The sequence below is a fragment of the Geotrypetes seraphini genome, chromosome 4 (genome assembly GCF_902459505.1).
Source record: "Geotrypetes seraphini chromosome 4, aGeoSer1.1, whole genome shotgun sequence".
Classification (NCBI taxonomy): domain Eukaryota; kingdom Metazoa; phylum Chordata; class Amphibia; order Gymnophiona; family Dermophiidae; genus Geotrypetes; species Geotrypetes seraphini.
The window spans coordinates 249,706,399-249,778,487 of NC_047087.1; the positions used below are offsets into that span (position 1 = coordinate 249,706,399).

A 72,089-nucleotide genomic window follows, 5' to 3' on the forward strand; every position below is an offset into this window, starting at 1 on the left:
CTTTTTTTAAGCCGTGGTAGAGCTTTTTACTGCAGGCTGGTGAGGTAAATGCTCTGATGCTCATTCACAGTTTGATAATAGCTGGCATCTGTGTTTTGGGAGATTTCAATATTCATTATGACAATCCCTTTTCTCTAAAGGCAAAGAATCTTATTTTATATGGATAGCCTAGAGTTCTCTCAAGTAATATTAATTCAAATACACAGTGGGGTGGTCATAGCTTAGGCCTTTTTTACTCTTGTTTTTTAATTTTATCTTTATTAAGGGCTCATTTACTAAGGTGCGCTAGCATTTTTAGCGCACGCAGGATATTACTGCACGTTACACCGTGTGCTACGGGGCTAGAACTAGTGCCAGCTCAATGTAGCGCGCACTATTCCGCGCGTTGATGCCCTAACATAGCTTCGTAAAAGGAGCCCTTAATTTCATATATTTATCAAGATAAAACAATCTTGGCATGAAATACTCCATTTTAAAGGAAATAAAAAAAGTACTAAACAAAATATTTGTAAGTAACATAGGAGATCCTAGACTATAATTAAAAGAGATCCAAGAGTAGGGTTGCCATGTGGCTCCAGAAAAAGGAGGACAGATTGAGACATCCGGGTTTTACTTCCATTGAAACCAATGGAAGTAAAACCTGGATGTCTCAATCCATCCTCCTTTTTCTGGAGTCATATGGTAACCCTACCCAAGAGTTAGAAAAGTCAGAAAACTATAAGAAAAGAAATAACAGGAAAAAATAACTATTGCTATGCTTCAAACAAGTCTCCCTATCTGTTATTAATTGTACTCTCATCTACTTTGCTAGTTGAATGGCTTGGACCAATAATCCCCAACTGTTCAGGTTCATAAAAAGCAAAAGAGGCTTCTCTCAATTGTATCACTCACTTACATGGAAATCTAAGGAAAACTTTGGTCCCAGAGTCAGCACCTCATGCCTCAAGGCAAGAAATTGCTTCCTTCGCTCCTTGGTCTTTTTACAAATATCAGGAAATATACAAATCTTACTGCCAAGAAATTTTACATTCTGATAGACATGCATGACAGAATCTTTGTCTTGGACAAAAAAAAAAACAGAATTGAAATAATTATAATGGTTCTTCTAGTCACAAAGTCACCAGAGGTTTTCAGAAGACTAGTAACATCCTTAGTTAAATCCACTGATGATCATGTACCTTTGCTCAAAGAGTGGTAGACGCAATATAATATCCTATTCAAAGGTGGCATTATTGTTTCTGGAAATTTCAAAATATCTTAAATATTTATGAAACACATCCTTTGGTGACTGAAAAAAAATTGTGGAAAAGTCAACATTAATCCCCCTCTTCTACGAAACTCTACTAGCAGTTTCTAGCGCAGAGAGCTGCGCTGGATGGCTCGCACTGCTCCCGATCTCATAGAGTTCCTATGAGCATCGGGAGCAGCGCGGCCCATTCAACGTGGCTTTCTGCACTAAAAACTGCTAGCGCAGTTATGTAGAAGAGGGGATAAGTTTAAAAGTGTAGCTTTATTTTCCAAATGTTCCAATTTTTGTTGTAAAGCTAATTTTTCTATCTAATCTCATATCTCTTTAGCATGTTTTACCTCTTATTCATATGGGACTCAGACTTCATTAACTGAGATTTTGCTAAAATTTGTTTGTGGAAAATTGAGCAAATAGTCTGCAGTGCCTATGCATGGTATCTATAACCACCCAGACCCGTCATCTTCAAGATTTTTATAGTAAACCCTACGGGGGGGGGGGGGGGGGGGGGTTGATAGGCACATAGGAATAACCAAAGAAGTTTCTGTTGTTTTATGTGATAATCCTACTGATAATGGCATTATCAGTAGGATTCAGATCCACTTCCTGGGTTACATCTCCCAAGACCTAAAGCTGACTACTCCCCAACTCCTTTTGCCAGGATAGGCAACACTGTTTCCACCAACTCTCAGACCATTGCCACTCCTCAAAGTACAGGAAGCAGAGTAGGGGATACAAAGCTCATTGATGCATCACTGCCCAACAAAGGCATTCTCTAGCAAACCCTTTGAAGTTGAAGTGCCTCGTTTAGTTTGAGGAGCTGAATAGACCTTTGTCTAGATTCCTCCATGCCTGGAGTCTAGGTAGGTGGAAGTAGCTTAACTTTTCCATAGTGTTTCAGTATAGTATTGTTAAGGAAAATAAATAAGGAACATTTTTTTCACAGTGAGACCAGAAGAGCAGTTCCTCAGCGTGCAACAGCAGCAGTGACCATTATGGCTCTCTGTTTTTTTCTTTATACAGATTTATTTTCTTGGTTGGGATATTGCAATTCAGCCCTTTTCTTGGACTGACTATTTTCTGATATCTGCTGAATTAAGTGGACTAGCCATTCTGTATCCTGTTATTAACAATTAGGCTTGCTAATATCATGATCTTAAGAACCCCAATGTGGATTCTATTGCCACTGAATGTCATTTTCCTAATGACGTGAATGTCTTTATGCATCTGAATAGGTTTCTATCTGGTATACTTCTCTATCATGTTTTTGGACTTGCTTATCCTCATTCCTAATTTTGTGGCCCTTTTTCTAAGATGCAGTATGAAATGGGTATAGCATGTCCTAATGAGAGACTTTCCTACATGCTAAGCGCATTTCTAGCACATCCACAAAATAGGGAATTTTTGATTTTTTAATTTGTAGGTCTTGCACTAATGTCATCAGTATGTGGCAATATGCACAAATGGGAAAACTATTGTAAGAAACTTTAGCACATCCAGGGGTAAGCCCTGGATAGGTAGCATGGAATATTGCTGTTCCTTGAGTTTTTGGCCAGGTTCTAGTGACCTGGATGGCCTCCATGAGAATGGGCTACTGGGCTTGATGGACCATTGGTCTGACCTAGTAAGGCTCTTCTTATATTCTTATGTTCACTAAGCCCACATTAGAGCTTATCACACCTTAGTGAAAGGCTACAACAGTGACAAAATACTACTGTTTCTATTTTAGTTTTAATTTTAGGGTTTTCTTTAAGTCTTATTTTATACTAGTCGTTAAGCCCGTTACATTAACGGGTGCTAGAATTTATGTCTGTCTGTATTTTTCTTTCTGTCTCTTTCCTCCCTCCATTTCCCTGTGTAGCGCTGTCTCTGCTTTCTTCCTCAGTCTGCACTCTCAAGCTGTAACATTACTGCTTAGCTTTTTCTCCCTGCAAGCATCTCTGCTCTCTTTCTCATCCCCAGTCTCTTTGCTATTTTTCTCTTCTTGCAGGGGTCTCTGCTCTCATTTCTCTATATGTTCCTGATTCCTGCAAACTTCTGTTTTCTCTGTATGCTCTTGATCCTGTGTTTCCCTGTAGGTGTCTTTTCCCTTTTTTTTTTTAATTCCTTTTTCATGTATGGTTGATTTATTAAAAGTTTTTTTTATTTTTCCTATTTGTTGCATGCCTGTCTCCTTGGTCGCTGTATGTTTCTATTTTTTTGCTTTGTGTGTTTGTTTGTGTTTTTTTGCTGATTGTCTACTTGGTCGCTGTCAGTCTGTCTGTCTCATTGGCTGCTGTATGTCTGTATGCCTTTTTTTCAGTCTAACTCCTTGGCCACTGTATGTCTGGAAGGTTTTTTTTCTTGAATTTATCCTTGGGCATTGTATTTTTTTATTTTTTTCTGTTTGTCTCCTTGGCTGTTTGTATTTTTTTGCTGTCTCTCTGTCTGTCTACTTGGACGCTGTATGTCTGTTTGTCATTTTTTTTTTCCTGTGTCTCTCTCTCCTTGTCCTCTGTGTTTTGTTATTTTTTCAATCTGTCTCTTTAGCCCCCTGTCCTTCTGTGAGTGTCTGTGTCTCTCTCTCCTTGTCCTCTGTGTTTTGTTATTTTTTCAATCTGTCTCTTTAGCTCCCTGTCCTTCTGTGAATGTCTGTGTCTCTCTCTCTCCTTGTCCTCTGTGTTTTGTTATTTTTTCAATCTGTGTCTTTAGCCCCCTGTCCTTCTGTGACTGTCTGTGTGTCTCTCTCTACTTGTGCACTGTTTGTTTGTTTTTTTTCAATCTCTCTTTAGCTCCTGATCCCCTCTCACTGACCCTTGCGCGACTGCATGTAATTCCGGTTAGGTTTCCATGGCAACCCTGCTCGCGGGTCTGTGAGTGTAGGGCCGTTTTGTCGGGTCTGGCAGCGCCGGGTGGGGAAGAGTCCTGGCTCCTTTTTTGGTTTGGGCCCGTGCAGAGGGGCTCAACAGCGCACAACCACTTTTCCTTCCCTCCCTCCATCAGGTGCAGTGCAGCTCCACCAATGTTAAAAGCAGCCGCGTCGAAATCGGAGCCCTGCCACTGCCGTAGCACTTTCCCCTCTGCCTTGGTCCCGCCCCTTCTCTGACATATGGGACCGCGGCAGAGGGAATGTGTTACGGTGGCGGCAGGGCTCCAATTACAAAGCAGCTGCTTTTAACATAGGCGGAGCTGAACTATACCTGATGGAGGAAGGGAAGGAACGGCAGGAATTGTTTGGCGGGCCAAGCACCGTGAAACCGTGAGGAAGGCCGCCACAGCCTCGCAGCTAGGTAGGGGGACAACAATGGCGCTTATGCTCAAGCCCCCACCGCAGCTCCTCTCTCGATCCTGGTGCGGTTCGAGAGAGGATTCGTGGCGGCGGCTTGAGCATAAGCGCGATTGTTGTCCAAGTTGCCGAGTTTGGTGACGTAAACCTGCGCATGCGCACTAAAAAAAACGCGACGGGATCAGGGAACACGTTTTTTTAGTGCGCATGCGCGTCCTACCATTTTATTATATTAGATAGTGAACCTCTGATTTTTTTTGTATAGGAAGAACAGTATAGTAAATTGTAATATAAAAATATAGGAAAGGATGTGGTTTGTGGGAGGAAAAGGGGAAGGAGAACATAGCAATAGATGGAATATGGAGGAGAAGAGTAGAATTGATAGGGTACAAGGGAGTGAGGGATATCTTTTATGCCTCCTCTCCCATAATAAGCATCTCTTGCACTACCTCTTCTAGACTTACATAGATGCCCATACAACCCCCTACATATATTTGCACACACAAACACACACACACATGTGACCCACCTGGAAAATGCCTCAGAGTGGAGGGTTGTGGGATTTTCCAGGAGGTCACTGTGTGCTTATGGATAATGGAACACTCTGGGTTGAGTTGCACACTGTTTCCTGGTTGGGAGGGAGGGAGAATAGTATAAGAAGTAAGAGAAGAGTAAATTCTAGGTTTTTGATTATCCTGATTCTCCCTCCAGAGTCCTATTACCAAGGCAGACTCCAGAGGTACGGAGTGCTTGTGGGGGAAAAGTCTAAAGGAGTTTGCAGAAGAGCAGACAAATAGAGAGGAGAAGGAGGGAACCTAGTGATGTTCACCAAAAGAGAGAAAAAGATTTTACTTTTTCAAGGGGTCACCAGGAGAGGACAGAGACTGAGAGTGTGTGGAAGCTTCATCTGAGGAGGAGAACTGTGCAGAAGCTGTGTGGTGTTGATTTAACTTGGCATCGAAGATACAGTGGCCCCAGGCTGAGGGAATAGGTTTGGACCCATGAATAGTTCACCACATGGATGAAAGAGTTGTACGAAGAGAGTGGAGGAGGCAAGGTTTCTAAAGTGACTTTCTTATTGACTGCTGTCTGAACCAGTTTCAGTTTATACACCAGAAGGAGTTGTAAATAGTTTAGCAATAAAAAGTTCCTGTTATCAATTGCACTTTGGACTCAGCTATTTCCTTTACTGGGAAAATAATCAGAGAGCCAAGAGTTGTCATTCAGGCCCCGGGAATGTGATCCTCTGGCCTAACAGATTTATCCAGCCCCAGTCTGCACCCAGTTCATGAGGTATGAACTGAAAGAACTGCCCCACTTAGAAATATATTTTTGTGAGTCCTGATTGTGTGTGCCCTGACCTGATGAGTTGGCCGGAGCCTGTGAACTGCATGCAGGTGGGACTAGAGCTGCAAAATTGGTGTCCGATGTAAGGATTGCAATTCCTGGCAAGAGTGGCAGAGGATTGTGATCCAATGATCTGTGTTCAAGAAGTAAACCGAGTGAAAAGGCCATGGTGGACTTTACTACCAAAAACTATGAATACCAGTAAGACTGAGAATGGGCAGGAAAAGACTGATACAAACATAGTGTCAATTCCGCCGGTGGGAAGTGGAGTGGGAGGAGAAGGTGGAATTCCCTCCCCCCCACTCCACTGATTCAGATGCATGTGAGAGGGGTATCATGATGTCAATGGAACATATGAAGAGGGCAGAGGCATCAGTATGGGGGAAGCCACAGGGGCCATGGTCTCCCCCAAAACTGGCGATCAGTTATGGCTGTACTCCCCCACCTGCCTCCTCCCGGCTGCTGTAATTTTAAATCTTTAGGTAGCCACTGTGCAGCATCAATGAGCAGGCCTGCCACAGAACCCTTCATTCTGTAGTGTCCTGCCAGTGTGGAAACAGGAAGTCACTGCAGAATGAAGACTTCTGGGGCAGGCCTGCTCATTGATGCTGTGTGATGGCTGCTTGAAAGTTTAAAATTACAGCAACCGGAGAAGGTAGGTGGGAGGGTAAGGAGCTGGAGAAAGAGGTTGTGCCACTGGATTCTGCTGGGAATAGGGTGGAACTTTTGCCCCCTTTCACCCCCCAAAAAAAAGCATTCTGTTGCCTAAGGGGGAGGTTTCCGGTGGAGGATAGCATAGTGTGGACCAGAACCGTACCCTTGATCATGATTCACGTGGAGACAGGAAGTGAGAGGAGCAGTGCAAGCATTGCAGCTATAGACACATGCCTAATTATGACACATTGACTAATAGTACCCATTGAAATCTCTGTGGGTGTGATTGGTACAAGACCTTGGGAGTGAAATTGGCCATCCAGCTGTGCTGTCAGGGTGCAACAGAAAATTCTTCCAGTGCGAAGGAGCACTTGGATCTGTGAGTCCTTCAATAAGATGGGAGGACACATCTGAACTGGAGAACAGAGGACAGACTAACCCTGGAAGCTGTGAACCCAGACCCATTCCCACACCCAATCCAGGGAATTAGGTTTGGGGGATCACAATCCTGGGTTTGGATTTCTCCATGTCAAAGTGCTGGGGAAGAGAACACATTGAAGTGAAACAACCCATTAGGCTGTGGTTGGGGGAGGTTGTACCCACTGCATCGGTATACCCCAGACCACCGTCACTATGTCAGATTGGTTGCTTAGAGAGTAATGTTCCAAGGAGAGAGAAGTCAGTTATGTCAAAGTTAAGAAATAGTGCAACAATATGCTATCTCAGAAGTCAGAATTGTTGATATGCTATTAGTGTGTAAGGATAATGCTATTTAGGGGTTAAATAAATAGGAGATGTGATAGAGCAAAAGCCTCATTGTTAGAAAAACAATGTATACTGAAAGGAAAAAAAGAAACCCTTGTGTGTTTCTAATAGTTAAGAGATAATGTTATTTGTATGTCGAATGAATAGAAAAATTAAAGAATATAGGATTATTATCTGGAGAACAATAATGTATTGTGAAACAGAGTTAGATATGGAGGAGTGAAGATTGTATTGGAATAACATGTTAGAGAAAATGTGATCTAGATGTGGATTATAATAAAATGTGTTTATGTTGGAATCTACAAGTAAAATGTTTCGTTGCCTAGGCCCCTGTATGGGATCGTAGAGGGGTGTGTGTGTGTGGGGGGGGGGGGGGGGGGGAGTCTTAGTGGTGCCCTCTGAGGACAGAGGAACAATTATTTCTGGGTGGCATGGGAAATCTTTTTTTTTTGTTTTTAAGGAGGGGGAGAGTATGCCCCCCTGCAAAATGCCTCTATTGCAGAGTGAAGTGTTGTGGGATTTTCCAATAAGTCACTGAGTATGTTTGTGCTTGTGGATAGAGTTGGATGCCCTTTCCTGGATGAGACGAAGAATAGTATAAGAAGGGATAGAGGAGAAAATTCTAGGCTTTTGGTTGTGCTGATTCTCCTGCTAAAGGGGGGGGTCAAAGGGCATGATGACTTCAAGCCCACTTGAAAAAAATTGGTATCCAGTGGAATGAAGACCCTAAATTTTGAAAGAGAGGCCAAACAGCACCAGTACTGGCAGAAACAAATCAAAGCACTTGAAAAGAGGTTAAATAGCACCTGTATTGGCAGGGAGACTTCAAGTCATTTGGAGAGGAGTTAAATGGCAAAAATACTGGTTGGATGATCCCAAGGCAGCATGAATGAGTTAAAAAATTAATAGTAGCTGGAAGGTCCCAGAACACAGTAAGAGTGGCAACATAACAGCAAGATAAAAGCAGAAGGATAAGCTGGAAATTCCTAGCATATCTGGAGAGGACCAATAAAGCACAGTTTAGCTAAAAGTCTGCAGACCACTGATAGAAAGTCAGTTCCAGGCCACCAAAAAGTTCAAATACAACAGCAAAATAGCCTGGAAGTGGGTTATGGGCAGTATATCTCCAAATCATATCCCTGGTGTTGGGGACTTTTGTTCCAAAATGGAAATCTGTGGTGAAGAGCCTCCCAACTTTGGGGAAATAAAATGCATTTATGGACTGCTTGGATAGGCTCTAATGGAATTTAGATAGATGTATTGGGAGAGGGAAGCCCTGTCATTTGCAGCACACAGCCCTATAATCATGAGGGAGTGGGAGTCCTTCCTGACTTTTTCTCATCCGAAGATATGGTGGGTCCATGGATATGGGCATGGAGCCCAGGAATGCTGGAGGATATGTAGGGGGAGGGATGGAGAGATGTCAGGCTCAGTGGCTTCCCCTTCCTCCATTTCCTAGTCAGGTACATTTGGCTTCCTCCTCTCTAGATTTTGTTCCAAAGGAAAGGCTGGTTTCTTTCCTTGCCTTGGTATGGCTTTTAGTTCCAGCAGTGATCCCTGCTCTCCTGACGAGAAAGGCCCTTAAAAAGGAGTACTAGGAGCAAAAAACTCCTCCCTACTCTATCAAAGACAAATCTACTCTTAAAGGACTCAGCACCATTATAGCAAGACTGAGCTATTGTGCTTCTTAAAGGCACAGTAGCTTGGCTAGGGCTGCTTTCAGGATGTTTCCTAGCCTCTGGATGTTTCACAGTTTTAACTCTGGTGTTCATTGAGGAGCTGTTTCGCCGCATGCAGAGTTCCCTACAGTCGGAGGCGTTCCCGCTAGAGACGCCCCGAACGGGCAGAACGGAGGCGATCTCTCATGGACTTGAGACCACGCTAAGCCCCGACACAGGGGCTCCGCCCCCACGCCCTCAGGCTACCAGCTCCCCGCAGGAGGGGGAACTCTCCAAAGAGGGAGTATCTTCAGCCCTGGAGGCCGTTGTCAATCATGGAGGGAGCAGGGATCCAGACTCTCTACATTTTCAAGAGAGTCTGTTTGAAGAAACAGAGGAGTCGACAGCAGAGGAGAGCGGACAGATCCAGGAGAGTGCTCAACAGGCAGTTTCACCAGAGGGAGAAGAATCTGCAGCTTACTCTTTTCATCTTCAGAGACCCCATGAGGTAACACTTGAAACTATCTGGGACCTGGTTGCCAATATTCCTAACTTGTTAAAACCTCAATTAAATCAAATAGAAGAAAAAATAAAACATCATGATAAAGATATACAAGAAGTAAAACAGGAAGCAACAGAGCTTAGAAAAGAGTTTGTCAGCATCAACCAGGAGTCATTTAAGTCCAAACAAATTTATGAAACATTAATTAAGGATAATACCAATCTTAGAAGAAAGTTAGAGTCCTTGGAAAACTTTTCCCGTGGAAATAATCTAAGATTGGTAAATTTTCCTAAGGTCTTAATGATTACACCTCGGGAGATGCTGAAAAGATACATGATGGAAATTTTGGGTTTATCTGAAAATATGATACCACCATTTACACAAGTTTACTATCTTCCTATTAATCAACGGAAACAACAGCAAGATGTTGAACAGGAAAATTTGGATGTGTCCACTATATTGGAATCCTCGAATACTGAAAAGGCAGTCCCAGCAACCTTATTATTAACAGTGGCATTGGCCCCGGACAAAAACTGGTTACTGAGACTTTTCTTTAAAAATAAAATGAAAACATTTTTAGGAATGCAGATACAAATGTATCCTGATCTTGCCAGAGAAACCCAGAGGCGTCTTAAATAATTTCTACTATTAAAGCCAGGGATGTTGGCCCTTGGGGCAACCTTTTATTTACGTCACCCATGTAAATGCATAGTGTATTATTCTTCTCAGAAATTTGTCTTTTTTGATCCTTCACAGCTGGTGACCTTCCTGTCGCTGTCTCGCTTGGAAAAAGAAAAGGGCAATAAGATCTAGCCCTAGATGATTAGGGAACTTTGAGCTCAGCTTAGATTAATCTCAGCACTATTTGTTTTTCTTTCTTAATTTAAACTGTCCTTTGTACATCTTGATCTTCAAAGTGGACTTGAGTTAAAATTTAAGTAATATAATGGAGTTTTCTTCCTCTTTTTGTTTTTTCTCTGAAAATATGGATATGTATTATTCATTCATTTGTTTCTTTGATTTTTGGACTTTAATATGATGATTATGGCTATGTATCCTTAAACTTAAATTTTTGCTTTCTGTACAAGTTATACTTAGTAGATGACGGCAGATAAAGACCCGAATGGTCCATCCAGTCTGATAATTATTTATAAAATGATAAATAATAATAATTAAAAAAAAAACTCTGGTGTTCTTAATAGGGCTGACTTGCTGTTCTCCTGAATCTAAGACAAGATCCTTGTCACAGTGGGCATTGATGTGCACTGACTGATTAGCACAGGATTCATGCGGGAGCCCTTAGGAGTAAATTCTCTATTAGTACGTTTAACTTAGGCATGCTTTGGACGTCCGGTAAACGTAAATAACAATTAACTATATTTAGGCGTGAGATAGACGTCCCGCAAAATAGACGTGCGCAAAATAGACGTCCCTCGTCGTGCAAAATAGACGTCCCTCAAAATAGACGTGCGCAAATAGACGTAAGTACGGGTTTGTTTTTTGTTATTTGTTGTTTTTTAAAATTATACTTTATATATACTCTTTATTATCACACATTCAGCATTGATAAGTATAGGATGATGAAAAACATAACTAAAACACTGTATCAGAATTGTACAATTTACCATTAATACAAGGAAAAGAAATATGTTATGTTTCAAAGGAAAACTAGAAAATGAAACGTACCGAGTGGGTGTTGAACTTACATTATCAGTAATGGAAGGTGGGAACCAGTAGATGTGTGCTACACAGAAAGCTATACAGGAATGTCATACTCACCTCCTATTAGAAGTGGAAAGGATAGGACTTTGAACACCATATAGACTTTTTATAAACTTCGTTTAACTTCCACAAAGACTGGCAGGAAAGGCACCCTAAGTCATCCAATAAGCTTTCTCTCGATTTGCCAGAGACATTATTTCAGAGAGGATAGTTTAGAAGTGATATCTTGCTCCAAAGAACACTCTCCTGGTCTTAAAACATTCCTACTATCAGCTCATTCTTCACAACAAGAAACACAATCAAAACACAGATTCAACCTGAATGTGGCTTCCAGTTCACAGGAAGAGGAAATAGCAAGCAGCACAATGCTGATCTCATTGTGACATCATCAAGGTGCACCTGGAAGGTAGATATGCCACAAGTAAAAGACAAGCTGGGACTTGAACTCACAACCTACAGATGATCGAGATAGTGCTTTTACTCACTGACCTACACCTCTGTCTCTAATTCCTCTGTCATAGCATACCTTAGTAATGTGCTAAAGTATACTCTACTTAGCTATCATATCACAGTCAGTTGAGGCTCATAAGCACTGTTGTCACGGATGCAACACCCATATTCTTAAGTATGGTTCAATAAATGTAATACAGAGTCAAAATTATGCTGTTTATTTTATCAAACCCAAGCTCAACTTTTTCATGTATTGTGTATAGTCTCGCTAATGTGTTTGTGATGAAAATTAGATGTGATACGTGTATATATATATATAAACCCTAGCCACGCATGCGCACATACCTGCGTGCTTCTGTGATCTCTGCTCTGTGATCAGTAGGTCTGTGGCCAGCAGGAGTGCAGATGCAGCAGCCAGGTGACTCCCCCCCTCCCTCCCTCCCTACCTCCCTCCCTCCCTCACCACCAAAATCACCACCGCCAAAGCTTCCTCCTTCTGGCCAGCCGGGAGGAGGGCTCCGAGTTGCTGAAGACTGTCCCAGATCGCTCATAAATTAACCTTTTCATCTGAGGTGTGAGGCTGCGGTGACCTTGCTCCCCGGCTCACTAAGGTTTCATCTTAAGAAATTCAAATGCATTGTAGAAAATGCAAGTGACTATTCTGTGTCATCCTAGACACCCCTGCAACACCCCAACAACACACTCCTGCAGCATAAACCCCTCATGTTATAATCAAGTAAAAGACAAGCTGCGAGTTGAACTCATAACCTATGGATAACTGGTACAGCTTGTTTACTAACTGAGCTACCGAGCTACTTAACTGTAGCCCTAACCCTAACCATAAAGTAGCATCTGACATTATAGAAGCCGTTAGAATTTTGAAATCGTTTTGGACGTTCATTGGGTGTTCTTAGATCAAATATACCTGTAGATACTTGCAATGATTACCCCTTGTCAAAGCTTGTACCTAAAGCCATTTCTGGAGACTCCCATTCCCAAGTCCCCAACATAGCTCAGTGCTTAAAAGCACTGCATGTATGTTCCAAAGGTCAGGGGTTCAAGTCCTGACTAAGGTTACCAAAGACAGAATATTTTTTTTTTCCACCCACCCACCCAAACATGCATAGCTAAGCATGTGAACCTCTTCATTTATTTAATTTATAACGTCACTGTGTTTGGGGGGGAGGTGAAGTTTCATTAGGTTTACATGGTAAGCTTCTAAGCTTGTACCTAAAGCCATTTCTGGAGACTCCCATTCCCAAGTCCCCAACATAGCTCAGTGCTTAAAAGCACTGCATGTATGTTCCAAAGGTCAGGGGTTCAAGTCCTGACTAAGGTTACCAAAGACAGAATATTTTTTTTTTCCACCCACCCAAACATGCATTATTTAATTTATAACGTCATTGTGTTTGGGGCAGGAGAAGTTTCAATAGGTTTACATGGTAAGCTTCTAAGCGTTCTGCTGTACATTTTTGTATAACAGCGATATCGGCGTCGTTGCGCATGTAATGAACTGTATTGATGTAGAGTATAGTAGCTGCTTCAAGTACGCCCATGAGGCATATATACGTCATCGATGTTTTTTTCTATACTTGTTCTTCATATGCAGTTATTTCCTATAAAATGGTAGCCAGGACACAGCCAAACCAGGCTCTTCCTACCAAACGAGCATCACTACTTTGTAGTGCCTGGCCATCACAGGTCATATCTGCAATTGAGAAACTCCTGGATTTGCCTGACCTGGTGGTATAACAGAAGAGCCTCATGTCCCAGGGAAGTGGAAAGGATAGGACTTTGAACACTATATAGACCTCATATAAACTTCGTTTAAGTTCCACAAAGACTGGTAGAAAAGGCACCTAAGTCATGCAATAAGCTTTCTTTCGATTTGCCAGAGACATTATTTCAGAGAGGTTGCTTGAAAGAAGACTCTCCTGGTCTTAAAACATTGCAACAATCAGCTCATTCTTCACAACAAGAAACAGAATCAAAACACTGATTCAACCTGAATGTGGCTTCCAGTTCACAGGAAGAGGAAGTAGCAAGCAGCACAATGCTGATCTCATTGTGACATCATCAAGGTGCACCTGGAAGGTAGATATGCCACAAGTAAAAGACAAGCCGGGACTTGAACTCACAACCTACAGATGATCGATATAGTGCTTTTACTCACTGACCTACACCTGTGTCTCTGGTTCCCCTGTCATAGCATACCTTAGTGATGTGCCAAGGTATAATCAGCTTAGCTATCATATCACAATTAGCTGACACAAAAAAGTGGTAGGTCAATGGTTTAAAGCACTGCTTTCACTGACTCGAAATCCATATTCTCAAGTATGGTTGAATACATAGTTCAAAAGTGCTGTCTTGATCACACACAAATTCAACTTTTCAAATGTTTTGTATCTGGTATTGCTAATGTGCTGTTTCAGATGAAAATGAGATGTGATTGGTCTGTATCTTGTAATTTTATTCAAATGAGTATTGTGTCAGCTGAAGGAGTTGAGGGTGTTAAAACCGAACTGTACTACTGAATGAATCTATTCCGTTTAGGCGCTTAACATTCGCCGTCCTATATGCTACAATAATGGCATTCCTTTGGTAAGTAATCACAACATCCTTAAGTGGTTTAAGATTTTTATTGTAGAATATTATGTTATTTCATTGACACTCAAAAGTCCAGAAAAGCGGTGTGAAATTGTAACACATGCAACTGCAGTTTGCTGAGATGGATCACAGCTACACCGGTATACAGAGTAAGCCACTCCTAGGTCCAAATCAACTCCCAGCCTACAGGAGGAAAGGGTACAATGTCAGTGCCTGTGAAATATTAAGATTTCCTCATGGTAGGGTAAGGCAGGATGTAGGAAAAAGACAGGAAAGTAAGGAGGTCAGAGAATAAAGGCCAGAGGTTTATGCCAGAGAAGCAAGGGAAATAAAAGCCATCCTCCTTGTTACAGAGTCCATATGTGAGCTAATAACCTACACACACTGGTTGGAATGTTGAAGGTTAGTAGAAGTGAGCACAAATGTCTCATACCTACCTATGCACAAGTATCAGGAATACGTCACAGGATCCGCCCGTATCACAGGAACAGCTTCACGATGAGATGCTAGCCACATGAGGAGGAGGAGGAGATCAGCTGGGCCCGAACACCTGCAAAGAGGGGAAGCATGTTAATACATTGGAAAAGTCCCCCACCTCAAACTGTTACAATACCTACAGTTATCCTATAGCTTCAGTTGAACTTGAAGTACCAGCATGGAGAAGGGAGGGGGGGGGGTGCTAGTCTTATTCTACACAGAAACTTGTAGACCCATACCATCATTAACTCCTACAAGGTGTGGAAAGCTGAGCAGCATATAGGCTTCTGATAGCCATAGTTTTAACATTTTAGCAGTATAACTCATCCAATCTGCTTTCTCTGAGCTCCCAATATAGATGTCATTTATACCTAAAACTAAGGGGGTGTTCAATCAACACACATGCTAACCTAACACCAGCATGTGTCGATATACAATTTGTTGTTGGTAAAACAACAAAAAACCAAGAGGTCCTAAACTGCTAGCTCATACCAGGCCATCGAGAAGCACATTACGATGCCCTTGTATGGTGACGATGAAAGTCTTGGACATCCAACCTGCAACAAGAGTATGAAAGCTGTTAGCTATTTGACATGTGGGCAATTCATCATAAAGCCTGCTAATGGAATGATATACAGGAGCAACATAGTGAATGAGGCCAAAAACAAAGATAGCTTACCTATTATTCTACCTTTAATACTTGAGCTGCTACCAACAACTTCTTGCTTTGCTGGTCAGGGACATCTGAACTTTAACTTCAGCCTAGAGAAAGAGGCATCATCACATTCACTCACATGAGACAGAGACAGACAGAGAGAGAGAAGCTGTTTGGGGTTCACATAAATATACTCACCATTATCCCAAGAAATGGGCTCTTATTAGGTTGTCCCTGACCACCTGCCCTCTCCTACGCTCTTCTTGCTCAGGTAGAGGCCTGCGTCTAGCTTGGATGTCCTCATCATCGTCACTGTCTTGGACCGGCTCAGGAGGGTCTGGCATCCGTCTTCTCAGCGCTAGGTTATGTAGCATGCAGCAGGCAACAAACATCCTGGACACCTTGTCGGGCCTGTACAGCAGTTGCCCTCCTGAGCGGTGTAGACATCTAAAGCGGGACTTGAGCAACCCAAACGCACGTTCCACGATGGTCCTTGTGGTGTTCAGGGCCCGGTTATATCGCTCCTCCTCTGGCTGTTGGGGACGCACAATTGGGGTCATCAACCATGTCCTCAGGGGATAGGCACGATCACCTGCAAGGAGAAACAATATTAGAAAAGGGGCACATATCTGTTGTCCATTGTTCTGCATCACCTCCAAAGTTAGCCATGACCCTGTGGTAAAATGAGAGAAAGGCGGTTAATGTAGCAAAGCTTTATCTGCAGTAGTACGTTAACTCACCAACCAGCCATCCACCTTGGATTTCACCCCTCTGGAACCTGCCACCTAGGCCGGAGTGGGCCAGGATATAAGCGTCGTGGCAGGACCCTGGAAAGCTGGCACACACATCTGTCACCTCCATGGTAGCACTACAGACAACCTGCATGTTCATGGAATGATATGCCCTCCGGTTCCTAAATTGCCTTTCAGTTTCAGCAGGTGGTCTGAGTGCTACGTGTGTGCAGTCTATAGCTCCCAGGACAGAGGGGAAACGTGCCAGTTGAGCAAAACCCCTCATTGTGCGTCGCCGCTCTGCCTCACTCATCGGAAACTGGATATACATAGCAATACGCCTTAAAAAGACTTCCAAAAACTTATTGATTATCCTGGATACAGACGGTTGACTGATGCCAGCCCCAGCTCCCAGGGGCCTTTGGAAGGTTCCTGTAGCCAAAAACCCCAGGGCTGTAGTTACTTGTACATAAACTGGAAGGGAATGTCCCCTAAGAGTGGTGCGCTCCAAATCCACCTGCAGTTGGTCACAGAGATGAACTATGGTCTCCCGATTAAATCTAAAGAGACCAATACACCGCTCATCTGTCATATCAAGGAAGTTTGCCCTGGGCCTATATACCCTGGGGGCCTGGCGTCGGCGTCGGCCTGGGCCTCTGCCTCCAACCTGGCCACGCCCCAGGGCCACAGCCGGACCTCTTCCTCTACCTCTAACCTGCCCACGCCCCGGGGCCGGGGCCAGGGCCAGGGCCAGGGCTGGGGCCGGGGCCGCCACCAGACCCCTTCCTCTGCGCAGCAATCTATCATGGGCCACCACATGTAAGACAAACTCAAACTCATCAATCATCTCTCAAACCAATACCAGACCAAAGACACAACTGACAAGTACACAACAAAAGGGAGAAGATGGGGGAAAGGAGAAACAATACAATCACAGTACAAAGTCACACTATCACAAATCAACCACCAGAAGCACGAACGCACGGGAGTCTAAAGGAGACAAAATAATGATTTTTTAAAGATCCTTATATACTCTCGACGCCGATGTAGCGTCTGACGTCATAACCGTTACAATTTTGAAATCTGTTTGCACAGTCATTGGGTGTGCATAGATCAAATACACCTGTAAATACTTGCAATGATTACCCCTTGTCAAAGCTTGTACCTATAGCCATTTCTGGAGACTCCCATTCCCAAGTCCCCAACATAGCTCAGTGCTTAAAAGCACTGCTTGTATCTTCCCCAAAGGTCAGGGGTTCAAGTTCTGACTAAGGTTACCAAAGACAGAATATGATTTTGTTTTTCCACCCACCCATGCATAGCTAAGCTAAAATATGTGAACCTCACTTCCCAATCTTCATTTATTTAATTTACAAATTGTCATTGTGTTTGGGGGAGGTGAAGTTTCATTAGGTTTACATGGTAAGCTTCTAAGCGTTCTGCTGTACTTTTTTGTATAACAGCTATATCGGCGTGGTTTAGGATGTAATCTATAGTGTTGATGTAGCGCGGAGCGGCTGCTGCAAGCACGCCCAAGCGGCACAAACACGTCATCGCGTTTTTATGCGTTGTGACGTCATAGAATCGCCCGTTCTTCATACGCAGTTATTTCTCCTAAAATGGCTGCCAGGAGACAGCCAAACTTCACCACTGAAGACTCCAGGCTGCTGGCCAGGCTCTTTTTAGTGCATGAGCACCACTATTTCAGAGTGGCAGGCCATCGCAGGTCATACCTGCAGTTCAGGGACTCCTGGACCCGCCTGACCCGGCGCTACAATCGTAGAGCCTCCTGTCCCAGGGAAGTAAGTATTCCAAGTCAGGCCCTCACAAATAATCATGTAAAATGTAATGATGGAAACCTGTCTCAATCAAATTGTTCATGTTTTTGTGGGTAAATTTTGATTCCTTTTAAAAACTACAATTGTGCATAATAAATCTTTTACATTGAATACTGAAATTAAAGCACATCCCAAAGGAGCAGTAGTAGGATTTCAAATGACAAATTCAGCTCCTAGAAGGCATCTATTCCATTCACAACATGCACACAACTAATTTTTGGGTCACAAGCTTCACATTTGTAATCGAAACATCTTGACATCAACTTTCCCAAAGTGCTGCTATGTCATTTCAAATACCTTAAACACTCCTGTATCAATCTGCTGGTCTAGGGAGATAGTGGCATGACGTTTAAAGTGACAGCGTCAGTACCCTGACGTCAGGGGTTTCAAGCCACGCTGCTCCTTCTGACCAAACTATTTTATTGCCCCTGCTGCATGATTGTAAGCTCACCAGGACATGCTGTAATGTGGGGCAGTGCTGATAGGCTACAGCCTCAGCACCCTGGGGTTGTGAGTTCAATCCCACCTCCTCCTTGTGATGCTGTCCATGTCACCTCACACCCCCCCTCCCCCCCCCCCACTGTCCCAGGTACAGTAGAGAGATAGCGATGCCTCCAGCACAGAAAGGGGAAATGCTGGTGTACGTGAATAAATTCATGTAAAACATGTGGCAGAAGGGGGTGGAGGCAGACACCAAAGCGGATAGGGGCTCTTGGAGGGCAGTGTACTCCATTTTTTGTGCTTATAGAGGTCAATACTTAAGTAAACATGTTATGCCATAGTGCTAGATGGCACTCATCATATCCCTCCCTCTCTGTTCTTTCTTTCTCTCTATTATCCAGGTTGAGGATCTCAGGAAAAGGGGGCGACTGCTGAGGCGCCAGGAGCGGGCCTTCCTTGAGGGGGTGAGGGAGGAATTGCGTGCACAAGCCGGTGAGTAATGAGTCCAGTGTGTGTTTCTTTGTGATCAGCTTACCAGAATAAATAGATGAAAATGCTTGAGTAGCTGTAAACCATTCTTAATCATAAAATCTGCAGTAAAGCTGCTATTGTGATATCATGTCACAATGGCTTTATGGTGTTCTACTTGCCTCACTTACTTACGCTACATTTTGATGTTTACAGTGGAGTAGGTGCTTTGCATCCTGTTATTAGCATTTGAAGAAAATAACGTAGTAAATAATGTCATGTTCAAAAGTGTTGTGGACATATCTGACTGTATCCTATTTCTCTCTTGTCAAGCAGCAGCGCAGGCACCCCCTCAGGAGGCCCCGCAGGTGATGGAGGGAGCCCCACCCTGGTCCTCGGCAGAGGAGGAAGAGGAGATGGAGGAGGAAGAGGAGGAGATAGAGGAGGAGATGGAGGAGGAGGAGGAGGCCTGGCAGCCCTCAGGACCGCCCACACCACCACTGCCCCCTGGACCTCCACCACTGCCCCCACCACTGCCCCCTGGACTGCCTGCCCCACCACTGCCCCCTGGACCCCCACCGCCTGCCCCACCACTACCTCCAGGACCACCACCACCATCCCCTGTTGGACCTTCCCCTTCCCCCACCCATAGCCCTTCCCCTCACTCTCCTGCCCTTCCTGTTCCCATCCCACCCCCTTTCCTTGCTGTTCCCCCCCAGGAGCAGCCCGACCAGCCTCAGGAGGGGGTGGCCAGGGAGATGGCGGCCTACTCTGCCATCTTGGAGGAGGTGCAGGTATTGAGAGGGTGTGTGGAGAGGATGGAACATGCCCTCTTGCGGCTGATAGCCGAAAGAGGGCATGGTGCCAGCAGCCATACACCCTCTCAATGACTGCACCTCTTCCGCCCCCCTCGCCTGAGGTAGCTCAAGCTGCTCTTGGGGGGCACCCACCCTCTTTCCCTGTGTTATGTGTATGTAAATAGTTATTTAAAAAAAAAGTTTTCCAAGTTTTAAAAAGTTTATATTTTAATAAAAAAGTTGGTTATGGTTTAAACTTTCCTGTGTGGTGTTAACCTTGTAGCATCAGAAGTTTAGTGGACAGAGTCCAAGGTAGATAGGGGTTCAGGAGGGACTGCTGAATGGGCCCTTTTCAATATAACAACAAGGTGACATATAGAAAGTTTGACAATCTTTATTGGGGTCTGTCATTCATTCTATTACCTGCTAGCCACTTTGATGTCAAATCATTGCAGAATCTAGGAAAAAAGTAAGTGAATGCAAGGGTATATGCAACTGTAGGTAGATGACAACATCTCAGCTATGATGTGCAAAGTAAACCAGTCCCTGTTCCAAAGTAAATGGCTACATAAGGAAGAGAATATAAGTCACTGTGGTAGATATGTTGTTAACGAATAGGGTTACTGCTAGTATGAGTTGGCTCCACACCAGGAGAATCCAAATGAGACATGTGGGTTTTACTTCCTTTCACGGAAGGTGATGGAAGTAAAGGCCAGATACCTCAATCTATCCTCCTGGTTCTTGAGCTGCACTATTTTGGTAAAGCAGGTGTGGAAACCACAAAGATGCTCACAGCTGCACTGCTCTCAGTACTATAAAAACTCCATCTGACAATACTGCACTTGCCTGTCTAAGACACCTGAAAACAGAAAAGAGGAGAAGTTGGTTTACACAACGTTCACAAACAGGGGGGTTCAACCCCCAAGGTCCTCCCTTCCCTGAAGCAATGTGTTAACCTCATATATGTTGAGCTGCTTAGATGTCACCGTGGTATAGGTGTTAAGGCAATAACCTTAACTTGCTGATGGTGTGGGTTAGTATCACCTGTAATCCTCCACTGCTACTGTTTAGAACTCATGTGAGGGAATAGACTAACTGAAAACAAAAAGTTTGTGTGCATATAACAGCAGGAATGCGTGCCATGGTGTTCTATGAGGCCAACATTATCAATTTACTATTGTTCCTGAAAGTCATTAAGGATACCTGTGTGAAGAGTGACTCAAGAGTAAGCAAATAAAGGTTACCATATATCATTCTCACCTACAACTGTTTGGCTAGGTGCAAACTGGTGTGCTGAGCTGCTGCTCTGGTCTGAAATGAAGAATAGAGAGAAACTGTTAACAAAGACCTATGTCTCCTAAATTAAACACTGAAGTTGTGGCAGAACACACACCTAGAAGTAACAGAGCTGCTAACATACCTTTAGAATCCTTATTAAATATGGCAGCCATTAGGCACTCATTAGGAGTTTTCCACCTGAACCATGTTGATTGGATATCCATTGAATGGCAGTGTCCCCCCCCCCCCCCAACATACCCGACCTATTCTTATCAATGAGTTAGTACACAGAACCATTCCTCACCTGATTTTAATTTGCCTGTAATTAGATTCTACAAAGAATTAACTTTAACTCTGAGTAAACCCTCTCAGATGTATGAACACATCCATTTTACTTACATATCCATTTGTGTACCAGCAAAATATATACCAGCATGGTCTTTATCAGTCTTCTGAGTCATTTTTATCAGCCCTGTGGAATGGAGAGTAGGAGATATCAGAAATAAAATAACTAGTATAAACAATAGCACACAATGAAAGGCCATAAAGAGAAGTCACTTTTGGTTGGTTAGTTTCTTTAGTTCTATGATAGTTCAAAGTAGCTTACAAAATATCATTCTCACCTGGACTTACTATCTGAGCTGCTTCTAGAAAAGATAAAACCACATATTAGAATGGCCAGTATTAATGGCTCTGTGGAATAGAGGGAAATGGGAGGCAGAGATAGGGAAAGAAATGTAAAAGACTAAGACAGAGTAAAGTCTCAAACATCTGCATAAGCGATAGGATAGTATAGAAAGGAAACGCTGCTCACCTGGACCTTCTTATACTCATGCACGCCTATGTAGCGTGAGACGTCATCATGGTGGGAAAACTTTCTCTATGCCCATTGGGCGCCGTTCGGGTGCGGTTCCTTAGCCCACTTCCTAACCACGCCCATCACACCTCATTGGGTGTTGTACAGGGGGTGTTTTTGAACGTGTTCTATAAGTAGCCTGAAAAGATGGCTACACCTTGCAACATGGCTTCAAAGCGAAAATCGAATTTCTTGCATGGAGAGTTGCAGATCCTTGTGGCCCAAGTTGGGGCCAACTATGATTCCCTCTTTGGGAGGGAAGCTGATAGGATTGGGATAGAAGGCCAGCATGCTATCTGGAGAAGAATCTGCAGTGACATAGATGCTGTACACCATCAGGGCCGTGATATAGAGGCTCTGAAAAAACGGTGGCGTGCCCTGCGGAGAGAGGTCCGGCGGAAGCAGGAACGAATTAATGCGCAGGGTCCTTGCGGCAACCTCCAGCTGACTGTCCTGGAGAGTGAGGTGATGGACATAGTGGGTCCTGGAATAGGTCCTGTTGTGGGAGCCATTGATACTTCCCTGGGGCACCAAGGTAAGATCACTTTACATAGAAGCCATTGACTTGTTGGTGTTTTTACTCATATTTTATATCTTTCTAAACTACAACAGTACTATACAACCAATGCAATTCATAGTAATATAATAAAAGCCATTGCCTGTTTTGATACTCTTGGAAGCCTAACATGTGGAATACGTTGCTAATGTTCCATATGTTAGCCTGCATAATACCTTGTAAATGACCAGATGTACAGTATTGTGACCTGTGATGCAATTCAAATGATGTTCTCAGATGTTACCGCTTTCAACTAATACCAATGTGTATTTTCTTGTCTTTTTGCAGAGGCGTCCCATCCTCCTTCTGCTGCTGATAGGGATGAAGGGGATGAGGAGGTGGAGGAGGAGGAAGCAGTGGCTGGAACATCATACGCCACCCCTCCTCCTCAGAACACTGATACACAAGCTGCACCGGCGCCCCCCTTCATCCCCACGATGACAACAGGGCAGTAGAGGAGGGGGAAGAGTTGGAGGGGGAAGAAGAGGTGGATGAGGTTGGAGCCCTGGGGGAGGAAGATTTCCATCAGGGTGATGAGCTGGAGGCCCCCCCTGATGAGCTCCACCGTCAATTGGTGGAGGTGGGTGACCACCTCCACCAAAGACAAACTTTGCTCATCAGGGAGGTGGCTGAGATAAAAGAAGCCACACATGTAATGAACCAGCACCTGGCCTCCCTGGTGGCCGAGCAGTCTGCAACACGTGCTGTGCAGACTGCAATCCTGGAAGAGCAGGCAGGGACTCGCCGGGCGCTGGAGAACATGTGTGGCATTCTTTCACAACTTCTCCCCCAGCTCATCACCCAGACTGCCTCCCATGGGGATCCTGGACCTCAATCCACCTCCCAGACCTCCTCCAGCCAGGCTCCCACCAGGCAAGGTTCCCCCCCGGCCACCCGTGGCCGGAGTCGAGGCCGTGGCCGGGGAAAGGGAAAAGGAAAGGACCCCCATTAGGACCCACTATGTCCTCTGAACACTCCCAGGCCAGTCATGCCGCATGGACCCTGGGGCTCCGCTGGACCTCCTCTGCATGTACACGCCACAGCCTCTATATCACGGTTCAGTCACTGCAGATCTTTCATCCAGATAGCATCCTGGCCTGAGTGCCAATCTTCATCAGCTTCAACTCCCATCGAGGGCATCATAGTTGGATAATAACTATTACACCCTTCCAAGGATCTGTAGCTCTCCAGGAGCCATGTTGCCGACTTCATCTTAAGGTGCAACCCGTTGCCATCTGTTGGCAGCCTGGACATTTGCCTGACTTCATCTTAAGGTGCAACCCGTTGCCATCTGTTGGCAGCCTGGACATTTGCCTGACTTCATCTTAAGGTGCAACCCGTTGCCATCTGTTGGCAGCCTGGACATTTGCCTGACTTCATCCTTGTCACAGGAAATGAAAAACTTTTTTCTTTGAACCAGGAAGCATTTAATTATTAATTGCACACAGCACAGCGGGTTCTCTGAAGAAGCCTCCTTGGCAAAACGCGTCTGAACCCTGCCGGACCATCGCTGTATGGACTTTTAAGTTAAGTTTGCTTGCACGTTTTGAAACTATATTTTTTGGAATCATTGAATACTCACCTATGTTATGGACATGCTAAACAGAATGAAGCACTTTCAATGACCAATCTCTTTAGGGGTTTGTTCCCCATCCTGAGTTTTTTGTATTCCATCCGTGGATTCTGAGCACCATCTGAGTTAAATAAGGTATTAAATACTTCTTTAGGCTTGTTCCCTTTTGTTTTTTGTGGTTGCATCCTATATTATGCATATTTCCATCTATTATGTACAACAGCAAGTCAATGGATTTATGTTTTACAATAAAATCCATCAAATAAATGAAACATATATAGCTGACAGTGTGTTTGTGTTTCAGCTTATATTGTATTCGTTAGGTGCTTCCCAGAGCTACATTGCTGTATCATGTGGTTTACAGAGGTATGTCCCAACAGTGTCATGAACGACCACTAGGCCAGTTAAGGGTTTGAGGATACCCCTAATGGATATGCATCGTGGTAGATTTGATGGCTGACACCTCCATTAGATGCAGGTCTCTCATGCATGCTCATTAGCGCTATCCCTTACAATCCTCTTATCCCACCTTTCACAACCTAGCTCCCTATGCATCAACATCTGTCCCTCTCTTTTGTTATTTTCCTTGATGCATACCAGGGGAGGGGAGGAGAGGGCTGGAACCTACATGCCATCTCTCCATTCCACCTCAAAACCTAGTGTTACTCCCTAATCTCCTTCCATCCCCAGTGGCAACCTTTCACCCTTTCTGTTAGCAAATACCCTTGCATCCCTAATCTCTCCTTGCCTCCATGACATCCTCCACCTCTTGCTTTTATCTTTTCTCATTCAAGACTACTATCCAGCATATCTCTGCTCCCCCCTCCCCCAAGTCTGGCCATATCTAGACACCTCTCCTGCATTCAACTTAAGAATCTCATTAATATGTATCCCATCTGGTGCAGTAGCTGCCTTGGTTGATGACATATTTCCCATATTTAAACAAAGGTTCCCATCCATTCCACATGGAGTTAATTGAATGTTGTAGGCCCCCTCTGCTCTTTCTTTTTGGTGTACTCTGCTACTATGGAAAATGGAGGTGGGGCAGACAATGACATTATGAAAGCAGGGAGAGTGGTGGGTGTGGGCATCTGTGTGTAACCTGACCTGGCCCCTTCTTTTCCCTAACAATTTATTCCCCTCCACACTTAACACAAAATTTAAGTCCCCAACAATCCCTCACACCAACACCCAGAAAAATCCATAAACTAAGGAAATACAGATAATGGGGGTGGGGAGGAGTGTCAAAGGCAGAAGGGAGTATAAAGGAGAACAAGCAAGTCATAGCACAAAGTTTCATCATTGAGGAAACAGAACACCACAAACACCAACTCACATGAGGGGGTCTTACATAGGCAAAATGGCTGTGCCAAAGCTTTCTATATACTAAGCACGCCTAATTAGCGGCGGACGTCATAGAAACCGTTAGGATTCAAATCTAATTGGATGTGCATTGGATGTGGTTTTGCAATATACAGCTGTAGTGACGTTGTAGTCATTTCCTTCACATCTCTAAGCTCTATGTTCTAAACAAAGTTACCTCTATAGCTCTATGCCTTAAGGCATTGCTTTTTCATCGTCCATACATCAGGGGGTTCAAGTCTTGAGTAAGGTTAGCAAATAGGTTATATTCATTTCTCAGCCAGGACACCTGGTAACTCTTTAGCCTTGCCTTTACATATCAATATTTTGCTTCAGCTTTTATTATGTGCAGCCCATTGTCTAATAGTTAATGCAACCTGTTCTCTCTCATGCTGAACACCCTCCCCCCACCAAAAACATCCCCCCCTAACTGGATCATTCTTCAACACCTGTCCAAGCCCTCTGAAGTTTGATTTAACTCATAGAAAACAAATATGAAATATGTATTAAAGAATTGCAGCACAAATAACGCCTAAACGGAACCGATTATTTATAGTCCTATATGCATTAGTACAGTGCTCAGAATGAAGATTAGCGTGTAAGAAAAACAGAGCTCCACCTCACATGCATTCAAGCACACTTGGGAATATGGGTTTGGGGCTCAGTGAAAGCAGCGCTTTTAGCCATTGAGCTAACACTCTTTTGTCTCAGCCTACTATGACATTATAGCTAAACTCCTTTTCCCTTAGCACTTCACTAAGATATGATATGACAAGGGAACGAGAGGAATTGGAGGTGTGGGTCAGTGAGGAAAGGCACTCTCTACCAATCGTGCGGCCTTTGAGGGTTCAAATCCCAGCCTGTATTTTACTTGTGGCGTATCAGCCTTCCAGGTGCACTTTGATGATGGTTTCCACTTCTTATAGGAGTTGAATATAACATTTCTCCATTTAAACATGGCATACGTTGTTAGTTTTGATCGTGGTAAAGTATACATTTCTGAAATGGTGAAGAAACAATAATATACAACGTCAGTAAGCGGTATAAGCAAATCCAAACTGCTATAAGCGCAAGAAAGCATTTGTAGCTCAACACACTAATGCTCCTTTTCTGAGCTTTGCCATCTAAAACTCCCCGGTTTGACTCCCACCTTTGCTCATTTTAATAAGGTCCTAGTTTTTTCCTATTAGATCTTATAACATTTCCCTTTGCAGGCAAACCTATTTTCAACTTACCATGGCTCGGACATCCTAAGCAGTGATAAGCAGCAAGATGACATTTGTGGATCGCCTGGTTAATGTGCTCTCATCACTGCTTAGGATGTCCGAGCCATGGTAAGTTGAAAATAGGTTTGCCTGCAAAGGGAAATGTTATAAGATCTAATAGGAAAAAACTAGGACCTTATTAAAATGAGCAAAGGTGGGAGTCAAACCGGGGAGTTTTAGATGGCAAAGCTCAGAAAAGGAGCATTAGCGTGTTGAGCTACAAATGCTTTCTTGCGCTTATAGCAGTTTGGATTTGCTTATACCGCTTACTGACGTTGTATATTATTGTTTCTTCACCATTTCAGAAATGTATACTTTACCACGATCAAAACTAACAACGTATGCCATGTTTAAATGGAGAAATGTTATATTCAACTCCTATAAGAAGTGGAAACCATCATCAAAGTGCACCTGGAAGGCTGATACGCCACAAGTAAAATACAGGCTGGGATTTGAACCCTCAAAGGCCGCACGATTGGTAGAGAGTGCCTTTCCTCACTGACCCACACCTCCAATTCCTCTCGTTCCCTTGTCATATCATATCTTAGTGAAGTGCTAAGGGAAAAGGAGTTTAGCTATAATGTCATAGTAGGCTGAGACAAAAGAGTGTTAGCTCAATGGCTAAAAGCGCTGCTTTCACTGAGCCCCAAACCCATATTCCCAAGTGTGTTTGAATGCATGTGAGGTGGAGCTCTGTTTTTCTTACACGCTAATCTTCATTCTGAGCACTGTACTAATGCATATAGGACTGTAAATAATCGGTTCCGTTTAGGCGTTATTTGTGCTGCAATTCTTTAATACATATTTCATATTTGTTTTCTACTTGAAAATGTTCCAAATCTTTAGGCATTCCTTTGCTTAAACTTATTTGAGTTCATCCTGATATGATACCTAATGAAGCACAGACAGCTCAGTCAAACAGCTGTAGCTCTATCAGTTAGGAGCCCAGCCTATGCTGCTAACATCCAGAGGTTGTGGGTTCAACACCCACCACGTCTTTTAATTGTGGCATATTACTTTGGAAGATGCAGATTGATGAGGTCACAATGAGGTCAGTTTTGTGCAACTGAACACCTCCATTTTGCAATGAGGGAAGCTGGAATGTTAAGGTGTGTATCTGTTTATTCTCTTTTTAAGTGCTGATAATGTGTGCTGGTTTTTCTTTGCTTTCAAAAGAGAGCCGATTGCAGTGCTGTTTGTTGAGACAAAAAAGGGGGTTGTAAAAGCCATGGGAATATTATATTATGGTTTGGGCTGAAATGTGGTTTGTTATCCATGCAATATAATGTGTTCCATTGTTATGGTGTCATTATATTTATTAGGACAAAGAAAAGATGAAAAATACCTATTGAAATTCACTATTGGAATTATTGATAAAAAATACAGCAGACGTCTGCCTCGCGTGTAACAAAGAGCCGCAATTACGATAGTTGAAACGGCATTGAAATCCAAGTTAGACCAGGGTTTCTTACGTCTACATAATTCACGAGAGTTAGACGCACGCGTTCGCCCAGGTAGCGCCTATCTAGCGTCCCCACTTGGCACGCCCATAGACCGCCCACGGAACGCCCACGTCCAGAGCTGCAGACGGGACTATGCTTTCGATAGACGTTAGTTCGTTATGTACTACCTAGGGACGTCTATGTGTCGTCCATTACCCAATTAACATTAATTAAGACCCTTAACTCCATGATTATTCACTTATATCCGACGTCTAAAGCACGCCTAAGTTAAACGCAGTAATAGAGAATTTAGGCCTTACTGTCTACAATATAGGTGACAGTAAGGGCTAATGCACTAAGGGCTAGATTCTGTATAGAATATCTACATTATACACCATTAGCCGGCCTAATTGAGGACACCTAGCAATGCCTAAATTTGGAATCCAGGCTCAACTTTTTTTTTAATTAGCGTGGCAAGATAATTGGCCGTGCCAGTTTTTAGCCAATGTAATATGATACAAGATTTCTGAATTGTTCTAATAGCATTTAGTTCAAGGTGATTTACATCTAAAAGAAGACATAATAATTCTATGGGTTTTTTTTTTTCTTCCCTGGCATTCAGATGGGTCTCTTGTATATAGCATATATCCGTGTTCTGTTTTTTTTAAGAAGTTAAGGGGTTCATAATAAAAAAAAAAAAGTCTAAAAAGTGGCCTAAATGGCTACTTGGACGATCAAAAAGCCTGATTGTCCAAGTACCCATAATCAAAGCTGGTTTTAGACATATCTAAAACCAGCTTAGGCCTTTCCCCTGCCTCTAAACGCACAGAGAGAAAAGAGGCATTTTTAGAGGAGGGGAACGGGCGGGCGGTGGCGGAAGGTGGGCTGATCTAGACCTAGGCATGCAGCAGGTATAATCAAAACTTTAGAAAGGTTGCCTAGTCGGCACTTATACGTTTTGACTTAGACAAAGTCAAAACAGGTCTAAGTGCCGAAAAAGGGGCCGCTGAGCTGATCGTGGCTGCTGCGATCAGCTCAGCGGCCCCCAGCAACCTACCTGCCCCATACAGCAGTGATTGCGGCAGGAGAGATGCCTCATCTCCCCTACCGCGATGCCATCACTCCTCTACCCGAACTGCCATGACCCACGGCAGGAGAGATGCCCTATCTCTCCTGCCACGGGTTGTGGCAGTTCAGGTAGAGGAGTGATGGCATTGTGGTAGGGGAGATGAGGCATCTCTCCTGCCATGATGCATCAACCCCCCCACCCCAACAACATCAGGGCAAGAGGGAGCCCAAGCCCTCTTGTGCAGCGGCACCCCCGACCTCCCAAGAGGGAGCCCAAGCCCTCTTGCCCCGTGATCCCCAATCCACCCGGTTACGTTCAGGGCAGGAGGTAACCCAAGCCCTGCTGCCCCGTGATCCCCAACCCCCCCCCCCCGAGTCCGATCCAGCCAGGAGAGAGCCCAAGCCCTCCTGGCCATTCACCCCCCATCCCCTACAAGATAGGGCAGGAGGGAGCCAACCCCTCCTGCCCAGGCGGACCCCCTACCCCCCACCCCTCACTACTATACAGGCAGGAGGGATCCCAGGCCCTCCTGCCCTCGACACAACCCCCTCAACGACCGCCCCCTGAACCACCGATCGCCCCCCCCCATACCTGTTAAATGATGGACGGCAGGCCAGCTGGCTCCGGAATGGGGCTGGATTGGCCCAGGCGGTTGAAACCCCGCCCACAGGTGGGGCCTAAGGCACCTGGGCCAACCAGAATAGGCCCGGGAGTCTTAGGCCCCTTCTGTTGGCGGGGCCTTAGGCACATCCAGCTTTTAGGTGAAGAACTGGAAAATAACTTGGACGTATTTTTCAAAAATGTGTCTTAAGCTGTTTTTTACTTTGGACGACTTGCGACTTGGACGAAAACAGACTTAGACGTTCCTTTTGATTATGCCCCTCCCCCTGATTTACATTCAAGCACTCGAGCATTTTCCCCTATTTGTCCTGGTGGATTTATGCTCTATCTAATGTACGTGGCGCAATGGGGGATTAAGTGACTTGCCAAGGGTCACAAGGAGCAGTGTGGGATTTGCCACTGTTAGGCCTAGGGCCCGGGGGTAAATAAACTTAGCATACATGTCTCCTCAAGTCTGTTTTCCTAACCTCCTTAACCTTAGTATTACCTTGACAACAACAAATGCTTTACTAAGAACCCAACAGCTTTTCCCTGATTTCAGTTACAATGCGTACTGCTCAAATAACATCAGTAAGGACAGACCTGAGTGTCACCAAAACAGAGAACAAAAGAGCAAGACCAACCGTTTACTAGTCCCTGCAACACCTCATTAATAACCTCAAAAGGACAGTAACGCCAGATGGGACCTGAATGTTATCCAAACAAAGAAACTGGCCAGAGGGGTAACTGAAAGTCAACATGCTACCGACATGAATCCACAAGTCTGTTTATCTGACAATCTGACATTTTGACCTGAATGTTGCCTACATCACATCAAAGAAAGAGTGAAACCAGATGAGAAGCCAGTTTACTGTAACACCTCCTTATGACATTCTGATCTATGTGTTGTCAAAACAAATAACAAAGGACCAGTACCAACTGTCTTACTAAGAGGACAGCAGGTGGACACCTATCAAAATGTAGCCGAAAAGGCAGCCGTGCGTTGTGCTCAATATAAATACAAAAAACGGAGGGGGAAAATAAGTGCCAAAAAGGTTAGGACTTTGCTTTCCCATCCTCCGGATGATTGGGATCCAGATAAATGGGATGGGGATATTTGGGATTCCAATTCTAATACCAGTGAGGAGGATATATGTAATGAAGGAAAACAGGCAGAAAGCTTAGAAGCAAAACCAGTAAGAAGACGAAGATTACAGGGAAATCTGCAGACAGGAGAAAATCTAACTAGAAATGATGTTATGGAGGACTTTACTCAGCAAGAAGTCATGGATATTATGGCACGCTTTACACAGCGGCCCGGGGAGCCACTAATACAATGGGTAATTCGGGTACAGGAGTTGGGCGCAGCAGGGATTATGTTAGATGCCACAGATGCCCCTAAATTTGTTCGAATTAGTCAAGAAGCAGCAGTACAAGATGCGCTACGGGAGGATCCCGATCCGACAAATTACAACCAATGGTCTCTATTAGAAGTAATTGGTAAGGGTGTCACGAGGCGATATCCCCTTGAATCTGACTGGCCTTCCAATGATAAAGTTTGGTATACATTGAAAGATGCACAAATGAGAATTAAGGAAGAGGCTATGAAGGTAGCTTTAGTAATAGGTCACGCTGACACATATATGTCATTACCTTTTACTGTATCCATGAGAAATAAAATTATCAGGTATGCTGCACCGGCATACAAACAGGTAATTATGACTCTGTTGATCAATCAAACAGACAGGTCTATTTTGGAAGTCTTGGAAGCGGTCCGACAGTTAGGAGATCTGGGAGACTGGGGACCTCAAACTACTTTTGATAAAAAGAGGGAAGGACAATCCAATTCAAACAGGGCTAATCGAGTATCCCGAAGGGATATGTTTTTGGCATTAATAAAAGATGGGGTGAAGAGGGAAGAAATAGATGGGAAAGATACCGGGACTTTATGGAAAATGTACAAAAGCAGAGGATTAGGAAAGAAATCTATGTCTCAAGCCCAAGTAAGCAAGAGTGAGGATATACCGGTGCCAACTGCTCCTCCAGAGGAAACTGCTTCCACTCTTTATCCTGATTTAAAAGGGTGGAAGTGGTGGGAGGATCAATGATATGAATGCCAAGCCTCAGTGTTTGCCTGGACCAAATTAGAACAGCGTCCACATGTCGAGGTAAATATCTATTGGAAATCTGGGGAGCAAAAGGTACAAGCTCTAGTGGACACTGGGGCGGAGGCATCTATTATATATGGGAACCCTAAAAAATTTCGGGGCCCTAGAATACAAATATCAGGATTGGGGGGGAAAATTATACAAGCAGTACAGACAAAACTGAGATTAAAAATTGGACAATTACCAATCCGGGAGTATACTGTACTGATCACTGAGATTCCCGAGTATATAATAGGGATAGATATCCTGAAAGGACTAACCTTACAGCTTTCTGATGGAATTTATAGTTTTGGCAAATCACCAGCCATTCCTATAAGATCAGTAGTGGTGGGAAAATTACCTGTTCCAATAGTAGTACCAATCTCCACAAAAATTGTAAACATGAAACAATATCGCATTCCGGGAGGGCATGAAGAAATTACCAATACAATACAGGATTTGGTGAAAGCGGGAGTAATAAAAACAGTTACCTCCGCCTTCAATAATCCTGTATGGCCCGTCCATAAGGCGGATGGAAGTTGGAGAATGACAGTAGATTACCGAGAATTGAATAAACACACGCCACCTTTAAGTGCCGCTGTTCCCGATATGATAACACTGGTTGAACAAATTCAATCACGAACTGGTACTTGGTATGCAGTTATTGATTTAGCCAATGCATTTTTCTCTATTCCTATAGTGGAGCAATGTCAGGAACAATTTGCATTCACTTGGCAAGGGAGACAATATACATTTACCAGACTACCACAAGGGTATTTACATAGTCCCACTTTCTGTCACAAGATTATAGCAGAGCATTTAGATAACTGTACCTTACCTGAAGGAGTAGAACTATCACACTATATTGATGACATTTTAATCCAGGGTAATACAGAAAAGGAAGTTGCAGATGCTTTGGCATTGGTAGTAGAAACAATGAGACAGGCTGGGTGGGAAATAAATCCAAAGAAAGTGCAGGGACCAGCACAAACAGTGGTATTTTTAGGAATTAAATGGTCAAAAGGGTGTCGAGAAGTGATAGAGAAAGTTAAACAGAAAATTGTAAACTTCCCTTCTCCCCAAAGTAAGAAACAAACCCAGGCCTTTATTGGCCTTTTTGGATTCTGGAGGCAACATATTCCACACTTGGGGCAAATCCTGTCTCCTCTGTACAAAATCACAAGGAAAAAATATGATTTTGTCTGGACTGAACTCGAAGAGCAGGCTTTCCAGAGAGCAAAGGAAGCTATTCAGCAAGCCATGAATTTGTGGCCATTAAAGGAGGGTCCAGTAGAATTGCAAGTGAGTGTACAGGAGCGATATGCTAATTGGAGCCTATGGCAAAAGCAAGCTGGACGACGAGTGCCTTTGGGATTCTGGAATAGGACTCTCCCAGAAACTGGGACCCGATACACACCCTTTGAAAGACAGCTGCTAGCATGCTACTGGGCTTTGGTAGCAACAGAACAATTGACCATAGGACACGAAGTAATGATACGACCAGAAATACCCATTATGACATGGATCATGAGTGACCCAAAAACTCATCGTATTGGACATGCCCAGGAACAGAGTATCATAAAATGGAAATGGTACATCCAACAGAGGGCTAAGTCAGGCCTACATGGAGTAACGATGCTGCATGAAAAAGTATTTAATGTGCCCACAGAAGATACCCCATTGCAAGTGGACGACATATGTGAAAGTCCCATTCGGTGGGGAAAGACATATCAAGAACTAACTGAGACACAACAACAGCATACCTGGTTTACAGATGGTTCCTCCAAATACCAGGGTCAACTGAGACATTGGAAGGGCGTGTCCTTTAATCCAGTCACAAAGCAACTGCTAACAACCACTGGAAAAGGAGAGAGCTCACAATATGCTGAACTATATGCAGTGTGGCAGGCCATACGGCTAGAACAAGGACAACAATGCCATATCTTTACTGATTCATGGGCAGTAGCAAATGGAATGACAACTTGGATGATGAAATGGAAAAAGGACAATTGGACAATTCATAATAAAGAAGTCTGGGGAGCCAGACTTTGGCAAGATATTCTGGAATGGGCCAATACTACCGTAATAACAGTGTACCATGTAGATGCACATGTGGTGAAAGATACGCTTGACACTGTTTTCAACTCTGTTGCAGATAGCGCATCCAAACTCACTGAAACAGAGTTGGCAGAAGAACAAAACTCTTCCACCCCGCACGTTGTGGTCATGGAAACAGATGTTGCTTCCGAAATGGCCATGGCAACATGGGCACATCAAAAGTCCGGACACCTTGGAGAGAAGGGAACTATTAGGTGGGCACATGATAGAGGAATACATTGTACTGTAGATATGGTAAAGACAGTAATCAGTAATTGTCATTTATGTAAACTAGCTCTCACATCAGCACAGCAGATGCCCCCAATTTTTGGGAAAATAGCCAGAGGCAGGCTACCAGGTCAGATTTGGCAAATAGATTATATAGGCCCTCTACCATTGTCTAAAGGATGTCAATATGTGTGTACCATGGTAGATACCTATTCAGGGTTGTTAGTGGCTTATCCTTGCCGGAAAGCCAATCAAGAAAACACAATTAGAGCATTAGGATTAATTACCTTATATTACGGACACCCTCTAGAAATACAGTCAGACAGGGGGACTCATTTTACAGGTAATATGATTAGGGATTGGATCAATGATAACAATGTTCAATGGAGACTACATGTAGCCTATCATCCACAAGCCTCAGGACTGATAGAAAGAATGAATGGATTATTAAAAACCCAATTAAAGAGATTAGGATATCAGTCATTGCGTAGGTGGAGGGAACATTTAACTGAAGCCTTACAAATTTTGAACAATAGACCCATAGCTTCACATACTACACCCCTGAATAGGATGCTGTATTCCACACTTGAAGCAAGTGACAAAATTTGTACCCTCCAGTTTTGGACTGTTAGACCAGGAGTACAGCTTCCTATAAGGGCCACTGATGGATCTGCTGGACTAGATGTATATTGCCCTAATGAATGCAAATTAGATCCACAAATAGTGAAACCTATTCAAACTGGTTTGGGGGTGCTTATTCCAAAGGGATATTATGGACAGATTTGTCCGCAATCAAGTTTGGCTCTTAAAGGTGTAACTATAATGGGGGGTGTCATTGATTCAGACTATCGGGGCGAAATTGGAATATTGTTATTAAACCTTGGAAAAGAAGCTATCATTCTCCAAAAGGGGGATCGTGTTGCACAATTGATAACTATTGCAATTAAAATGGAAGCTCCACAGTTAATTGATAAACCCCTGCACCATTATGGCCGAAGTGAACCAGGCTTTGGGGCAGCTAATGTAATTAAAGCTGGTATGAGAATCTGGTGGAAGAAACCACTCCAACCAATAGTAGGAGCCACCGTAATAGCTGCAGGGAAAGATAGTATTGTACAAATACTAGTGGATGGTTATGAACGTCCAATCTTCGCTCCTCGAGACCAATGTTTTAGGAGAGAATAAAGATTCTTTTTCTTTCCACAGGACCTAACATGGAAGTGTATCACCATTCTATCTTTGGTATGGTACGGACAAACTGCAATAATGCCAGTGAAGAGTGACCGTCCAACCACTGTCGTCATGATCCAGTGGAAAAATGCTACCTCAATGAGAAAACAAGATAATTTCACATGCAGCGAAAACTCCCTGTGTAACATTTGGAATTTTACATTTTCTCCTTCCCCTGTCATTCGATATGACACAGATACCGGATTCACTAAATATTATAAAACTCCTTTTTGGGTGATGAATGCCTCTGTAATTAGCATTACCATTCGAAATCACACTGGGATCCAATGTACTAACTATACTTTCCCCCAAAATATAGTTAGTAAACAAGTGGCTCGAGATATCATACAAACACAAAAGTTTACTAGCACTACATTTTGGAATTTATCCTTACCCATTAACAGGGCACAGGGACTAATTTGTAGGAATGCAACCAAAATTGAAAACCGCACTGACATGGTAATTATTATGACATTTATCCAAACTAATCCTATTTCATTAAATGCCTCTTTAGTAAGAAATATTAGAGAATGCAAAAATACCAGTTTAGAACATAAGGAAATGATATATGAATGGAAAATTAATTTTCCTATTCTACCCAAATGTAGGACCCGAAGATGGCTGGATCAACTATTAGGGGGGGGCGGGAACTACATTAGGTATTGTAAATACTATTGATTCTGAAATACTGGCTGGCAAACAAGCATCTTTTGGCTCCGGAGTAGCGGATGTATTTAGATGGGAAGGTAAATGGATGCCAAATACTGTACATAATCATGAACTAACCCTACGATATGATCAGTTAATGTTACATGTTGTTAATGATACTATAATACAGCAATATACTTTAGATAGTAATGTTTCTTCAGCCTTACATTGGACTATTTGTGAGATTCGTGTTTTGTCTTTTATACAACAAAGAATTAATTTTATCCAGCAGTTACAATTACGAAATACCTCATTGATTTTTGTATTATTTAATAAAACCACGCCCTTAGATAGAACATGGTGGAATTTTGATATAAAACAATGTTCTGATTTCTCCTGTGAAGGGTTGCTTACGTTATTTGATGTAAGGAACTCTACCATAATGTGTCCTTTCACTGTGATGCCTTTGGTATTAGGACCCCAATTATGGTTTCCTACTTACTATGGGCAACAAATAGATGAACAGAACAAAACATACGTGTTAAAAAATTGTAAACAAATTCAACATGGACAAGTTTGTCCATCTTCTTATGCGATCTATGAACCATGTTCTCTACAACATACCTACAATCTGTGCCAATGGACCGTTCAACCTCAAGGTTACACTTTTATACAAGAAATATTACATAAATATGTCTGTGTTGCTAGCAGTACTGTTGAACTTGTGATTCCTGCTATTCAAGCTCCCTTTTCAGTATGTTTACAGAATGTTAGTGTGTTGCAGTGGGCAAATAATGCAACTTATCATTTTTATGAACCCTGGATATCAAATGTAAATGTTAATCTTTCTTTTGCCGATGTACTTACTCCAATTATTTTATTACCCTCTGTAAAGAAAGCCATGCAAAATATAGCAATCCTACATAAAGCAAATCAGCAACGTAACCTTACCTTGCTACAGCATAAAATAGATACTGAATTTTTAAATACTAACTTGCATTCAGTGGCAGATCATATCGAAGCTACTACTGCACACCATTGGTGGGATGCTTTTACTGGGTGGAGTGCTACAGCAAGAAAAGTGTTTCTTCATCCCTTAATCTATATTTGTTTAGTTATCCTTATGTTAACATTTCTTAATTGTGGATTTACCTATTGTGTATACAAACGAACACTCTCTCCCTCTATTCGGATGACTTCTTATTTGGAAATACAAACTTGAGGATCCAGGGGTGGAATGTTAGGCCTAGGGCCCGGGGGTAAATAAACTTAGCATACATGTCTCCTCAAGTCTGTTTTCCTAACCTCCTTAACCTTAGTATTACCTTGACAACAACAAATGCTTTACTAAGAACCCAACAGCTTTTCCCTGATTTCAGTTACAATGCGTACTGCTCAAATAACATCAGTAAGGACAGACCTGAGTGTCACCAAAACAGAGAACAAAAGAGCAAGACCAACCGTTTACTAGTCCCTGCAACACCTCATTAATAACCTCAAAAGGACAGTAACGCCAGATGGGACCTGAATGTTATCCAAACAAAGAAACTGGCCAGAGGGGTAACTGAAAGTCAACATGCTACCGACATGAATCCACAAGTCTGTTTATCTGACAATCTGACATTTTGACCTGAATGTTGCCTACATCACATCAAAGAAAGAGTGAAACCAGATGAGAAGCCAGTTTACTGTAACACCTCCTTATGACATTCTGATCTATGTGTTGTCAAAACAAATAACAAAGGACCAGTACCAACTGTCTTACTAAGAGGACAGCAGTTTTTCTCTATAAAAGAGAAAAACTCAGCCCATAGAATTTGAATCCAGTTACGTTGCAACAAGGGACAGCCCGGGTTCGGTTCTCCTTTCCTATCAATCGCTTTGGGTTCCAGATTGTGAGGGATAGTGATGTCCGGAAATACGGTGATGTTATTCTATTTTAATATTTATCTATGCATGTAATAAAGTGTTATTGTTTAAGCTTTATATTGTCTGGGTGCCTTTTTGAGGGTTACTGATCATCTCATTGGGCAGAAATAAGTGGCAGAACAGCCACTGTGCAACAAACTCCCCAATAATAATAATAGATCATTGAATATTAGAAATAGGGTCAAATAAAACATTAATTGGATTTGAAAACCAATGAACTTAAAAACTGAAATGCAAGAAAATTGGCTAACAACTGTACTGAAACTTCAATTGAAGTAAACAGTTGAGATTAAATCCAATGTATGAAAAACAGAGGGATAAGTAAATATAGTTTGAATTGAAAATAACTGAAATTATTAACCAATATGATGTGAATAGGTGTATGGTACACTTGTATGGCACTCTTTGACCCTCTCCTAATCTACAGTACATCTCCATGAAATTAATGTATGGCCATTAATAGGGAAAAAAATGCAGCCATTTTAAAGCCACTTTAAAAACTGACCTCAGCACACAGGAAACCCACATGCTAAAAATAGAGCAGGCCACTTTTTAGCATGGCTTTGTAAAAGGTCCCCTTTACATTTTGGCGGTAAAACAAAAAAATGTTTGCAAAATGCATATTTAGAAAAAACTGTCTCACTTTTTTACTTAGGTGCGCTAAACGTTTTAGCACATCTTTAGTGCCTGCTAAATCAACGTGTGTGCTAGCCGCTAACGTGTCCTTAGGATAACATGCACGTGTTAGTGTTTATCACATGATTAGCATGTGCTAATATTTATTGCGCGCTAAAAAGCATAGCGCACCTTAGGGCTCCTTTTACTAAGGTGCACTAGCGTTTTTAGCGCACGCAGAAAATTACCACGTGCTACACCACGCGCTAAGCTTCTAGAATTAATGCCAGCTCAATGCTGGCGTTAAGGTCTAGCACGTGCGGCAATGTAGTTTGCACTATTCCACGCGATAAAGCCCTAACACAGCTTAGTAAAAGGAGCCCTTATTAAAATAGGGGGTTGTTTAGATCTTCATATTAGAATTGCCTAAGCCTTGAAAAATGCTCTGCATGCATATTTTTATTTTGTTGTTTTTGTATCAACTTGTAAAGAATGTCTGGTTCTATTTTTCTTTGTTTACTTTTATAGTTCTTTTAGTAGTATAGCTCAATGGAGGCTCTTTCTACAAGGCCATGTTGGTAATGCTGCAGCAGTCAATACACCAAAATAATAATAATAATAGCAGTTTATATACTGCAGGACCGTGAAGTTCTATGCGGTTTACATTGATTAAAAAAGAATGCTACAATTGAGTAGAACTTACATAGTTGAAGATTAGTGACTAACAGTATATGAGAGCAGTTGTTGTGTGAGAGATTGTCCAGATCAGCTACCTAGGCAATTCAAGAACAGATATGTTGTTAGGTTTTTCCTAAATTCACCATAGTTGTTTGTATGCCTAAGTAATTTTTGCCCATAATGCTGCTTGAGGAATTGCATGGGCTTCGGTGCATTTGCCACAGCAGCATTGCTACTGCCAGCACCCCTCCTCCGATCTGCCCCCTTTCCTCTCCACCCCTGCCACAAACGCACCCATTCCTTTCCCCCATCCCTTTTTAATTTCAGAGCGGGCAGCCACCAACTTGCTGTCTGCGTCGGCTTCGGCTGTGTCCTTGACATCATTTTTGGGACCCGCACCTAGGAAATTATGTCATAGAGAGTACCAAAGCTGACGCAGACAGTACGTTGGTGGCTGTTTGCACTGAAGTTAAAAAGGTCAGTGAAGGTTGTGTGGCATGGGAGGGTGGAAAAGAGGGCAGGGGAGGGGTGCCACCGCCCCGGACACTGCTCAACCTCGCTAAAGCACTGGCTACTGCAGCTTTGTAAAAGGAACCCTAAGTCTACTAAAGACTTATGGTTCTAGTTGGGAATATGTACAAATCTGCAGGATGTGCATAATTAATTCTGATCCCAGTTTGTCTTATTAAAAATATAATTTAAAATATATGGAAATGTACCTTCTGGATGCGTTCACAGTAGAAATCATTACTGCAGCTCATTTTGGCATACCATGTAAAAGCTACAATCTATATGCTAAAGAAGGTACACAATCTACTGTTGAAAGGGACACTACTGATGTCATTTATTCTTACGGGTGCCAAATTTTGTGACTAACTCATATTTGATATGCAAATGCATTTCTGAAGTATGAAAAAAAAGAGATGAAAGCCTGTAGTACAAAAGGACTCTCAGAGTTAGATCCGGATATTACAATATTGTGTGCCTTTAGATAAAAAAACATTGTTTCTAACACAATTATGCAAAAGTCCATAGCTTATGCACAAGCAAATGCAATCTTTTATTTTAATTCAAATATTAATTAAGAAGCAAATGCTTAAAAATAAACTATTGTCTGGAATTTATGCAATATATTCAGCAAAAAAAAATTAATTATTTTGTGAATACAGAAACAAAGAGGATAAAGATAAGCCACATCCATTTATCTTGTAGTTACCATAATATTTATAATATTTAGAAGTTTGTTTTAAAGGAAAAACAGAATAATAGAGGAAATTTAGCATGCAGGCTTAAAGTAACAATGACCTATTGAACTTTTGCATACAGGACAAAACTCACAAGCTAACTCCTTCTTCTATTAAACTGCGCTAGCAGTTTTTAGCGCAGAGAGCCATGCTGAATGGCCTGTGCTGCTCCTGACACTCATATGAACTCTATGAGCGTCGGGAGCAGCACGGGCCATTCAGCGCAGCTCCCCGCGCTAGAAACTACTAGCGCAATTTAATAGAGGAGGACCTAAGAGTCATGGATCTTGAAATTTGTTTATGTTTAACTGGATTTTCTATTGAAACTCAGTTTGAAGGTCTGGGAGGATGGCGGCATCTGCAGATTCTGTTGAGAGGTCATGAAAATAGCATTTCAGATTATTTAACTCCCCACCCTTTTACAAATCCAAAGCAAGATTTTTAGCGTTGATTATGGTGGCAACAGCTCTAATGCTCATAGAATTCCTATGAGGGTTGGAGCTGTTCCCACACAGCTGGTTCTAAAAACTGTGCTATGGTTTTGTAAAAGGGGGTGGGGGGTGGGGTGGGGTGGAGTAAACCTCTTGTTCTTGTTAATAAAGTTGGCTGTGGACAATTTTTTCAAAACCAAGTTGAAGTTCCGCTTATTGGTGGTGAGTGAGATATTCAGGTATGGTGTTCCGAGGTGCTGACAACAAAAATAAATAAATAAATAAGAAAAACTTAGGGTTCCTTTTACAAAGGTGCGCTAGCGGTTTTAGCATGCTAAGCATGTGCTAAAATGTCCCGTGTGCTAGCCGCTACTGCCTCCTTTTAAGCAAGCAGTAATTTTTCAGCTAGCACACACTAAACATAGAAACATAGAAATAGACGGCAGATAAGGGCCACGGCCCATCTAGTCTGCCCACCCAATGATCCTCCCCTACCTTTCTCTATGAATAGATCCCACGTGTCTATCCCATTTGGCCTTAAAATCAGGCATGCTGCTAGCTTCAATAACCTGAAGTGGAAGACTATTCCAGCGATCAACCACCCTTTCAGTGAAAAAGAATTTCCTGGAGTCCCCGTGCAGTTTCTCGCCCCTGATTTTCCACGGATGCCCCCTTGTTGCCGTGGGACCCTTGAAAAAGAAGATATCTTCTTCCACCTCGATGCGGCCCGTGAGATACTTGAATGTCTCGATCATGTCACCCCTCTCTCTGCGTTCCTCGAGTGAGTACAGCTGCGACTTATCCAGCCGTTCCTCGTACGGGAGATCCTTGAGTCCCGAGGCCATCCGGGTGGCCATTCTCTGGACCGACTCCAGCCTCAGCACATCCTTACGGTAATGCGGCCTCCAGAATTGCACACAGTATTCCAGGTGGGGCCTCACCATGGATCTATACAATGGCATAATGACTTCAGGATTATGGCTGACAAAACTCCTGCGTATGCAACCTATGATTTGCCTTGCCTTGGATGAAGCTTGCTCTACTTGATTGGCAGCCTTCATGTCCTCACTGACAATCACCCCTAAGTCTCGTGTCGTTCTGCTTCAGTTCTTGTTAGGATCTCGCCATTAAGGGTGTAAGTCTTGCATGGATTTTGGCTGCCCAGGTGCATGACTTTGCATTTTTTGGCATTGAAGCTGAGTTGCCAGGACCTAGACTAGTGCTCCAGTAGGAGTAGGTCGTGCTTCATGTTGTCGGACATTGAATTTATGTCTGTTGTGCTTTTGCCCACTACATTGCTTAGTTTGGCTTCATCGGTGAATAATGTTATTTTACCTCGCAGCCCTTCTGCCAAGTCTCTTATAAAGATGTTGAATAGGATCGGGCCCAGGACCGAGCACTGCGGCACTACACTGATTACCTCCGTCATTTCGGAGGGGGTGACGTTCACCACTACCCTCTGAAGCCTACCTCCATGCCAGTTCCCAACCCATTTCATCAATGTGTCGCCCAATCCTATAGAACTCATCTTGCTCAGCAACCTGCGGTGTGGTACGCTATCGAATGCTTTACTGAAGTCCAGGTACACGATGTCCAGGGACTCCCCAACATCCAGCTTCCTCGTCACCCAATCAAAGAAGCTGATCAGGTTGGATTGGCAGGATCTCCCCTTAGTAAATCCATGTTGACGGGGATCCCGTAGATTCTCCTCGTTCAGGATCGTATCCAATTGGCGTTTGATTAGAGTTTCCATTAGTTTGCACACTATTGATGTGAGACTCACCGGTCTGTAGTTTGCTGTCTCCATGTTGGAGCCTTTCTTGTGGAGTGGAATGACGTTAGCCGTCTTCCAGTCCAACGGGACGTTACCCGTACTAAGGGAGAGATTGAAGAGCGCGGATAGCGGTTCCGCCAAGACATCACACAACTCCCTGAGCACCCTGGGGTGTAGGTTTTCAGGCCCTATTGCCTTGTTAACCTTAAGCTTTGACAGCTCGCAGTAGACACCACTGGGTGTAAACTCGAAATTACTACACGGGTCATCTGCGTCAACCCTTGTCTGTAGCTGAGGGCCGAGTCCTGGCACCTCGCGGGTGAAGACTGAGCAGAAGTATTCATTAAACAGTTGGGCTTTTTCCGAGTCCGCTTCTACATAGTCTCCGTCTGGTTTCCTAAGACGTACTATCCCGCCTGAGTTCTTATTTCTGTCACTGATATACCTGAAGAAGGATTTATCTCCTTTCTGGATGTTCTTCGCTAGAGATTCCTCCATGCGGAATTTGGCCTCCCTAACTTCTGTTTTGACGGCTTTTGACTTGGCCAGATAGACTTCCCTAGAGTCCTGTTTCCCTGATTGTTTGTAAGAGATGAATGCTTTTTTTCTTCTCCTTGATGAGGTCTGAAATCTCCGCAGAGAACCACTGTGGCTTATTGTTCCTTCGCCGTTTACTTACTGATTTAACATAGTGGTTTGTTGCTTCTTGTATGGTGGCTTTCAAAGTCGACCACATTTCTTCCACGTTATCGGTTTCTGCTTGGCTTTGTAGCGCCTGGTGAACGAAGTCTCCCATTTCTTTGAAGTTTGTGTCCTTGAATTTGAGGACTTTGGTCAGTGTGGTAGATTTAGTGAAACCTTCCCTGAGATTGAACCATACCATGTTGTGGTCACTGGAGGCCAATGTGTCGCCCACCGAGACCTCTGTGACACTTTCTCCATTGGTAAGTATCAGGTCCAGTATTGCCTGATCCCTTGTTGGTTCCAATACCAGTTGCCTGAGTCTTGCTCCCTTCATAGAGTTTAATAGCCTCCTGCTGCTGCCGGAAGCAGAGGAAAGCGTGTCCCAATCCACATCAGGCATGTTGAAGTCATCTAACAATACTGTGTCCCTATACAAGGTGATATTCTCTATATCTCCGATTAATTCCATATCTAGGTCATACTGTTGTCTTGGGGGTCTGTATATTACGCCAAGATACAGGCATTTGTCCTACCAAAAGGAATTCCCCACTGTAGTGGACATCTGTGATTCTGGTGACCTTATTGTCATCTTTAGTATATAATGCTACACTTCCTCCCATTTTGCCCTCCCTGTCCCGGCGAAGCAAGTTGTAACCCGGTATGACCATGTCCCACCCGTGAGCCAGGTCTCAGATATCGCCATCACATCCAGGTCGGCATTCCTCATTTCTGTTTCTAATTCCAGGATCTTGTTTCCCAGACTGTGGGCGTTTACGTACATAGCCCTCCATGTTGTATGTTTGTTATGTCTCAGTGGGGATGTTCCCGCTTGAGCTACTTGGACACCTTTAGCATTATTCGCATGTTTTGTACTTTCCCTAGACCCAGAGTTACAACGTGCACCTATCCCGGACTCCCCAGACCCAGACTTGGAAATGTGTGTACCCTGTGGGGGTATTCCTGCTTGGGCTACTTGAACTCCTTTAGTACCATTTGCAATGTGTGCTCTCTCGCTGGACCCAGAATTACAATGTGTACTCCCTCTAGACCCAGAATTAGAATGTGTACTCCCCTTAGATCCAGAATTACAATGTGACCCAGAATTATAATGTCAGTCAACCCCAGACTCGAAAGTGTGTATACTCTCCCCTGATCCAGATCGGTGTTTACTTACCTTAGTCTCAAAAAGTATTGGCAGCTTAGCTCGCCAGGTAGGTTGTTTGTGCCCGTACCCTCCCCCAACTTACCTAGTTTAATGCCCTATGTAGTAGGTGGGCTAGACGGTGTCCAAGGACGTTCTTCCCTCTTCTGGTCAGGTGTAACCCGTCTGGTCCCTGTAGTCCTTGCAATGTGTGCTAATCTTGTGTGTGCGCTAAAAACGCTAGCGTACCTTAGTAAAAGGAGCTCTTAATCGTAGGTTAAAAAGAAGTTAATCTGTGCTGTGTTGAGAAATAAGATTACACAACAAAATACTTTTGATAATAGATAGGTGATTAAGGTCAATGATGTAATAATGGGAAACATACCTCCTCCTTTACTAATGCATAGTGCGGGTTTTAGCGCCGGCAGCGGTAGCAACTGCTCCGATGCTCATAGAATTCCTATGAGCACTGGAGCAGTTACCATCACTGCCAGTGCTAAAACCCGAGCTATGTGTTAATAAAAGAGGGGGGATAGATTTCAAGTGATGTCTATAACTCAAAGGAGTTAAAAAAAATTTTGGATTTTGCTACCAGTAAGTTCATATCTATGTATATAAAACATAAACACTATTCCAACCAGAGGTTCATACACAAGGATGAATCATTCTTCCATGAATCAATGGGAATCCTTTCTGCTATAACCAGGAAAATATCTAATAGGTTAACTACTGGCTTTGTTTGTGTTTTAATGCAGATGGTGAGATTTCTAGATTGTCATGGAGTAGTTTAATGTAGTGCAAACATTAAATAGCTTACTTATATGGTCCCATTTTTCTGCCCAGTATAATGTCTGGTTAGAGCAATAAAATAACATCCAAGATAGGGTACCATTGTGTGGTCTGCATGACTAGGAGAGAAAGCTAGATAAGTTGTCCATGTTTGAAATTTAATTGGGGTTTTAAGCGGTATATAAAACTGTTAAATATCCCCCCCCCCCTTTTTTAAGGAAGCCGCATTTGACTTTTTTAATGCTGGCCATGGTGATATTAGCTCTGATGCTCATAGGCCGGCAATTAAAAAAAAAGCCTAATGTGACTTTTTTAAAAGAGGTAAATAAATAAAAATGATGCACTAGAAAAACCAGTTATTGGAAAATGAAGACTTTTTTGATTGATATACTTTTAAACAAATTGAATGGCCCTGGTCCAGAATGAGCTGAATCATCATTTGTGCCCACAACTTTGCATCAATGAGCCAGACAGAGCTTACATCACTGGGCATAATAGATCTCACTGTTCAATTTTTAGTCACCAACATACTAAAGTAAAAAAAAAAACAACAAAACCAACAACACTAAGGCCTTCTGTGATTAACAGGGAAATAGAGGAATTGGGGTAGATGCCTAAGTGCGGAGAGATTTTTTATGCATTCAGACACATAGGACACTATTGGTCAGCCCTGCCAATCACTATATCTCCTCAGATCAGACACAGTGAGGGGGAATCCTGCTCCTCCCAGCATGTCTAAAGGCAGGCATCACAACAAGCCTCAGGCACTGAAAGCACAGATTCCTGTACAGGGTAATCATTGAAGAGCCCATTTTGCCTTTATCTGAAATCATGTTTCTATGTTTCTCATGGGTCATCTAAATAGGGCTTTAGGTCGTCAAGGTACACATGTCTAACAACAACAAAGGAAAGTAATGGAAGGCGGTAAGCCACATTTATGCTTTTATGTGCAGTAAAAAGTTGAAATAATAACCTCCATGGTAGCATTCTTAGAAATGTTCCCTGCTCCATTCTCTGTAATAAAGCAAGAGTAGAACACTGACTTCTTAATGTATGGACAAGATGAGGGGGGCGTGGCTTGCCTCCAATATAAGATGGACAGGTGATTCTACAGCTCTTCCCTCAGTAGCACTACTCAGCCAATTTGTCAGCACAAGAGGTCAAATTTACTCTCAAAAAAATAAATATTTTGATTTGTGAAATCTTCTACAGCAGATATGGCTTCAGGAAAACAGTTCAGATTAGAGACAGCATTTACTATGGGGGCCTCAGATAAATGGGCTAAACCAAACCCATCAACCCCATCTAAAGTGCCACTTCCTAAAGATACTTCAGAAATGTTTGAACAGGTGTTACTGGAGCTGAAATCTATAAGAGATATGCTTCAAGATAATACAACTGAACTAAAGACAGTAAAAGAAAAAGTTCACAATCTCTCACAGCAGTTAAAGGTATATGATACCAGGAATGGACATTTAGAACACCGGCTTTCTGAGGTGGAAGGCAGTTTGAATAAAATTCAAACTGATTATAAAGCTGTGGCACGTCTAACTAAAGAATTGGAGGATACTAACAACAGAAGTTGGAGGAACAACATTAGAGTATCAGGGCTCCCACAAGGGGTTGAGGGCACAAATGCCATATCTTTTCTTGAAGATTTCTTACCAAAACTGCTCTTCCTCAATTTGAAATATCCATTCGAAATTGAAAAAGCACACTGCATTCCATCAAGGGCTTCTAACAGTCAAAATGGTCCCAGACCCATGATATTCAGAGTACTGCATTTTCAACAGTCTATGGACATTTTATCTACCACAAAAAAAAAGAAATAATTGAAATGGTAGGAAACAAAAATCCATCTACTGCCGGATTTTGCTAAAGTTACTGCTGGCTTGAGAAAGCAGTTTCTGCTTCTCCAACCTCAGCTGAGGCAGTTGGGAGCACAATATGGGCTGCTATATCTGGCAGTGATGAAAATAACATTCAACAATAAAACCAGTCACTATGAGGATCCAATTAAACCACAGGAATACATTAATCAGTACTTAGATCCAATGATATAGGAAATGACATAGGAAAGGGACAAGGAAGGATTGGATTTATGATATAAATCTTTATTTAAAATTTGGCGATGGGGGGGTTTGGTTGTTATACAAAGTTTTGGATAAGAAGGGGTTTCTTATTTATTAGACTTCTATCCAATTTTTTCTTTTAATTTATAACAAAAGTGTTATGATGGAAGTTGTACTAGCTTTAATGGAAGCCAGTAAAAAACAAGAGTTTAATTGAAGGAAAGGAACTTCAACGCTATTTGTTGTGAAAATGAGATAGTAAATGGAGGGGTGGAACTTCGGGTTCTTTTTTTGTATACAAAAATAGAGTCACCTGATGTAGCAACTGTGCTTGCGCCAAGTTGATTTCTACCTGGCAGCTGTTTTGGATTCATTGTGGGTAGAAGGAATGTGAATGGAGCACTTTCCTCCGTGGAGGCTTATAGCCCTCGGAATGTCTCTTGGACCTACATAGCAAGACAGCCTAGATTCACTTATGGCTATGCTGGTACAGTCTACAAGAGTTAAATTATATTTCTGTTGGACACGATTACTAAATCGGGCCATACTGGAAGAACTTGCTTTGCTGCAAGCGTGGCACAGACATCTGGGAAGAAGCCAGATTCATGGTTACAGCCCGTGACTGGCATAGTATGTATAGCTTAGAGGATAGTATTTATTCTATGGGGAGCAGTGATGAAAATATTGAGCCCATGGAATGCTTGATAACTTGGACGTGGAGTCTTACAGCCCTCAGTGCAACCAACAGACCTGATCTGCCCCCCTTATTCCAGGCCAGCGAGTTGGGAGTTGTCATGTGGGAAGGATTTATCTAAGTCCTTGGAAGATACTGTAGGGAGGATCAAGACAAAGAAACCAATGGATCAGGGAAGGCGACTAACCAGGAATCTGAGGGTCATTTCTGTTCCTACTTTCTTTTAATTTAATTCTGTACAGTTTGACAGGTGTTGGAAACCCCAGCTTGTTTAAATTGGATGTTTGATAATTCTTGTATGAATTGACTGCACTGTGTATTTGTGCTTTTCAAAAGATATGCACCTGCAAGGAGAAATAGCCTGCTCATCTCCCTGCAAATGAGGGTTAGGTGGTGGAAAGACCATGGGTTTGCATTTGGGGTGAAATCCTGCAACTTGTTTCTCCATTTATTCCTCCCTGTGACTTAAGGTAATCCGCTACTTGCCTGAAATAAGTGTCTCATCTTCCACAACCTGGATATAATTGGTGGTAATGGTTCTAGAAGGATACAGCAGCTTTAATGAAGATCAAGACTTCTAAGACTGAGTTCCACCTTCCAAAAGATAGTTTGTTTGTTTTTTTGAAAGATATATATTCTTATTAAGTTAGTCCTACATTAGTTGTTAGAGTAGGAGATGAATTATTTTACAGTGATTTTGTTTTTGCCTTATTAATTTTTTTATTCATATTTTTATTATTATTATATGATTATATGATTAATAGGGTTATGAATTTGGGAACCCTTCCTACTGGATTATTTAATTTTATAGTTTCTATCTGGTTATTCAATAATTAAATGTTAATTGATCGTAGATTGCTTATGAGTGTATATCCTTTCTTAAAGGATTTAAATAATTGTTTTGTTAATCAATTGTAGGAATATTGCTGTTCTCAATGAATTTACTATATCTTACATTTGGTTATATTTCTAGTAATATGAATAGATAATTCTGCTGGGAGAGTGGTTCGCAGTCTGGGGGTTTTCTTTAAATATTAGGTCTAAATGAATTATTTGTTATTATGGATTGAGGTAGCTAATGATAAGATATGATGCATAATGTTAAATTAACATCTAGATGAGTTTATCGCTTATTTTAATTATATGGTATGATATTGAAAATAGGGGATTCAATTTGATTTTATTAATATTCATTAGAACATAGAATGTTAATTTGGGGATGAATTTATGGTGCTTGGGGGAAGATAGTAATTACTGGTCTATATGTTTGCACACAAGCTTTTGTGTTATTTGAAGGGATGTGGTTGAGGAGGGAGTGGGGGAATATTATTCTAGGGTTATGGATGTGTGTGGAAAAGCTATTTTTTAATTTGGCCAAAAAGAAATTAGGGGTCCATTCTTTAGTACCTTTCAATCAAATAAAATGGCTTTAAAATTTTAATCATTGAATGTTAATGGACTCAACCACCCCATCAAGAAGAAAAAGATTCTTAACTTTCTGAAAAAACAAGCAGACATATATTTTATACAAGAAACCAATTTTATCAGCAAAAGAGGCGGCCAAATTAGAAGGAGGTTGGATAAAGCATTGTGTTTTTTTTGTTCTAGCAGTAGGCATAAAGGCAAGGGTGTCAATCCTAGTTAATAAGAAGATTTCTGCTAAATTTGATAACTTTCGGGCTGATCCAATGGGTAGATGGCTCTATGTTAATAGGACTTCATGAAATGATACCCTGATGCTTTTTAATATTTATGCACCAAATATAAATCAGGTGGAATTCTTTAAAAAGCTTCAAAAAATAATTATTTCACTTGCTATGTCTAATTGAATCGTAGCTGGGGACTTCAATGCTGTAATAGATCCAATAATGGACAAACAACTGAATATACAATTAAAATCATTAGGTTTGGATAATCGTATGCTTACATGTGGATTAAAGGATATATGGTGGATTTTTCATTTTAATGCTTGAGAATTTACATTTTGTTCCCAAGTTCATAAATCATTTTCAAGAACTGATTATTTTTTTGTTTCAGATCATTTAATTCAACAGGTTACAAAAGCCAGCATAAATCCTATCATTTAGTCAGATCATGCTGGAATTTGGATAGAATATCAGTTCACTGAAGAAGATTCTAATAGACCTGTTTGGAGGTTCAATAATACACTGCTTGCAGACTCAAACTTTCTTGAGGAAATTCAAATAAAAACGAATGAGTATTTTAAACTCAATACCTTAGAGGAGATCTCTTTTGAAACTCTATGGGATGCTTTTAAGAGGGCAGATTATTTCATATTTGGCGCATGTTAGAAAATTACTTAGACTAGAGTTTTCCAATTTAGAACAAATTATTTCTGCTTTAGAATCAAAATTGGCTTAAAAATGGGAACAAGATACTTTGACTGCCCTGTTGAAGGCTAAATACAAATATAATGAGATTTGCTCACAATTGGCTAGGAAAGATTTGTTTTGTAAGCAGGCGGTGCATTATAGAAACTCGAATAAAGTTGGAAGAGTATTGACTAATTATCTTAAAGCTAAAAAGAGAAGAGAAAAGATTGCAGCCATCAAAGGATGAAAAAAGTAAGATTTATGCCCGCATAGCAGATGTTTTAAAGCATTTTTTAAAATTATTATAAAGCTTTATATTCTTCTGAGCGATATTCAAATACAGAGAATGAAGGAAGAGATTTTTTAAATTCAATTAATGGGCCAAAAATTCCAGAGCTCCAGTCAGCATTGAAGTCTCTCAGAGCTGGGTCCACTTCAGGTAGTGATGGATTTACAGTGGAGTTAAAAAAAAATATTTTCAAAATTTGCTGATACCTTCTCTTTTTCAATTATATCAATCACAACTAGCGAAGGGTCATATATCAGGTACTATGGCAGAAACACTTACTATTGTTTTGCCAAAGTCAAAGTCAAACAGAGATCCCATGTTGGTTTCAAACTATAGGCCAATTTCTTTAATTAATGTGGATGGAAAAGTTCTGGCTAAACTGTTGGCTCTGAGATTAGCTAAGGCTCTCCCTTATATGATTGGAATGCATCAAATGGATTTTGTTGCTCAAAGACATTCTGCAAATAACACCAGATTGGCACTTCATATGCTAAATTTAGCAAAAACAATAGACAATCCTGCCTTCTCTGTTTCTTTGGATACAGAGAAGGCCTTTGATTGAGTAGAATAGACTTTTATGTACCAAGCAATGGATTGGTTTGGAATAGGATCCGGATTTTTAAAAATGATTCAAACCTTGTATAGTTCCCCTTCAGCCAGATTATATATTAATAATACATTCTTGGAGCATTTTTATCTGAAGAGGAGAGTTAGACAAGGATGTCCCTTATCTCTTTTGGTTTTTTGATATTGTTTTGGAACCCTTGTTGTTGGCCATTCGGCAGGCAAGGGAGATACTGGTAATTCCATATGCAGGTTGAGATTATAAAGTTTCGGTTTATGCAGATGATATTTTGCTTCATTTGAAAAATCATGACTCAACCATTCCTCATTTACTGGAATTGATTTATCATTTTGGTAAATTTTCTGGTTATAAGATAAATTGGAGTAAATCAGAGGTTCATCCATTGAATGTACATTGTGTAAAAGGTTTATTTGATCCATTTCCATTCCTTTGGGAGGAAGAGGGAATAAAATGTTTGGGTATAATGATTCAAAAAAACAATGACAGTAAATGAAAAATCTTTATTGTTAAAAGTCAAAGAAATGTGTGAGCATTGGAATCCATTACATCTTTCATGATGGTGGAGAGTCCAAACCATCAAAATGATGATCTTACCTATAATTTGTTACCAAATGAGTATGTAACCAGTTTATTTTCAGAGCTCTTTTTATAAACAATTAAATGGGATTCTTACAAAATTCCTTTGGCATGGTAAAACTTCTAGAATAGTCTTAGTATCTTTGCAAAAATCTCAATTGATGGGAGGGATAAATTTTCCAAATTTTTACAGGTATCATCAAGCCTTTGTTTTGCGTCAGGGTATGTATTGGATCCTTCCTGAACTCATGGAGAATCTACCGGATTGGTTAATTCTAGAAAGGCATCTTATGGCCCCTCTTCATCTCACCCAAATATATATTCAGGAATAATTAATTGCCCCAAGTGCACTAAACTGCAAACAGATATGAACTAATGTGCACACAGGTGATTATAACACACACTTTCTAACACTCAGTGCTCAGAGAATCGTTTTTAGCTTATGAGACTGCCGGGTAAGCAATTTTGTTTTTTTTTAGCCCACTACTGATACGGCTCAATTCTCAATCATTGCACTGGTCCCTGTAGTATCTATAAGTATAATACTCTCTCTCACTTTTTTGATATTTTTAAAATACTTTTTGTTTTTTAAATGCTCAACTTCAAAACAGACTTAGCTTTTAATGCTTACCCATCGGTCTCATAAGCTAAAAACGGTTCTCTGAGCACTGAGGGACAGATATTGTGCATGGGTAACATGTATAACATCTGTGTCCATTTAAAAAAAGAAGAATAAAAAAAAAGGTTTTCTTGCCCCGAACAGCTGAGTGGCAGGATGCTGCTTCGGGGCTTCTCCTGCCAGCTCTGTGCATGTGTGAGAGTCGCTCTCACAGCGATCCATCTGCGGGATCGGATAGAGATTATGACAAACCTCCACTCAAATATTTGCATGCAAACTTGTTTGAGCATCAGTTGCTCTTTTAGAATTGGTCATAAATCAGACCACAGTGGACCCATGCAGTCTTACCAGCCATGCTTTGTGCATCTAGGCCATATAATTTTGTTTCTGCAAATTGGCATTTAATAAAATAACACTCTTCAGCTACAGTGGCAAAAATAATGCTCAGAATTTAGGAAGTTGGTTGGGCTGAGAACTTTTCAGCACCCTTTCATAATATTTGCTATTGCTTTACAATGGGATAATCATTTAATATTCTACATTTGTTACTGCATTGAAAAGGTATAAGGGTTCTTTTGTTGCCAAATTCTTGCAACTGAAATGGAAGAATAGCCTAAGAGTGGGGAAGCAGTTTAACAATTAGTGCAGTAGACTGTGCATCATCAAAGACTCAAATCCTGCTTTTCTCACTAAGCTCCCTGTGATTTTATGCCATGGAAGGTGAAATGACTTACCAAGATACAAACTTATTTACAATAAACCCTCTGGAGCAGGAATGTGTAATTAGTTACCATTTCCAATTTAAAAAAATTGTATGCTTTGAGAATACATACTAACTAAGCTGCATGCTCACAAAATCTCCAATTACATGCATGCAAAATTGGTACAGTGGTATCTCGGTTTACGAGTGCACTGGTTTGCGAGTGTTTTGCAAGACGAGCAAAACATTCGCAAAATCAGCGCCTCGGAAACCGAGCATGCCTTGATATACGAGCACCCCCCCCCCCCCGTGACCGGCACCATCCCCCCCTCCACGATCCGTCACCCTCCCCCCCACACACAATCCGTCACCCCCCCACCGCGATCAGAAGTTCCCCAGATCCACCCAAACTCACTTATTACTTTCATCTCGGCCTCGGCACCGGCACCGGCATATCCTGTGCGTTGGTGCCGGTGCCCGAAGATCGGCCTCCTCTTCTTGCTGGGCCTTGAGCATCTACGCATTCTCAAGGCCTGCGAGCTCACACTCTCTCCAAGATTCTCGGAGATCTCGGAGAGAGCATGAACTCGCAGGCCTTGAGCATGCGCAGATGCTCAAGGCCCAGCAAGAAGAGGAGGCCGATCTTCGGGCATGGCACCAACGCACAGGACATGCCGGTGCCAGTGCCGAGGCTGAGATGAAAGTAAGAAGCGGGTTCGGGTGGATCTGGGGGACTACGGATCGCGGCGGGGGGGGGGGGGCGGATCGCGGGGGGGAGTGCCGGATCACGGGGGGGGGGGGAGGTGCCTTTCAGGGGGAGCAATGCCGGTTCTCGTGGAGTGGAGGATAGAGCACCGCCGCTGGCTTCAGGGGATGGGAACGTATCAAAGCGAGTTTCCATTATTTCCTATGGGGAAACTCGCTTTGATATATGAGTATTTTGGTTTACGAGTATGCTTCTGAAACGAATTATGCTCGTAAACCAAGGTACCACTGTATACATATTAACAATTGATTATGTGAATCAAATTTTGCATGCATTAATTTCTCATATAAAACACTTGCCCCTCTTTTACTAAGGTGCGCTAACTGAATAGCGCACGCTAAATGCTAACGCATCCATAAATTAACATGCATGCATTAGCATTTAGCATGCGCTAATTCGGTTAGCATGCGCTAATTGGTTAGCGCACCTTAGTAAAAGAGGGCCTAAGTAGCAACCCCCCTTTATCAAGCTGCATTAGAGGGGTTTTTTAGCATGGGCCGGTGAGGTAAGTGCTCCAATGCTCATAGGAAAGCACTTATATTGTGAGCTCACTAGGGACATAAAAAAAGTACCTACATATATACAAAAGCCTGGCCTACCTAAATGGGTCATATTGTTCTCATGCCCATCCCAAAAAGTTAAGGAGCTGTTCTATCGTCACTCTTCAACTTCAGACCCATAGTTGAAATACCTTTACTCATCAAACTTCTTGAAACACTAGAATGTACAAAACTCACAACCTACCTAGACAATTCTCCTGTCTATACCCCTCTCAGTATGGTTTCAGACTCCAACACGGCACATAATTACTACTACTCACTCTAACCACCAAAATCAAACAGTTGCTCAGCAAGGGGTGTCAATCAATCCTCCTCCAGTTTGACATACCAGCTGCATTTGACTCTGTTGATCATGTGTAACTACTGAGCAAACTAAGTGAGCTAGGTCTGACTGAAACTGGTTCAAGGAATTCCTAACAAACAGAGCATACTGTGTATGGAAAGATGGCACCTTCTTCCAAGGCTAGAAAGCAGTCTGTGGAGTATCTCAGGGACCCCCATTCTCACTGGTGCTCTTCAACATTTTTATGAGTAACCTCACCTTCAGCGAAGGAGAATGCCTACTATCTTATGCAGACAGCATATTCCTCCTACTCCCACTTTGCACCGACATTAACGAGGCCTCCAAGAAAGTTTCCAAAAACATTGAAAAAAATTCTACACTTGGGCACTCCCCAACAAAGAAAAACTAAACACCACCAAAACCAAGTTCCTTTGGTTCCACAATGCCACACAGTCAGCACCCACAGGCCTAACCCTACCCTCTGGTGCAACACTAGACATGGAGAAGACCTCCAAGGTGCTTAGAATCCTGCTTGACTCTACACTTTCCTACAAACCTCAAATATCCAACCTCAGAAAGGGGGGGAGGACTTTTTACAGCTTAAAACAATTGAGACTGATCAAACCTTACTTCTATAGCAACCACTTTGTAATTCTGGTCCAAATGCTAATCCTAGTACAGCTTGACTATTGCAATTCCCTCTACATATGCATAACCTCTTCCCAAACACACAAGCTCCAATTGATTCAGAACACTGCAATCAGGCTGATACTTGGCTTAAACAAGTATGACCATTATTTCTGCATACTACTGCACACTACACTTGCTGCCTATACATGCCTGAACCATGTTTAAAATCTCTTGCACTGTACACCATGCATTAAGCAGCAACTCACATCAGTAGATTAAACCACTTTGATTGTATTACAGATAGGGAGTATATCAATTCCATGACCCTTTACCCTCTATTACAAAGATATTACTCTACTTTGGCCGATATACAGTATAGGAAGGGTCATAAGTCCTTTCAAAGAGTGTGTGTGTGTTGGGGATGGGGTATATGAGATTTTAAATTTAAGTTAATGCAACATATAGGTTCTTAGAACTTTGTGTGCTGAGAGGGATGCCAATTGGATGAGAAATTATTAATATTCATTACTAACTGAAAGAGTTAAGGAGGCGTATCCTGCATCTGTCCTTCATTTACCATACAGGGCAGATGTTCCATCACATAGGCACCACATTACATACAGCGTTAGACAGCACGGCAGCATCCCACTATCAAATGTAACACAATGCCAGCAGCCTGAAAATCCCATCTGTGGCAGCACACGTTGGTTATATATCCCCCTCAAGTGCTCAAGATCCCATTTCTCTATGTCTCCCAATGCACAAGATTGCTCAGCACTCCCACCCCCACCCCCACCCCCAGATGTTCAAGTTCCCATTTGAATTCTCTCAATGCATAAGTCCATCTCTCCCAGTCTCTTTTGGTCAAGATCACCTTACTGAGCACCCCCTGAAACACTCAAGACTTACCCAGGAGTCATTCATGGTAGGCCAGTGGGGTCAGAGAGGAGCTCTTCCCCCCCCCCTTGCTCCTGAATGGATAGAGTGGAATGGAGAATCGACCCAAGGCACCTGCAATGCCAGACTGATGATAGCTCTGCTGCACATAACATTTCCTCTTTGTGTGCCAATATTTGCAGAAGTGTTTTTGGCAGATTTGACTTCTAGCATGCAGTCATGATCCATGTTTTAGCTGTCACTAGCAGACATTCCTTTGCTCTACCCTAGTGAACCCTTCATACTGCCCACAGAGGCATTAAACAGCTCCTGCTGGACTTTTGATATGTTGGGTGTTTTAATGCATGCTAATCATTTGCACAAATAGCACTGGTGTTTATTGCATGGTAATACCCATGCTAGTTACTTGAAACAGTTTAATAAACATTTTCCTATGTACTTCACATTATCTTATCGTAGTAACATAATGACCCTCAAGTATATCCACTTTGCATATTCTCAGTATCTCTCCTGTCAAATCATTCCCCCCTCCCCCCTGGCACTCCACTCATTGGGTAAGTCTCTCTTATCTGTATCCTTCTTCTTTATGGCCAACTCCAGACTCTGTTCTTTCTACTTCACTGCACTATGGGGTCATAAGAACATAAGAAGTTGCCTCCACTGGGTCAGACCAGAGGTCCATCTCGCCCAGCGGTCCGCTCCCGCGGCGGCCCATCAGGTCCGCGACCTGTGAAGTGGTTTCTGACCACTTCTATAACCTACCTCAAGTTCTATCTGTACCCCTCTATCCCCTTATCCTCCAGGAACCTATCCAAACTCTCCTTGAACCCCTGTACAGAGTTTTGGCCTATCACATCCTCCGGAAGCGAGTTCCACGTGTCCACCACCCTCTGGGTAAAAAAGAACTTCCTAGCATTTGTTCTAAACCCTTTCAATTTCTCCGAGTGACCCCTAGTGCTTGTGGCTCCCCACAGTTTGAAGAATCTGTCCTTATTCACTTTCTCTATGCCCTTTAGGATAATGAAGGTTTCTATCATGTCCCCTCTAAGTCTCCTCTTCTCCAGGGAGAACAGCCCCAGCATTTTTAACCTGTCAGCGTATGAAAAATTTTCCATACCTTTTATCAGTTTAGTCGCCCTCCTCTGCACTCCCTCGAGTACCGCCATGTCCTTCTTGAGGTATGGCGACCAGTATTGAACACAGTACTCCAGGTGTGGGCGCATCATTGCACGATATAGTGGCATGATGACTTCCTTCGTCCTGGTTGTGATACCCTTTTTGATGATGCCCAGCATTCTGTTTGCTTTCTTTGAGGCTGTCGCACACTGCGCCGATGGTTTCAGTGATGTGTCGACCATCACCCCCAGGTCCCTTTCAAGGTTACTCACCCCTAGCAGTGTTCCCCCCATTTTGTAGCTGAACATCGGGTTCTTTTTCCCTACATGCATGACCTTGCATTTCTGTACGTTAAAACTCATTTGCCACTTTTTTGCCCAGTCTTCCAGTTTCGTTAGGTCCCTTTGCAGGTCTTCACAGTCTTCCGTGATTCTAATCCTGCTGCAGAGTTTGGTGTCATCAGTAAATTTGATAACCTCACATTTTGTCCCCGTCTTCAGATCGTTAATAAATATATTGAACAGTAGAGGTCCCAGCACCGACCCCTGTGGAACTCCGCTCGTGACCCATTGCCAGTCTGAGTATTGGTCTTTTACTCCAACCCTCTGTTTCTTGCCTGCCAACCAGTGTTTGATCCATCGGTAGATATCCCCTTGCACCCCGTGGTTCCACAGCTTTTTAAATAGCCGTTCGTGAGGTACCTTGTCGAAGGCTTTTTGGAAGTCAAGGTAAATGATGTCTATGGATTCCCCCTTATCCATCTGGCTGTTTATTCCCTCAAAGAAGTACAGCAAGTTCGTGAGGCACGACCTTCCCTTGCAGAAACCATGCTGGCTCGCCTTCAGTTGTCCATTGTTTTCTATGTGTTCGCAGATTGTGTCCTTTACCATTGCTTCCATCATCTTTACTGGTACCGAGGTCAAGCTCACAGGCCTGTAGTTTCCCGGGTCACCCCTTGATCCCTTTTTAAAGATGGGCGTGACATTTGCTATTTTCCAGTCCTCTGGGATCTCCCCAGTTTTAGGGAGAGGTTACATATTTGGCGAAGTGTCTCTGCTATTTCGTTTCTCAGTTCTTTTATTAAGGCGCGCTAGCCGTGTTAGCACGTGCTAAATGTTAACGCGTCCATTATAGTCTATGGTCCCGTTAGTGTCTGGCGTGCACTAATATTTAGCGCTCGCTAAAACGACTAGCGCGCCTTAGTAAAAGGACCCCTATATGCCTGGAACAAACTGCGTGACTTGGTACATCAAGCTCCTTCTCTGGCAGTATTCAAATCCAGACTCGAAGTCCACTTGTTTGAAGCTACTTTCAATTCTAAACTCCATCCCACCTGAGCACTGTGTACAGACGTACCTTCTTGTCCAGTTTGAATGTCATGTCTAAATTGTAAGCTCTTTTGAGCAGGGATTATCTCTTTATGTTTTGATGTACAGCACTGTGTATGTTTTGTAGCGCTATAGAAATAATAAGTAGTGGTAATTTTAACATAGTAACTGACAGTAGATAAAAACTTGAATGGTCTATCCAGTCTGCTCAATAGGCACATGCATTATGATGATATTAAATCTAAATAAATCATTATCCTATTTTAACTAATAACAACTATCGTTTGCTCAACTGGTGGGTGTACGGGGAAAAGGAAGACTTGGAATGCGGCCAAGAAACCACTTATTATAGTCATAATTTCTAGATCATGCATTTCCTGTTTGAGAAGTGCCTCAGGCCCTTTAGCTTTCTATTTGGGAATTAACTGCATTGAAGCTGCTTTTCACGTAACCTAATGTTGCTCAAATAAAAATATTGTAGTTAAGTAATTAGAAATTATTTAAAGCAATCATTTGCATTGCAGCCTACTATTTATTGCTAGATACCTTTCTCATTATACTGTAAATGTATAGTGAAGCAGTATATCTTTTATGGCAAATGTGTTTACAAAATATTTAAACATCCCAGACTAATAAATATATCCCTGGTGATAGTCTCATTATTTTATCCACTCAATACTCTGAGTTGATAAGGTTCAACTGAAGAGTCTCGCCAGATGGTCAGGGAGTAGAGCTGCTTTCCAAATGAATTTAGATTCATACTTGAATGTGTGGAAGATTAATAAGGTCATACCAACTAATATAATAACTAATACCACAGCTACATAATTCTGATAATGTTTACAAAGTATAATAAAAGTGTAGATTATTCTGGAATATATTGAAGGCAGATAGGCCAAAGTACACTGGTTCGCTCAGCATTTATACAGGAAATACATGATAGAATTAGGAAAACCAAACACATTGGCTTGCTCTCAAAACCATTGAAAAATTGAGAGGATATAAAAATCTCAGCTATGAAGTACCAACGAGACTACATTCAGTAATGAATGTAATATTCTATAAAATGCATGCAACAATATAAATCAAACTGATAGACACAGTAGCAGAAGATTTAGCACCCCTTTCCCCCATGCCTATCCCACTGCCTAATTTTGTGGTAGGTTGCAATTTGGCTCCAGAAATTGAACACATGCAAATGTGTCTAGATTGCCTTGTTTGAAAATAGTCCACTTCAGTGTGGCCAAAAGTAGATCCATTATTCTATAACCAGAGCTTCTGATAGAACATCCACAATGCAAACAAATAAAATAAGTATCTATTGGATAAGCAGAGAAAAAACACACTATTTCTCCAAGCACTCTATCACCTCTCCCTTGACTTGTCTTATATCCTCCATGCAGTTTGTGTGCCTTTTCTGTGCTGATAAATCCTGTGTTTTGGGAGGGACTAGGGCAAGCTTATGATTTGGATGGTTTATTTATTTATTTTTAAATAATGGAACATTGTAGAAAATATCCAGAGCAAAACTTGGACTTGTGAATCTAATCCTATTTTAATAATGAATAAGGGCCAAAATGGTACCCAAACTGACCATATGATCACAGGAGGGATTAAGACATGTCCCGCTTACTCTGCTACTTGTCACACACTCCCTCTTACCCCCAAAGATATGAATGAATCAATATATACCATCCTGAATGACGGCTAGCCTAGCGGTTGGTGCAGTGACAGTGAACTATAGAGGTAGGGACCTGGGCCAATATTCCACTCTAATTTGTACACTTGTGAAATATCTGAGCCCTCTAAAACCCACTCTACCTAAATATAGGTGATACCTGCAGGCATAAAAGCTATTGTTGTGGTGTATAGTTGGGTACAGTAGGTTTGGGGTGGGTTTTGGAGGGCTCATCATACAATATAAGGGAGTTATGAGATGTGTACCTGGAACTTTTTATATGAAATTCACTGCAGTGCCCCCTAGAGGGTCCTACTGTCTGTGTGGCCAGTCTGCTAAGGACATTTTTTTTTAATGGCTCAAAAAGATAGAAGCACTAAGCATAAAAACATCTAAGAAATGGCCATTTTTAAAACAAAAAGATCAACATTTTCCTGTTTTGAAAATGGATTTTTAGAAGTTTTCTGTACAAAGTCCACACTTGTATTTGGACAAAAGCCCCTTCCAAATGCTATTCTGTAACAATGCAAATAAGTGGCATAGCATGCAAATACAAGAGGGCATTCACATGGGTGGAACACGGAAGGCAGGTGGATGGGATTGTCAATTATACATGCAACTTATAGAATACTGTTCATTCAGCAAGTCCCTTCTGCATTTAGGGCCTCTTTTACAAAGCCAATTAGCATGAGCCACTGCGGTATCTGCCCCAAAGCCCATAGGGATTTAAAGGGCTTTGGGGCTTTTGCCACGCAGCACCCCCTAGTGCGGCTTCGTAAAAGAGGTTCTTAGATACTGCAAAATGAGCTGCAACACTAATAATTCCTGGCACAGAGATTGCATTGGGATGCAACTATTTCCTCTCTATGAAAAGAAAATATATAAATAAATAAAAATATGCTCACTTAAGAGCAGTAGAGGTCCACCTTTTACATTTTCATTGAATTAAAAAAGGCAGAAACTTAACTGTCACAATATTAGTTTATGTGGTTATAGTGGCTGCAGGGCTTTCAAAATAACTTCCCATTGATCTTATAAACAGATTTTAAAAAATGCTAAATAAGTCACATGATCCTATGACATCAGATTCCCTGACATGCTGTCAAAGGACCAATTGCAATTCATCATTCCAGTCTTGAAAATCTATTAGCTGATAGAAAAACAAATGGCAGGCACAGATAAACAAAAAGAAGAGGCATGCCAAAAATTTTAGGAAAACACTGACCACTCAATCTTGACCAAGGTCATTCAGGTTCAAAGTATTCAAACAATAATACAGCATTACTCTCCAAGAAGTAGCTGCAGGAAAGATTACCCCCTCACTAGCCCCAAAAAAAATGCATTACAAAAATATAAATCTTCTAAAAGGTGATCATGCTCATGCCATTGTGCCACTACAGAAGAATTAGTTTGAGCTTTACTTATATCACAGCAGCTTTGACAAATATGAGTCTTCACTAGCTGAAGAGTCTTCCCCACACAGAGCAGCGGTCAAGGACATGAAATAATATACATCTCTAAAGATGTCAAACACCTTGTGAAGCATGTCAGTTTGAAACTCTGAAGTGGTAAATGCACAAACTCAGAAAGAACATAAGAATAAGAATTGTCATAATGAATCGGACCAACAATCTTTCTAGCCTGTTTCCAACAGTGGCCAATCCAGAAACCCAAACAGCAGTAATGCAGTAAGGCCCAGATTATCATCAGGACGCTGAAAATTAGGTGGCGGTAGGCGTTCTACCGCTGCCTAAGTTAATTGTTTTAATTGTTGCTAAACAACACTGTAATTGGCCATATCATTTAAAACCAATTAAATATTAATTTAAAAAAGACACCACTACGCAGCCTCCAGGACTGGCACTTAGGTCCCTGGTGACTAGTGGCATAGAGTGACGCTGAAGCCCAGAAGCGGACATAGCTGGGAGCAGCACCTGACTTCAATGTAACTATGGGCTCCTTTTACTAAGCTGCGCTAGCAGTTTTATCACACGCTTAGCACACGTTATAATGCCACGCACACTAGATGCTAATGCCTCCATAGAGCTGGCGTTAGTATTTTATGCTTAGCACGGGGGTTAGCATGCACTAATCTTCAGTGCGCGCTAAAAACGTTACCGCAGCTTAGTAAAAGGAGCACTATGTGTTGCAGGCCACAATTCTGATGGGATCCTAGGTGCCAAAAATGTAGGCCTGTGAATCCCTGGTCTACATTCTGGCACCTAGGGTCCTGTCAAGTCATGACTCTAGAAGTGGCACCTGTAGGTGATTGGTGTGTCAATCTCAGTGAAGATATAAAAACAATTTGGGCCTCACAACCACATCCTATCATATGAGAACCTGTTTATAGAGCAATTGGGTAAAAGGATGATAAAACCAATTTTAATATCTTTAAATCTTTAAAAAAGAGCTAGCCCTTCCAAATTTATTACATAGAGATCAAAGTGGATTCACCATAAATAGATATCCCTGTGATAATTCTCATCTCCTTTGGAATATATTGGCCCAAGTTGCTAATTCTAAGGAATTTTTTAGTGGCAATTTCATTAGATGCCGAAAAGTCTTTTGATAGGATTAATGTTTAATGTTTTGGTATGGTTTGGTTTCAGTCAAAAATTTATTAATATGATTAGGGTTCTATACAATAATCCATGAGCCTCCCTTTTAATTAATGGCCTATTATCAAAATTCTTCCCCCTTAAAAGAGGTACCAAACAAAGTTGTCCACTCTCTCCACTTTTGTTTAATTTAGCACTTGAACCTTTAGAAATTGCTATTAGGGAAAATAATGCTATTAGAGGTATATCCCTTAAAGATTCTTCTTTTAAATTTTAAATCTATGCTGATGATATAATTGCATATACCTCTATAGACTCAATATCAAATTTATTAGCTTGTATCAATGAGTTTTCAGCTATCTCAGGCTATAAAATTAACTGGAGTAAATTGTCATTCTTGCCCTTGACTCCTTATGTATTAAAACATCATAGTTCTCATTTCTCCTTTAAATGGGATCCTGAAAAGATTAAATATCTGGGCTTATGGTATAGTTCTTCAGTGGATAAAACAATGTCCCTAAACTCTTGGGTATCCCACATAGAGAGCATATTACCCAGGTGTTAAAGCGTTTGCATTGTCTCCCAGTAGCATAAAGGGTTTGCTTTAAGATGTTATCGGTGGTACATCAGAGTTTGTATGGATTTGTTCCATTGAATTTTCAAACTCTGTGGGAGGTGTACCAACTGAGGAGGTGTCTGAGGTCTGAAGGCACAATGAGATTGATCTCTGTGAAGGAGAACACTGTTCAATATGTGAAATCAAGAATGACGATGATATCTGTGGTGGGAGTTAAACTGTGAAATCTTCTCACTGGCATCTTGAGGACATGTTCAGACTGGTTACAGTTTAAGAAAATGTTAAAAACTCAACCATATGTGGAGGCCTTCCATTAAAGGTAAGTTATAGAGAGATACCTAATGAGAAATTTGAACTATGATCTTTGCTTTATAATTACTGAAGATTGATGATATGTGATTCCCTCCATGATAGCATGATTGTGGTGTATTGAAAGTATTTTATGTATGTTGCTTTCTGAACCATTGTGAATGCTTTATACTTCTTCCTCGGTAATCGTGGGGATTGAGCAGGATAATTGCACACAAGCGTACTTGTAGCTACTCTAGGGTTGTAAAAATGAATAATGAAAAATGATGCAAATTTTTTATAAAATCAAAATTATTATTTATTCATTATCATATTTAATAATCATAAGGTTATTGCATCATGAGAATTATTACAGAAGCCAAAAGCTGGCCTTGCTCGTAACAAATTCCAATGTTTTACCAGTATCCATATATATCCTAAATGACGACATTCCTTTGCTACAATCTAACTGCAATCTAACTGGTCCAAATTATTTGTTTCCATATAAGGCTAGCTTCATATGGGCGTGTCACAAAAGCATTCCTAAAATTACATTCTTATACCTAAAAAGTTACATTCTCACATTAAGCTTACATATTTTATAAAAAGAAGAAATACATAGACAGATATTGTAATGTACTCACAAAAACTACTCAGCTTTTAAATCCTTTCCTGTTAAAATCAGCGTGCCCTCTCTGTACTGAGAAAATCATCTCTTTGTCTCACTAAGACTAAACAGAGAAGGATGGAAGGAGCAGTTAACTCCCCCTCCCATCAGAATTTTACAGAGTAGAAAAAAGTTGCTTAAGGTCAGAGGTTAAATACCAGATGTTGCCTTCTTAGACTTTCTTCAAGTTTCAAATATATGAAATCAAAATAAAATATATTCTAATCTACACTTGTTACCTATAGCTACATAAGTAAATTCCTATTGTGTAGTTTTACTGACTTACTAAAACTTAATTTTGGATCTATACATAGAATGATACATATATGGATTCGATTTGTCTTTCTCACTGCAAACACAGGGCCTCTCAGAATGTGGATAACCAGGTCAAAAGCCAACTCCTGTCTGCCCAGGGGTGCCCAACGCGTCGATCGCGATCGACCAGTAGCTCAGGAAGGCAACGTGAGTCGATCGCGGAGCCCATCCCGGGCTCTGTGATAGACTCGTGTTGCCGTCCTGATCTATGGGCCGATCAGCCTTCCTCTCCAGTGTTCTCCCTAGGGCCTTTTAGCTGGGCGGTCCGCCCAGCTGTCATCTGCCGCTGCTGAACATTTTAAAGAACCCCCAAAAAACCGGCTTGGAGATTTCAGCCCGTAGCAACTTATGCTCCGGGATCTAACGTGTGCGTGCCGGCTTCTCTTCTTCTCTTCCCTCCGAAACCGGAAGTTATGTCCGGGGGGGGGGGGGGGAGAAGGGAAGCCGGCACGCACATGTTGAGAGCCCTGAAGCAAGCGTTCGCTACGGGCTAATGCGGGAGACAGGTTAGTGAAGCATTTGTTCTTCTTCCTACTGGGTCCTGCCTACTTTCTGTTTCCTCGAAGGCAGGACCCGGCAGCATTTCCCCCAATAGGTTGATCACGATCTTGGGCTGATCAGCCTTCCTCTTCCCGATGGCAGAATTGACGTCGGGGAGAGGAATGCTGGTTGGCCGAAGCAGGGAGAGCTTGGGGCCTGTTATTGGTGGCGTTTGGGTCCTGGTCCCCGATGGCAATGGCAGTGGCAGTGGCTTGGGGGAGGGCAGGGAGAAAGAAAGAAAAAGGGCAGGCAGGGAGACAGAAGGAAAGAAGAGAAACAGAAAAAAAAGAAAGGGAGGCAGAGAGAAAGAAAGGGCAGTGAAGAGGAAGGAAAAGTTGGGGGAAGGAATGAGGTCTGGAGGAGAGGAAGCATACAGGCTAAAAGAAGGGAAGAAAGATTGTATGCACAGTCAGAAGAAGAAAGTGCAACCAGAGACTCATGAAATCACCAGACAAGGTAGGGAAAATGATTTTATTTTAAATTTAGTGATCAAAATGTGTCTGAATTTATATCTGCTGTCTATATTTTACACTAAGGTCCCCTTTTACTAAACCGCAATAGAGGTTTTTAGCGCAGGGAGCCTATGAGTGTCGAGAGCAGTGCTGGGCATTCAGCGCAGCTCCCTGCACTAAAAACTGCTATCGTGGTTTAGTAAAAAGGGAGGGGGGTATATTTGTCTATTTTTGTATGGTTGTTACTGAGGTGATAGTGCATAGAGTCATCTGCTTTGACCTCTTTGAAAAACCCTGGAATAGGAATGATGATTAACATTTTCTATGCGTACAGTGTGCTTTGTGTTTTTTTTTTATTTTATTGTTGGTAGATCATTTTGACTTGGTCATTTAAAAAGTAGCTCGCAAGCCCAAAAAGTGTGGGCACCCCTGTGTCTGCCTATAACTCCTTGAGGATCGGCCCAGTCCAGGCTGGTCCCTCTTCAGAACAAAGAAGCCATATAAAACTTAAGCTTTGCCATCTGGGGTAAATTTGCTATGGTGGTTATCAATCACAGAATGTCTTAGCCTGCCTTCCTGTACCCTCAAGCACATGAAACATGTGTCAAATCAATATGTTAAATTAGATTTCTGTCTTTTACTTTTGTGTTTCTGATTATTATATTCTAGCTTATCCAATATTCATACTAATCCACATTCTTACCTGCTCTTGGATTAGGCCCTATCTATCAACAAGTTTTTCTAACTAGTAAATCCTAGTGCAATGTGAGAAAGTGTAATGGCTGAATTTTTTATTATTTCATGTTTGCTCATTTCATCACACCTACCTGTCCAGGTAAACCAAGCTGGCCCTCCTCAGGTCTACTTAAGGCATAGGACAAGCTCAGGGTTAGGTGCAGAGCTGGACTGCGAAGTGTGAAAAATTGCGAATAACTTCTCAGCCGGCTCTGACCCTCCCCCGCCTCCCTCCTGCATCCCCCAAACCTTACCTGGTGGTCTAGTGGTGAAGTGGGTCAGGAGCAATCTTCCTATGCTCCTGCCCTCTGCAGAGCCATCAACAGAATGGCTGCCAGGAGTTCCCGTTGTAGTCTCGAGACTACAATGGGAACTTCCAGCAGCCATTCTGATGATGGCTCTGCACAGGGCAGGAGTATAGGAAGATCACTCCTGCCCTGCTTCACCACTAGACCACCAGGTAAGGTTCTGGGGAGGCTTGGATGGCTTAAAAATAGCCAAAAAATGAAAATAGGTTGTTTGTAAAAAAAAATTGCGAATAACCGAATCTGCGGATACTGAAACTGTGGATTCGGAGGGAAAAATGTATTCTTTTAACCGCTTAATTATAGGCAGTCAAAACATTTTATAAAAAAATAATTATAGAACTAACGACATCTATTTAGAAACCTGGTCTCCCCTTTTTCTTTCTTGGTGGGGTAGAGCTGAGGCCATTAAAATAGTTTTATCTCCAAAACTTAATTATATTTTTAGCATGATATCATTTCCATTTCCAGCTTGCTGATATAAAGGATAAACTAATTAATAAGTTTCTTTGGAGGTCAAAGCCTCCTAGGATTGCAATTCACAAACTAAAACTGCCTAAATTAAAGGGTGGATTAAACCTGCCGGAGTTTAAAAGGTATCATTTATCATTCAGGCTTGCCCAGGGATTATTGTGGTTTCAAGACTTTGATAATTGGAATGCTCCTAGATGGATAATATTTGAAAAAAAAATGTTAGTATCTCCAAACCCCATACATTTGCTTCCATTCTTGGATAAGTATCCATTTAATGCCACTTTAAGAATACTGTACTTAAAAATCCTCTGCTATAAACATTTTTTTATTTTACAGAGCTAGTAACGAAGGTCTCATGGTGAGGAGACATGTTCCTTTGTGGTTTAACAGCATCTTTGATTCTCAAATTTTGTCTGAAATAAAGGTACGTAGTTTGAGTATTTGGGCTCTCTCTCAATTTACCATCAATGCGAGATGAACTAGAACATACTCTGGATTGTCATAGCATAGACATTAATTTATGGCAAAGGATTTCAGTACCTCTTAACTCATTACTGTCTTTATATAGGGAGACACCTGGTCTCTCCAATTTCTCTAAGTTTGTAGGTCCCCTATTATTAGGAAAGAAAAAAGTGTCAAAACTTTATAAAATTTTAAGAGAAATTGATGGAGAGAAGGAAATTTCCTTTGATAATATTTGGTCAGCAGACCTGAATGTAAATCCTGGGGAAATAGATTGGGAGTCCTTTTGGGCATTTTTGGCAAGACCCACTATGTCGGCATCTATTTGCCAATCTACATATTTTATTTTGCATAAAGCCTATTGGACCCCTACTAAAATTGCAAAGGTGTTACATTTGACCTCAGAGCTCTGCTGGTCTTGCCATCAGCATCCCGGGACTCTCTTGCACCTCCTTTACACATGTCCTAACCTACAAATTTATTGGTCAGGCATTTGGTCCAGAACTCTCTCTATAATACATATGAATACTAATGAGTTACCCCTGTCTTATATATCCATCATATTGCGTTCCTCTAACCCAGATATCTCAGTACCACCATCATTCAAAAAACAAATTTGATTTTATGAATGCTTTAGCTATTCATCATATCACCTGTTATTGGAGGGATAATTCTAGGCTTAACTTTCATGAGTGGTAGAATCACCTCTGTATCATCAGGAAATATGAGGAAATATGTCCAAAGTTAGTGCAAGATGGGTTCCAAGAATACTGACACCATGTCAGAAGGCCACGATGTTCTAGTGCTGTCAGGAGAACTTGGAGATGCTCTGTGAAGACCAAGTGAATTTTTTCATTGTTTGGTGTCTGGAGAAGAGACTTGGGTCTATCACAAAAATCCTGAGTCCAAAATGGAGTCAAATGCAGTAGAAGCACAAGTCATCCCCCACTCCACAAAAGTTAATGATAGAAAAATCTGAAGACAAAGTCATGTCAACTGTCTTATGGGATGATGAAGGACTTTTGCTTCTGGAGTTCATGCCACACAAGACAACCATAGCCAGGGAGAGTCATGCCAACACGATGATTGCTTTGTGGGAGTCGATCAAGGAAAAAAGATGAGGAAGACTCACAGCAGGTGTGCTGCTTCTTCATGACAATTCAGTGGTGCACATGTCACAACAATCATAGGTTGCCATCTGAGAATATGGGTTTCAGCAGCATCTACCCTACAGTCCTGACCTGGCTCCCTTGGATTATTTCCTGTTCCAAGGACCTCTTCTATCAAACTGCACTAGCAGTTTTTAGCGCAGAGAGCCATGCTGAATGGCCCATGCTGCTCCCAATGCTCATAGGAACTCTATGAATGTTGGGAGCAGCACAGGCCATTCAGTGCGGCTCACCGTGCTATAAACTGCTAGCGCAGTTTGATAGAAGAGGCCTTAAGTTTTGAAGAAATTTTTCTGTGAACAGCAGTTTTAAACTGATGAAAATGTCAAGGAAGCTGTGACATCCTAGTCTGAAGGTCAAACTGAAGAATTCTTTCCAAAGGGGTTAAAAAATTTTTGGAATAAAAATATATTTATTGAAAACAAAATTTTTTTAAAGGATTCTCCTAGGATAATTAAAAGACTGTTGGCAGAAACATATTGAGAGTTGTTTGTAGTGACATGGGTGGAGGATTTGTGGAGCTAATAGAAGATTTGAAAGGACAAGATAATAATAATAATAATAATTTTATTCTTATATACCGCCAAAGCCATGAAAGTTTGAGGCGGTTTACAACAAGAAGTGCTGGACAATCAGCGAAGTGGTCACGGTATAAAGTCATTGAATACAAGCCATGATAGTTCAAGGCAGTTAACAACAAGAGGAGCTGGAAATCAGCACCATACAAAGACATCGGATAACAAGCTTACAGAATGGAAGTGAAAACTAACAAATTTCTTAGGATACAAATCGGTTAAACAAATTCGTTTTTACTGATTTTCTAAAATTAAAGTAGGATGAGGAATGCGGGATGATGTTACCCAGCCAATCGTTCCATTTGCCTGCCTGGAAGGCGAGAGTTCTGTCCAGAAATCTTTTGTAGTGACAGTCCTTTATTGTCGGATAGGTGAACAGATGAATTTTACATGTGGGCCTAATAGAACTAGCCAGATTAAATTGAGACACCAAGTATGTGGGGGCCAGGCCAAATACTGATTTAAAACAGAGGCAAAAAAATTTAAACAAAACTTGTGCTTCCAGGGGCAGCCAGTGAAGTTTTTGATAATAGGGGCTTATGTGTTCCCATTTCTTCAGCCCAAAAATCAGTCGAACTGCCGAGTTTTGGATAACTCAGAGTCTTTTAAGGGTTTTTTTTAAGGATCCCAAGTAAATGATGTTGCAGTAATGATGTCATCTGTAGGTCATCCGCCGAGTTTAAAGGAAACCATATGAGCAGCAGCCATCTTTGGAAAATTTGTGACCATATTTGAGCTGTGCCGAGACAGAGTTTGATCACCAAGGATTGTGCATGGAGTCTAGAGCTCTCACAAGAATTGACAGTAATAATTTTGCTTTGCAAATTTGGTCCTGTATATCCTGAAGCAGCAGTTAGTAAAATTCTGACCACGTCAGTGGGACCCAAATGCAGTGTGCTTTGTAGATTAAGTATTGGTTATGTAGCATATCTGAACAAACATATGATCCCATGAAGGTGGCTAGCATTTCGTGGCTCTCACCACTGCTTCAACTAAATGATGGTTACCACTGTGGGATCATATGCTTTTTCAGATAAGCAACAATAATCAATACTTTTGAACTGTATGGTTTTTTAAGAGATGGCTAAATTATTAACCCCGCCCCCCTTTACAAAACTGTATCATGGTTTTTAGTGCTAGCTGCAGCAGCAACAGCTCAGACGCTCATATAATTCCTATGAGCATCAGAGCTGTTACTGTTGTGGCCAGCGTTATAAAGCACGCTACAGTTTTGTAAAAGGGGTATGTATGTAAATTATCAATGAAAGTTTTTTTTGTGTTGATGATGGATGACATGAAGTAGAGCACATGTCATAGCTCACTTCATTGTGTGCACCTGAAATTTGTTACTCAGGCCATCTGAGGTTCTTTTCCTTCATTTTTTGCAAAGTTCTTATTCTTTCTATACAATGCACAATTTTTGGATTTGATACTGGAAAGTAGTTGGGTTTTTTTTTTGTAATAATAGTAATAAATTTATTTATATCCCGTCATACCTTTTCAGTCCAAGACAGTATACAGTATTGGAAGAGTACAGGTACAGTTACAATTACAGGTATATAGAGGGTACAGGTGTATAGGTACGTGGATTTCCAGTCTTTCTTGTTTTTGTATTTCAGAAGATACACATTTAGGTGCCAGCTCATAAAAGTTTATGTTGCCGTGCCAATCCTATTAATATTGTAGATGTTGATGGTTCTCAAATGAATTTTCTTACCACTCATCGCTGACACTTAAGCATCCATTTCTCCATGTATTTTAAAACAGGCTCTTTGTTAGCAGATTCTGTTCTAAAATACCAGTGGCACTTCAGATATTCTGACTTGGAAGTTTCAATTCTCATTTCCATGTCATTTCTAAAATGCCACTCAAATTTAATTAGCATGCATTATTTAACCGGTTTGAATACAACATAGTAGCTGTAACTTGCCACTATGTTGAACTTATCTTTGTCTTTATAATAGGATCCAGAAGAAAGGTATGAATGTTTGTGTCAGTGTTTTGATGTGGAAAAATCCCTGTAAGACTAACTAATATAGGTTTTCCAATATTAACAGTTAACTCATATACTTATACTATTCTGATCACTATCATACTGTTAAAAACCATGATGTAATGCTTACAATATAATGTATTTACTATATACTCATAAAAGGTAAAATCATTTGTAAATATTGAAGAACTAAGGCCAGTACTGGGCAGACTTGCACAGTCTGTGTCTGTATATGGTCGTTTGGTTGAGGATGGGCTGGGGAGGGCTTCAATGGTTGGGATGGTATAGATGGGCTGGAGTGAGCTTTGGTGGAGGCTTCAGTAGTTGGAACCTAAGCACAGTACCGGGCAGAGCTTTGGATTCTTGCCAAGAAATAGCTAAGAAAAAAAAAAAAATGAAATTGAATAAGGTTGGGCAGACTGGATGGACCATTTGGGTCTTTATCTGCCGTCATCTACTATGTTACTAAGTTATTACTATGAATGGTTTAGAAATGATATGCCCCAAAACATACTTCAATATTTCTGTAGTAAAAATGATCACAATCTCATATTGTTGACAATATTGGTGGCAGTTCTCTAAATTGGTATCTC

General features: G+C 41.8%; 1 protein-coding gene across 1 annotated transcript; it reads left to right on the forward strand.

Moving 5' to 3' along the window:
- The first annotated feature begins 9,068 nt into the window (after positions 1-9,068).
- LOC117359750 lies at positions 9,069-35,685 on the forward strand. The gene is made up of 2 exons (XM_033942969.1): positions 9,069-9,973; positions 31,753-35,685. The coding sequence occupies exons 1-2, from the start codon at positions 9,069-9,071 to the stop codon at positions 35,279-35,281; spliced, it is 4,434 nt and encodes a 1,477-aa protein (XP_033798860.1). The 3' UTR covers positions 35,282-35,685.
- The last annotated feature ends 36,404 nt before the right edge of the window (positions 35,686-72,089 follow it).

Coding starts and splice junctions, on each gene's coding strand:
- LOC117359750 (XM_033942969.1), top strand. CDS start 9,069: ATGCAGAGTTCCCTACAGTCGGAGGCGTTCCCGCTAGAGACGCCCCGA. Junction 9,974..31,752: donor TTGGCCCCGGACAAAAACTG/GTTACTGAGACT, acceptor CCAAGCCTCAGT/GTTTGCCTGGACCAAATTAG.